The sequence below is a fragment of the Ochotona princeps genome, chromosome 27 (genome assembly GCF_030435755.1).
Source record: "Ochotona princeps isolate mOchPri1 chromosome 27, mOchPri1.hap1, whole genome shotgun sequence".
Taxonomy (NCBI): domain Eukaryota; kingdom Metazoa; phylum Chordata; class Mammalia; order Lagomorpha; family Ochotonidae; genus Ochotona; species Ochotona princeps.
The window spans coordinates 22,286,485-22,355,184 of record NC_080858.1 but is presented as its reverse complement, the minus strand read 5'-3'; the positions used below and the strand labels follow the sequence as shown (position 1 = coordinate 22,355,184).

Below are 68,700 nucleotides of genomic sequence, written 5' to 3'. Positions count from 1 at the left end.
CCCATGACAGTGACGTCACACCGCGTCAGGCTTGGCGGCCACCTGCTGAACCAGGCAAGCGCACACACGAGGCCTTGTGGGCAGCAAGCTGATGTCTGGGAAGTCTACACCGGCCTCTATTTCTACTGCCTTGACTTTTCCCTTCTGGACAGAACAGGTTTGCTAACAGGACAGCCCACTGTAACGACATCAACTCTCCTGAGCCATTCACAGAGCACCTCGCAAGGCTCCTCGGCAACGTGCTCACACACGAAGGAAGGCCAGTGTGTTGGCAGAAGCGCTCACGTTCACACAGCTCTCCTGTGTGCACTGAGACGCGCACAAGCACCCGAACGTCTTCATTCACTCCCCAGTGTCATCCTCAGACACTCCAGTAACCTGTGACCTGACCAGAAGCCAGAGCTGGCTCCCAAAGCATCACCACAGGACACCGTGCCCTCCTAGCTGAGCGCTTCTCGTTTGGGAGAGCCATTAACGATGCCAGGGCAGTTTTGTCAGCTGGCACTATGTGTGCACTATGTGTTTATCAAGGAGGCGGCAAAGGAAGACACAAAGTTACTGGGACGTCCTGTATCTTGGGAGAAGTAAATAAAATATTCCTTTTTTCAGAAATAAATACATCATCATAAAATATACTACAAAATGTAAAATATAGGTAGGGTCTTTCTAAATGTGGCTAAGGGTGAGTTAGAAAAATATACGTATAATATAAAAACAGGAGACTCATCAGGAACACTTAACTCTTACCACAACACTGGGAACCACCATCAGAGGCAGCCTACTTACCACAAAGGAAAACTAAAGCATCGCACGAGGAGTGTAAGAAGTGATACATCATAGGAGACACATCTGAAATAAGCATACAAAGCAAGCCCCTGGCACACGGCCACGCTCTGGAGACATCTCTGTGGCCATAAACACTCGGAAGGGAGAAGATGAGCCTAGTCCACAGCTCAGCAAACTTTTCCCGTAAAAGGACCAGAAAACAAAGCACTTCAGGCTTGGCGGATCTGCCACAGCTACTTAGCTCAAGCACTACCACACGCAAGCCCGACAGTACGTAAACCAAGCAGCAGAGCTGAGGTCCAACCAGACGTTACAGACACTGAAATTTTAACTTTATTTAATTTTCATGATTCATATTCCAACCATTCTCTCTAACCACTCCAAGCAGCTAAAGGACCACACAGGAAAAAGTAGCAAGCAGATTTACTCCATAGGCCATAAGCTGCTAGTACTTTATTAGTCAGCAAAATACTTCCTGGAGTCCACGTTGTGGCACAGCACGTAAAGCCACCACCTGCAGTGGTGGCATCCCGCATGCATGCTGATCAGTGTCCTGGCTGCTCCATTTTCATTCTTTTTTTCTTTCCTTTTCTTTTTTCTCTCCTTTCTTTCTTCCTTTTTTAAGATTTATCTATTTAATTGGAAGGGCAGATTATAGAGAAAAGGAGACAGAGAAAGACCTTCCATCCTCTGGTTCACGCCCCAAGTGGCTGCAACAGCTGGAGCTGAGCTGATCAGGAGCCAGGATCTCTTCCAGGTCTCCCACACGGGTGCAGGGTCCCAAGGCTTTGGGCCGTCCTCGACTGCTTTCCCAGGCCACAAGCAGGGAGCTGGATGGGAAGTGGAGCAGCTGGGACACGAACTGGCACCCATATGGAATCTGGCACATGCAGGGCAAGGATTTAGCCACTGTACCATCATGCCAGGCTCAGCTGCTCCATATTCAATACAGCTCCTTGCTAATATCCTGGAAAAAACCTTGACCCAAGTTGTCTGAGGCCCTGCCACCCATGCGGGAGATGAGGATGAGGCTCCTAGCTCACTGCCGTCGTAGCTATCTAGGGAGTGAGCCGTGGATGAAAGTGGATGGAAAATGGATCGAGCTCTCTCCCCAGAACTTACCCGCTGTGCCACAGCACTGCCCCCCTCCACCCCTACTCCTTAGAACTCTTTATGATGAACTCATCCGCTTGTGAACTACAAATTAAAATCACCAGAAATAACACTTCCTGTTACATCAGACCAAATGGTTTTCAGAAATGCCCAACAAGCAAATTCCTGCACTGCGTGAAGCTAGGTCTTTCGCTGACCAACAGACCCCAACTTTCTGTAAGTCATGCTGAACCTCGCTCCCCTCTAGGTCTACAGAATGTCCTCGTCCTGCCCAGCTTCACCTCCAGCACCTTGGTTTCCATCTTGGAAGAAACCATCACTACTCCATCCTGCCTCCTGCCATTCTTCCTCTTCCCCCACAGGCTTCGCCTCAGGAGCTCAACCCGCAAGATAGCTGTGTGATACTGGGAGACTCCTGAAGAGACACAAGTCTCTAGACCTGCAGTGCCTGCTGCGTGGAACATCCACTCATGCTCCACCGCCCACTTACGCTTCACAGCAGACCCTAAACTGGGGCAAGGAGCAGCACTGTGAGATTAAAACTTAAAATAAGTGTAGGGGTTAAGAAAAAAAAAAAATAATGGTAATACTGGGGCCCACATGGTGGCCTCCACCTGCACGGTAAGCAACCCTCACAGGCGCTAGTTTGGGTCCCAGCTCATCCATATCGGATCCAGCTCCCTGCCCATGACGGGGAAAGCAGTGGGCGTGGCCCTGCACCCACAGGGGGACGAGACGAAGCTCCTGGCTTCAGACTGGCTCAGCTACGGCTGTTGCGGCCGTTTGCGAAGTAAACCAGCATATGGAATATTTCTCTCTCCAGCTCTCCTTCTCTCTAAATCTGCCTTTCATATAAAAATAAACACATCTTAAAAAAAAAAAAGGGAGGGAGAGAGAGAGAGAGAAAGCGAGACAGATCCACTCCACTGAAGGAGCCAGTCACCTCTCCAATGTGTCCAGCCCAACCTCCCAAGCAGCGTTCACTCACCCCAGTCCTTACTGTTCCCAGGCATCATGGCACCGCACTGCCACTATCAGGCGAGGGCAGCCTTCCCAACCTTTCCACCCGAGAATAAAGTCCACCGGCAGTTACCAGGGGAGGGCAGGGGCCAGGGAGACTTCCTTCTTTCCACAGCAAGGGACTCAGGAAAATTACACAGGAGTCAGTGTCCTTCAACTGCCTCACTCACAGCGCACGCTGAAACCTGGAAGAGCTCAGGGCCTCACCTTATCATAGGAGGCAGACGTGAGGTCGTCGTAGTCAGAGAGCCAGGGGTGAGCCTCTGCATCCCGTTTGGCCATCTCCTCCAACTCTGCCTGCAACTTGTCCCAGAAATCGACATCAGACTGCAAGGAAGGGAAGGCAGGTAGACACGGGAGATCCTCCGTGGCCGGCCCGCCCACCCCAACCCTGGAACAGACTATTTGAGAGTCATCTAGAGAGCTCTCTGAAGATTCCCAGATCCTACGGTTTGGGGTGAGACCTGGGAACCTGCACTTCTGAGAAATATAGCTGACCCAGGTGCCCGAGCAAGCAAAACATTGACCACTCGGACGCTAACACACCCAACTCTCCCAGGATGGTGGGACACGCTTGCTCCTTGGTGGGGCATGTCAGCTCCTGCACCATCCGCTCTCACCTCTATGGCTGACTTCGCTCGTTCAAACTCCATGTCAAGGGCAGAATTGTTCACCGGTCTTGCAAACTGGTCAACCCAGGCATCTGAAGTGCTCTGTGACAAAGAAAGATCACCACTATCAACAACTACTAGGAACAACTTTCCACCACTCAACACAAATCAAACACCCATTAAAAACCACCAGCATGAGAACATTCTCAGACTCTCCCCTCCCACACGGGACCTGGATGCTACCACGAGAAGCCAGCAAGAAAACCCCTTCCCTAGCGGGGCCCGCTGGACACTGACCCCAAGGCCTGGGACGCTGGCTGCCTCTGCAGGGGGATGGGAAGTGACCACGGCCTACCTGCTGCTGTATAAACTCTTCTGCCCACTGTTCTGCCTGAGCTCGGCCCGACCCTGCCACCGACTCCAGGGACACCTGGCCCTCGCCAATCTGCCGCACGAATTTCAGGAACTGGGGCACAGAGACACACACACAGGCCACTTGGGAGAGGACCTGCTGGTGTGCACACTCAGCCATGCCCAGTGGGGGTCCTGAACTTGGGTCTCCCCCTGCCCAGCTCCAGCTACACAGGACAGGTGCTGAAGATCCTGAGAAAAGCAGACAGTGTCCAAGAAAGGGGTTTCTGGCTCTAAAGACTGAGAGGGCACCAGAAAAGACAAAGGGTGCTTAGGCCAGAAACGACAGGAAGAAGACAGAAGAGGTACGGGGCCCAAGAGAGCCGGCAGTAGACCCACGATCTCATTTCTTCCTCCGCAAACCAAACGCGGGGAGAAACGCAAGGCAATCGCCATCCAAGACCAGCTTCTGGGCCCAGCAACAGCGGACATGGCTCACCTCCGAGTTAGCCAACTTGGGATCATCCACCTTGGCCACAAAGTCACTGGCTGTGTGCTGCAGATCCTCCTCAGGATGATACTCATCATGCCTGGGGCAGGAAAGGACACACCTTCACCCACTCGTCTGCCCGCACTGCACGGGGCACCTCTGGGCACCAGCTCCCACGGGTGCACTGGGGGCTGGCCTCACACTACCTAAGCCGACCAACACTGATGTCAGATATTTGAACAGAAGTCAGAGGGCTTCCTCTTACTATCCCTTTCCCAAATGGATCTTTCCAAAGGAAGGAAAAAACAATAGCAGGTTCAAAGGAGAAGGAACAAGACACTCAGCACGAACTTTTGGCAGGACTGCTGGCATTCTTCACCTGTTTCTGAAACATTGAGTTAGAGGGGCCTAACATAAATGAACACCTTAAAGAATAACGCAGGAAAAGAGGGGACTGCACGTTGGCTTGGAAATGCAGAGGGCAGAGAGGCTGGGAAAGCTGGACTGCTTCCACGGGGCAGGGGCCGGGGGTGGGCAGGGAGTGGACTCACCACCGGTCGGCCGCAGCTGCTCCCTCGGGCTCCCCCAGCCACAGCTTCTCCTCGGACTGCTCCAGGTACTCCTCAGCCCAGCGGGCAGGAGATACAGACAAGGGGTCTGCAAGGAGCAGGTGACCCAGAACTCAGTGTGACACCAGGCAGGACTACACTCCAACAGCCCTCTTCCCCGCGCTAAAGCAGACACAACTGCAGGGGCTTGCTCCCAGCCCATGAGTCAGAAGGAAACTGTCAATTCTCAACATCTTGTGCAATAGCCAATTCCAGCCCAAGGGCTGTGGGGTGAAAATGTACTGACAGGTGGGTACGGAAGAATAGAGAGGGAAGAATCCGAAGGCCAACTCTTTGATCTTGAAGTACAGCAGGCCTCAATCAGAAACAGCAAGTACTGGGGCATCTTCCCTTCTCGAGGAGACCAGAGAGAAACAGCAAGGAGCTATGGGAGAATAGAAGACGTGCCTCTCTCCTCCAACCAAACCTCCTCCACCTGCAGCTCCCCATTCCAGCAACTGGACATGCCTTCCATGAGAACCTGAGATGCAAAAGCTAGGCTAGAATTGAAGATACATGGGCATGCTATTCCCACACAGTGCTCTGAAATGTCACATACAAACATCAAAGTACATAATGGGCATCTAACCCAGGTATACGAGTGGACCCCTAGCTCCAGCCCCAGGCACGCAATCTGCCCTTGTTTCCCAGGGTTCTTATCTGAACTCAGCCCCCAAAGGCAAGTGCTAGGCTAACATCTGTGGCTTAGATAAGTTTTGAGCAGCTGAGATTTTCAGTCTAATGCAACACATTATCTCAGACACTCTGGTAACAAAGGGCACCCCCGACATCGAGACAAAAGATGAAGCTATCAAGGCAACAAACAGGGTGGGGTGTCAAGCTGCTTCTCCACCGCCAGGACGCCAGGACTTTGCCCTTGACTATCCAGGGGTCAGCGCACACACACACACCAGGACCTGAGGAGTAAGTCTGCAGAAGGCGCACACCTGCAGGGTTCTTTCTTTGTCCATCTCAGTGGGAAGCTGGGTGTAACTGGAACAGGCGGAAGGCAGACTCTTCCCTTAGCACTAACACGTAACAATCTAGTCTACTTTAAGTGAGACTCTGCTTGAATAATTTCAACAAAGTAATTTCTGGAAAAATGTCAAAATTACAAAAAAAAAAGAAGGATCGAGGGCCTCAGAATACACACGCCCGGATGTCAGTCATCTAGGATTAATACAAGGTGTGCTCGACAGCTGTGTTTTGGTCACAGACCCTGAGGACTCTCAATGATGACATCCAGTTCCTGAAGCAACACTGCTTCCGCTGGCCCACGCACGCACACAGACAGAAAAGGAGACACTTAGCCCTTCCACAGGCATCCTAACACCTCCTGGCGCCTGCGTCCAGTTCACTTCAAGGGTAAGAACCAGTCCTGCCTCCTTCCTCTCCAGTGACTCCTTGCGCAAGTCTCAGGGACCACATGCTCCCTCGGTTACGAGACCATGTTCTGGGCACGCAAATCCCATGGGAAGCAGCAACAGAGAAAGCTCAAGGTGCCTGGACTTCACCGCAGACACTGGGAGAGTAAAAACTCCAGAGCTAAGAAGACTCATCATCAAGCTGTTACCGTGTGGCCACTCTAGTCACAAGCTCCAGAATCTTGCCAGCAGTAGGAGCCACCTCTAACAAGGAGCCAAATAAAATAACAAAAACCCAACACTTGGACTTCATAATCTTGTGGAGAAAACCTTAAAGAAAACTGTCCAGGTCACAAGTTTCCTAGAGTTAGAACCATCAACCTGGACTTTCAATTCAGGAGGTTCACCTTGGGGTGGGTGTTGTGGCACCATGCGTTAAAACTACCAGAATCCTGACTGCTGGCCGGAGTCCTGAATGCTCTGCTTCCAATCCAGCTCCTCGCCAATGTGCCGGGGAAGGCAGTGGCTGACGCTGCCCAAGTATCTGGAGCCTAGCCCCCACCTAGCTTTAGCACAGGTGTTGTGGCCATTTGAGAAGTGAATCAGTGGACAGAAGACATCTCTGTCTCTTTTTGCCTTCCAAGTAATTTTAAAGATAAAGAATACTCACCTTGTTGCATGTATACTTATTCTACCTAGACCATCTACCTCAAGCGCAAAAATCAAAAGCTGACAACTTTCCACCCTTCTCCATCCAAGTGCCTGTCTGCTAAATAGCACTGTGGCCAAGAATGCAGGCTCTAACAGTCAGCTTCCCCACACTCAACCCCAACTCCACCACTCTTCCTTTAACCCCCAAGTTTCCATTTCCTTATCCATAGAAACAGACAGCAAGAGCCACCTCATAGGGCTGCCTTCAAGATCAACGCTCAAAGTCGCAAGTGTCAGCTCTTGTCATGAACTGCTTGCGGCAAACCCACAGCACTGGAGAACTCATCCCAGTGAGACACTGGTTTCATCCCAGCCACCACAGGGGAGATCACTCCCAGTCACTCTCCGCTACTGCTATCCCCTGCCTGCCCCGGCAGAGCACTGGCTTGTCCCCGCCTGTGAGCACCGTCTGACCCCAGGGACCACATCAACTGCAGCTGTCTAAATTCAGGGAGCCTGAGCCGAGCAAGCACAAGACAGGGAACCACTCAGCGCAGAAGCCTTGGAGGGGAGGGGGATCACACCAGCAAATGGGAAAGGGGAAAAGGCGACCTTCACGTGATGGGAACTAGCCCTTTCCCTCCATGGTGCTGCCTTCACAAATCTGCACACCTGATAAAACCACACCCAACTATCCACATGCATATGTAAGAACATGCAAACTAGTGTAATGTTGTAAACTGGATTTCATCATGGCAATTCCTTGACTGGGGTATTATGCCTAACTAAATTACAAAGTGTTATCATTATGGCAAACTGAAAGCCACACGAAACAATCCTGTATATTTTTCTTCTCTGCCACTTCCAGTGAACATGGTACTTATTCCTAAAATAAAATTAAAATCAAACAAAGACTGCCGGGGCTGGCATCATGGCACATCAGGTTAGCTGACTCCTGACACACCAGCATCCCTCACCAGCCTGCCCTTCCAGAGTGCGGGCCCGGGGCTCGGAAGACTGCTGCCTCCACTCCCCACCCAGCCACCTAGCAAAGCAGGAGACAGCCCAAGTCTGGGCCACGTGAGAGACCAGGATGCTCCCAGCTTTGGCACTCCAGCCGTTACAGTCAGGAAGTAAACAAATTAATGAAGCTCAATAAATACGTAAAAATGTTTTTGAAAATCAGTTTTTCAGTTTCATTTCAAACTTGCTTCTACGATCTTGGTGGGAATTTCAAGAGCATGAGAACAGGGAGATAACCTTTTCTGGCTTCAAAACAATGCTTACCGAGAAAGCCACAGTTAGCCCGCACCACGACAAAACACCAGCTACAACTGCTACGAGGCTAATGTAAACTGCACAACTAGAAAATCATTTCTTTCAGCCTTTTCTCCCAAATCTCGATTCTTTAATTCAATGACAAAGTCCTATCAAAGCAGCACACTACTGGAGCCTGAAGGCGGGCTCCAAACCCAGCCCCCCCCCCCCCCCCCCCGGCAGCTCCCGTCCCTGCCTCTGGAGCAGAAAGTTCCAGAAGAACACATAGACTGCAAGAAGAGATTTCCAAAGAGCATTCAGCAGGCGAGACAGGCCCAACAGCCTTTTCTAAAAATATTCTACATGTGCAGGCTAAGGAAGGTCTCACCCCGTACAGAATCTCTGCGGTCAGAGTTCTGAAGTTGCAGCTTCATGCAAAAAATGCAAAGCTTCTACTTGGGACACCATCTTTGCCACAGCTCAGAGTTTACTTTGAGGTAACTTCCAGAAGATTCTCAACTGTAGCATGATGGCCATAAATGTGGGGCCTGGCACCAGACAGGCAGGAGTTCAAGCACCGTCTCTGACACAGAATGGGTTTGGGACAAGTCCCATTCCCTCATCCATAAAACGTGACTTCCACACTTGATGATCCTAAGGTCAGCAATACCTCTAAGCGGCACGTGTGGATCAAATAAAGGGGTTTAACATAAAGTGCCAGACGCTATCAAGGAACACTTGATCCCTACTATCCCATCCAACTCCAGCTTACGGCTGGGAAAGGAAGAAAGTGACACACAGCTCTCACTTAGAGGTTGGGGTTGGTTTGTTTTTGTGGCTGGTTTAGACTTTAGACTTTTCCTTTGCCACCATTCAAACAGGCCTAAGGGGAGAATGACTCCAGTGCCTCCTAAGGGATGCAATGAGCAACAGATGCTTTCAAAGAGGGAAATTGAGGTTGAGTCCCTAAAAAAAGAGCAAGAAAAAGATAGCTAAACTGCAGGACTGGCCCACTCAGAGTCTGGGATCAAAGTCAGGGGCGGGGACTCAACTGGCTAATCCTGTACCTGTAAGCGCCGGCACCCCACATGGATGCTGGTTCATGTCCTGGCTCTTCCACTTCCCATTCAGCTCCCTGCTTATAGCCTGGGAAAGCAGCAGGGGATGGCCCAAGTTCTTGAACCCCTACACCCATGTGGGAGGCTATGAAGATGCTCCTGGTTGTTAGCTTTGGATCAGCTCAGCTCTGGAGGGCGGGGGGCAGGGGAATACCAGCGGACAGAAAGACTTGTCTCTCCTTCTTTCTGTAAATCTGCCTTTCTCAATAAAAATAAATAAATAAATAAAAAATCTGGGTCCGGCACAATGGCCTAGCGGCTAAAGTCCTTGCCTTGAACGCACCAGGATCCCATATAGGCGCTGGTTCTAATTCCAGCGGCCCCGCTTCCCATATAGCTCCCTGCTTGTGGCCTGGGAAAGCAGTTGAAGATGGCCCAAAGCCTGCACCCACGTGGGAGACCCAGAAGAAGCTCCTGGCTTCGGATCAGCTCAGCTTCAGCCGTTGTGGCCACTTAGGGAATGAATCAGTGGACAGAAGATCTTCCTCTCTGTCTCTCTTTCACTCTATAAATCTGACTTTCCATTAAAAATAAATAAATCCTTAAAAAAAATCCTAACTCCACCAGGAACAAAGCTGTATTGTCACCTGAGCAAACTGCTTAACATATAAACCACAGTTTTCCTATCTACGAACTAGAACCAAAAACACTAACTCCACTAGGGGCTCATGAGGATTAAACAGACAAGACATTAAAAACATCACACACCGGGCCCGGCGGCGTGGCCTAGTGGCTAAAGTCCTCGCCTTGAACTCCCCGGGATCCCATATGGGCGCCGGTTCTAATCCCGGCAGCTCCACTTTCCATCCAGCTCCCTGCTTGTGGCCTGGGAAAGCAGTCGAGGACGGCCCAATGCATTGGGACCCTGCACCTGCGTGGGAGACCCAGAAGAGGCTCCAGGTTCCCGGCATCAGATCGGCGCGCATCGGCCCGTTGTGGCTCACTTGGGGAGTGAATCATCAGACGGAAGATCTTCCTCTCTGTCTCTCCTCCTCTCTGTATATCTGGCTGTAATAAAAATGAATAAATCTTTAAAAAAAAAAAAAGTCACACAGAGTCCAGAGGAAGGCAAACAAGAGTTCACTGTTATTACCAGCTGCTGTCATGATAGTGTCTGTCCCCTCCAAGGCCACACACAGTAGATGTCACACGAGAGACTAGTTAGTTCTAGTCACCTCCTAGAAATACTGAAATCTGCAGGTGCTCAAGTCCCTTACAGACATTGGCAAAGTGTTTGTGTAAGTACAGTCTCTAGAAGTTCACCAGAAGCATGTATTATGAAAAGACTAAGCACGAATCTCAATTCCTTTTTTTTCCCATGAACCTTTGAGGTACCATTGCAAAGCCTATGCACACACTCCCATACACTGAAGTTTCCTGTAGATGACTTGCAGTACCTAACACAACATTGTTGGGTGCACAGCTGCTGCCCTGTGTTTAGAAAATACCAGGGTCAATGCCTCCACCTGTGGCCCCAGCATCCCAAGTGGGCCCCAGCATCCCACATGGGCACCAGCACGAGTCCCGGCTGCTCCACTTCCCATCCAGCTCCCTGCCAATGCACCTGGGAAAGCAGTGGAGGGATGGCCCACACGGGAGACCCGGAAGAAGTTCCTGGCTCCTGAGTTCAGACCAGCCGGCTCTAAGCGTTGCAACCCTTTGGGGGAGTGGACCTCTCTCTCCTTATCTCGCTCTTAACTCTTTCAAGCAAAAATAAATAAATAAGTCTGTAAAAACAAAAAAGCAAATGACAGGAAGAAAAACAAATGAAAAAACATTCACAGGTTCGGAACACAGATTTTCCCCAAATATTTCCCACCCATAACTGGCTAAGTCCGTGGCCGTGGCACGCAGTCACAGGAAGCCTCTGAAATGTACAAGCCACTGTCCAAGGTCCCATGTCTATTCAAGCTGTGTGAAAGCCAGAGTTCCAGAGAGCGTGCTAAGTGTTTCTTCCTGGACATCCAACGCACACACACACTGAACGCCGGAAACCAAGGTTCAGCTAACCTCGCCCCTTGATCTCCCTCACACAGCTCTGTGCAACGCTAGCTTCAATCTCCCACCTTCACCAAAGGCCCTACAAGAAAACGGGTCAGCAGACCAGGGAAGTCCAGGCAACTGAGACATGCCAAAATGCTCCGACAAATTACGGAAACGGTACAGCACGCGGCCCCAAAGGCGCCATTCCCGACGCTCCCGCGGGTCTCACCTGTAACCTCCGCAATGAATTCCTGGGACCAGTCGGTCTCGTTATAATCCTGAGTCACATCCACAGCATCTCCCGCTGCAAGAAACTCCTGAGCCCAGTTCTCAGATAAGGCCAAGTCGGCCACACCTGGGGCTGCAAAGAGACACACAGGCCCAAGAAAGACGGGGTAAAAAAGCCTTATCATTTCTTCACACCTGAGAGCAAACTAGGCCTCCTGAGGTCTCCCTTCCTGCACCCCTGCTGCCAGCCACCCTCCACACCCAGACCCTGCGCCCACCTCGCTGGGGTGCCTGGCGCAAGTTTGACTGTTCAATTTCCTGCATCTCTGCCAGCAGGTCGTCCATCTTGAAGGTCTGGGGGGCACGGGACACCAGCGGGGCATTCTGGTCCTGCAGGAATTCGGCTACCAACTAGCAGAACAGAAGGGGAAAGGAGCCCCCCTCGTAAGCGTCCAGAGGCCCCGACCGACCGACATGGACCATCGGGACCCGTGGGAGACAGCAGAGCAAAGCCAGGAGAGAGAAAAGCTAGAGGTCCATTCACACAAAAAAATACAGATGTGGAAGCTAAAACAGCAGAAAAAAGTCATCTGGTCAAGAAGAGTTCAAACACTGAAACACGGGTGAAAAACACAAGAAATCAAAACGGGGGTGCAGAAAAAAAGCCAAACTTTCTGTACCTCATCTTCGGAGGCCACTCCCAAAGGCTTGGAAACCTAGGACAGAAGAGAGACACGTTGTGATTCAGAGATGGAGGCCACAACCCAACAAGGCCGTCAGCGTGTTAGCTCTACCATTTATATGACCTTGGGCAAGTCCACAGCCTGCTGGGCCTCTGCTTTCCCCATCTGGGAAATGGGCATCTTTTATCCACCACCTGCACAGCACCCTCGTTAATAACCAGTAACCACTGCTGTTTGCAGCACAACAGACAGGGCAGCTGTCCCACGGGGAGCCAAGGGGCCCTCGGTCCACTCACCTCAGAGGAGGACACCGGGGCTCCAGGGGGCCAGGGCCCAGGCCTCAGCCCCTCCTGCCGCAGGGCCTTGTCCTGCGTGAAGTGTCCCGCCAGCTTCATGAGCGGGTTGGCGCCCCCGCACTCGGCCTCCACCAGCTCCCGCATGGCCATGGTGACCGTCAGCTCCCTGGGGGGACAGTGAGGTCGCCAAGCCGGCCCCTTGCCCGACCCCTTCTCGGCCAGCAGGCGCAAGGGCCGCCCTCCACCCGTGGGGGTGCTCCGAGGTCAGAGCCACAGGTAACCTGCCCTCCAGCCGCGTCCCCCGGGATGTGGGGTCAGGCGGGCGGACTGGACCAACAGCCGCCCCCCCACCATGGGGCCCGGACCCCAGCAGGACACGGAGCAGCCTTCACCAGCCGGGCTTTAAACAGGACACACTGGCCGGCCAAGGGAGCGTGGGACGCCGCCGGACCGCAAAGGCCCAGCCCTGCGCCCCTGCATACCCGGGGAGCACACTTGGGGGGCCGCCCTAAGTCACCTGAGCCCCTCCCCGGCCCTCCCAGCTCGCGCCCGGACCACCCCGTCTCCCTCGCTCCTCCCGGACCCGCGAGGCCACCCCGGGAGTCGGGGCACACCGGGGCTCGTACCCGCTCGGGGCCCAGAGCTGCCCGCCGCTCCACCCGCCCGGGCACCTGGTGCGGGCCGAGGGGGAGGGGAGCGCAGGGGGCGGGGCGCAGGGGCGGGGCCCGGCCTTAAAGGGGCCGCGCTGCGGAAGCGGACTGGGGGGCGTGGCCTGAGCCTGTGACGACGCCACGTGACCGGAGGAGCGGCGCCGCGAGACTTTAAAGGGATAGAGCACCTTAAAGGGGAAACTTCAAGGATCATGGATGCTAGGGTTTTGTTTTTGAGGGAATGCTCAAAGATGAAAACCAAGAGGCTTCCCAGGGCTTAGGGGACAAACCGACAGCGCGGAATTCAGGGCTGAGCTCACTCTAGCTCTTCTCTGGGGGCTCCCTAGGGACCCCTTAGTCCTTTATGGGCATCTGTACCCCTAGCTAAAATGGAGATGGCTGATCTTCCCAAACCCAAGTTAAAAAAAAAATAAATAAAACCCCCAACACTAAGGGTTGTGGGAGTCCAATGTAGGGCCTTCTTCGGACTGCCGATGCCTGGCCTCCTTCCAAATCGCTGCTCAGAGGGGCAGCGCCCCAGTCTCCCGGAGACCTAACCCCTACCCCTCTACGTAATGGGATAAATTGCACCGCAGTATGACAAATCCCGGAGACGAAAATAGGGTCCGACGCATCCGAGACTCAGCTGGTCCCGTGCAGGGAGGGGTGGTGACTCGCGGCTGTCCCTCCTCCTCCCCCATCACTGGTCAAGGTCATCCTGGTGCGGTTCATTCCAACTGTTCCAGAAGGGAATGGGAACCTGAGCCGCAGGCTGCACCATCTGCCGGAGTTCAAAGCTCAAGGTTCCCGAGAAACAGCCCGGGATCCAAGACCCAGGCAGCCCCGAAGTCCTGAAGGACAACCGGAGGGCTTCAGGGTTGCCAGGACGCCCTAAAGGAGGACAGGAGGGGTCCCTGCCTAGCTGCACACCAGGTGGCGCCCCGGGCTGGCCTTGCTCCAGGGCTGTCCTGCAGGTGTCAGGCAGAGTCCCATGGCCACCCCCAAACCCGGCCAGAGCCCCTGGGATGAGAGACAAGTGTGAGGGCCTACCGCTTCTCACCGGCTGGCCCACGTCCTGGAGATGACCCCCGGCCCTCCTGCAACAGGCTGCCTTCCAGGGAAAGGAGCTTGATAACCTCTCAGCCGAGCCACACCAGGGAGAAAGGTGCACACTTGACAAGAGAGCACCGTTCCGCTCAAAGCAAACGCTAAAATCAGAGACTATCAGGCGAACCAGAGGGGATTATGGAATGTTTACCATCGGCCAGATGTGGCAAAACATACCTTCTGAGCACTGGGGCTTTCGGTATTCGCACCTCAAGAAGTAGGTAAACAATCCCACTTTACAAGGAAGTCTTGCCCAAATAGGCATTCAATCAACTTGTAACTTCAGCTACCTACCCCATTGTACAGCGCTTTGCAAATCTTAGGGAAGACTTACATAAAAACTCTAGAGAGAAGTGCTTTTATTTATTTATTTTTATTGCAAAGTCAGATATACAGAGAGGAGGAGAGACAGAGAGGAAGATCTTCCATCCATTGATTCACTCCCCAAGCGGCCACAACAGCTGGAGCTACACCAATCCAAAGCCAGGAACCAGGAGCTTCTTCCAGGTCTCCCATATGGGTGCAGGGTCCCAAAGCCTTGGGCTGTCCTCGACTGTTTTCCCAGGCCACAAGTAGGGAGCTGGATGGGAAGCAGGGCTGTTGCCGGTGCCCATATGGGATCCTGGGTGCATTCAAGGTGAGGATTTTAATCACTAGGCCACGGCGCCGGGCCCAAAATAAATCTTTAGAAACCAAAACAAAGAAATAAAAAACAGAAATAACTCCCATTTGCTAGTTCCCTTGCCCCAACGCCCGGCTGAAGCTAGGAAGTCAGTCTGTCTCCCACTGGGTCCACAGTCCAGGCTTGTGGGGAACAGATTTTAGGGTCATTCGGGGGATTAATGTTTAATTTGCTGATGTTCTAGATTTGAAATCTTAAATGTTGTTCATCTGGCTCGTCTTCACACTCTTATTCATACAAGAAGTAATTTTTAGGAAATAAAAACAATTTTTACTTGATTTTTAGTTAACCTTTGATTGGTAAAAGGGGAGCAGGTTAAATTCTTCCAATTTTTAGACACTTATATGACAATTACTATGCGCCAAGCATTCCAAATGTGAATTTTCTTTGGTCCTCATAAGTTGCAAATGTTGACATAGTTACTCTTCATAACAATAGTGACTAATAATAATTATGTCAGGCTTGAAAGCTTAGATTAGGACTCCAGCCCAGACTAGGGCAAATGGTTTTGGTTTTGCAATCCAGCCACTATCCCCTACTGCTCTACTCTGCATTGTAGCATGAAAGAACCCATGGCGTAGATGTGCTCCAATAACACGTTGTGTATGCTCTGAAACCTTAACTTTACTTATTTTCACATGTCACCAAATATGCCTCTCTAGATTTTTTCTTTTCTGATCATTTAAGTGTCAGACTCTGTTAGCTTGAAGACTATGCCCAAACAACCAGCAGGCCTGGTGTGCTAGCTTCTGGCCTAGTCTGTCTCCTTCCAGAGTCCATACTTTTCAACAGGTCCCTGCATCTTCTCCGTTTTAAAAATAAACATCAAATTTCCTAATGTTTTTTAAACTATGCAGCACTTTAATAAGTGATATCTGAGAGGGCGAACTGCTCTACTAGGTAGAAATCTTTCTTATTAAATCTAGTAAGTTTAATCAATCACGTGTCTAAGTATGGATCAGATCCTGACCTGCCTTTTTGCTGAGGTGCCTGCGAAGGCAGCAGCAGGTCACCTAAGCACGCCTGTGACAGTGGGAGATCAGCCTGCAATTCCTGGCTCCTGGCGTCAGCCTGGCCCAGAACTGGCTGTTGTGGCCATTCAGGAAGTGAACCAGCAGGTGGAAGAGTTCTTTCTGCCTCTCCCTCTCCCTCTCCCTCTCTGTAATGCTGCCTTTCGGGGCTGCTGTAGTACTCACAGAAATAATGGCAAATTCCCCTAAATTCAGAGAAAAAAAAAAATCCACAGATTAAAGAAGCTGAGCAAATCACAAACAGGTTCAACCAGAGAAATTCACAAGACACAGAATAATTAAGCTCCTGAGAACTAAAGACACAAGAAAAGACTGGAAAGCAGTTAGAGAAAAGTGACACGCTACAATTCAAGTGACAGATTTCCCATCAGAAAGCTGGGAGGCCAGAAGAAAGTGTCCTATTTTTTAGTTGTTCAAAAAAAAAAAAAAAAAAAAAAAAGCCATCAACTTAGAAACCTGTAGCATTGGGGGTGTTGGTATTTCTCTTGTTGATATTACGAATTACCACAAATTTGATCACTTAAAACAATATATTGGAAGAGGCATGAGGGTTTGCCCTCGCTGTCTGACAGCTGAATCTTGGACTTCCAGCTTCCGGCACTATGAGAAGTAAACACTTGTCCAGGGCTCCCAAGTACCCAGTTCCAGCAGCCCAAGCTAAGACGGTTCATCAGCAGGACGAGGACAAGGACACCCCGGACTCCTCCCCGCCAAGGCAGCACTCGTGGAGAGTGGCCTGGCAGATTCTCCTATCCTGCCCGCCTGGCCAGGCTCTCAGCTGGACTGCTTCATGGGTCACACAGGCAGGACCTCTGGGTGCATCGGATTCACCCAGGCATGGCAGAGGGACAACTACTGCACCCCACCTAGATCTCAGCAAACTGGACGCACCTAACAGCCTCCGTGTCTCTTTTGCCATGTTCATAACCCCATCTAGGCCTTCTTTTCAAGTCCTCTAATTAGAGGCCGTCAGGCCCATCTACACCTACTTTCCCCTTTCATCCTGATCCAGCCTGCTCACTGAGGCTTCTTACTTACTGTATGTGTTTAGCCTGTCTTTAAAGACCGCAGCCCTTTCACCCAGTGAACTCTCTTCCTCCATCCTGATTTTTCTTCTACTGTCCACTGTTCCTGTTCCAGAGGAAGACCAAATCCTACTGTAGGGTTTTTTTTAACAATTATTTTTATTGGAAAAGCCAATTTGCAGAAAGAAGGAGAGGAGAGACAGAGAAAAATCTTCCATCTGCTGGTTCATTCCCCAAATAGCCACAATGGCCAGAACTGAACTGATCTGAAGCCAGGAACTTCTTCTGAGTCTCCCATGTGGGTGCAGGGTCTGAAGACTCCAAGTCATTCTCCATTTCCTCAGGCCATTAGCAGGGAGCTGGATGGGAAGTGGGGCAGCCGGGACAAGAACGCGGGATGCTGGTGCTTGCAAGGGGAGGATTCCAACTGAGCCTTCCCTGTGGGCTCATGTTTTAATTGTGTATCAACCAAAGGATTGTAAAGGCTACAACTGCAGAGCCACCTTAGCTGGTCGGAGATCATTTCTCGGTGGACATGGCTCCTGAGCTGAGCCACAAGCCCTTCCATTCTCTTCCCCCTTACCCCATCCTACTGCAAGACTCTGCCAGGCACGGTCTGTTTCTAGGCCTCCACACAGTTCCCATGCACACATGCTCAACAGAGTAGAACGAGCTCCCTGTTCAGATTTGAGACAGAAAATCTGGCTGAAAAACACCACAGAACTAAAGTATCCCGTCCGCCTTTTTGCTTCAGGCTCTGAGATTCTGCTCGTGTTTACACTTCTGTTGGTGAACTTAGTGCCTTATCTACCACACCAGCTCACCTTTGCTCTGTAGGTCATGGTCAGCCAGAGCTAGTGCCTACAAACCTGTAAGATCTTGTTTAAAGCCCTCAGCTATTAAAATAGATTTATAATATATATATTTATATACACCCTATGTCTGTGTAAATCACATTGGTAATGAAAAATCATCATTCTGTGGATGTTAGCTACCAAAAGTTTCTGTAAGCCACCATGGTAAGAAAAGCCAAAGTGCCAATGTTGTGGCACAGCTGGTTAAGCTGTTACCTGCAGTGCCAATCCCATATCAGCACCAGTTCCAGTCCCAGCTGCTCTTGCTTCCAGTCCAGTTCCCTGCTAATGCACTTGGGAAAGCAGAGGAAGATGAGCCAACTACTTGGTCCCCTGTATCCATGTGGGAGATCCAAATGGGGCTCCAGACTCTTGGCTTCTGCCTGGACCAGCCCAATTCTTATGGCTATTGTGACCATTTGGAGAGAGAACCAGTGGAGAATTCTTTCTCTTTCTCTGTGTGTGTGTCTGTGGTGTGCCCCTCTTTTTAGAACTCTGCCTTTCAAATAAATAAACCTTTCTGAAAGAAACAAACCAATCTAAATGCAGCTGGCTCCAAAGCATGTGTTCAAAATCACAACTCTACACTGCCAGAGTCTTCAGGAGTCTGGTCATGTACAATTCTTCATGCTCTTAAAGACCCCATTGGGGCCGCCTGTGACCTGTGCAACCCCAGTGGGTGCTGGTTCGTGTCCCAGCTGCTCCACTTCCAACCCAGCTCCCTGCTGATGTGCCTGAGAAAAGCAATAGAAGATGGCCCAAGCGCTGGAGCCCCAAAAACCCACATAGGAGACCTGGAAGAAGCCTCTGACTTTGGCTTCGCTCACTCCAGGCCGTTGTGGTCATCGGGAAAGTGAACCAGGCTTTGGACTGGCCCCATTTCTGGCCATTGTGGCCATCCGGGGAGTGAATGAGCTGATGGAAGATCTTTATATTGATCTCTTCTCTCTCTGACTTTCTGTTTCTTTCTGTAACTCTGCTTTTCAAATAAATAAATCTTAAAAAAAAAAAAAACCTCAAGCAAACCAAAAACTAAAAAGCAAACAAACAAAAAAACCACCCACACAGATCCTGGGTTACCTCTATTTCCAGTGTGTGTGTGTGTGTGTGTGTGTGTGTGTGAGACAGACACGGAGGGGGCATCCACGATCCCAGGTGGCCACTTGGGGTGTGTGTCAGCACAGGGACTTCCCCAGGTACCCGCCACACAGCCACCCCGCCGTGCCCTCTCCCCCTGCTCAAGCCCAGCCCAAGGACCTGTTGCGGCAGACCCTGGAACTGCACAGGGCAGACAGAAAGCACCGCTCTGGAATGAAGCACGCAGCTGGCAGCCATGCTGCAGAGGCTATTGGAGGCTGCCGTAGGCAGTCACATTTGGAAAGAACCTTGGACCCTCACGTGGCTGAGGCTGGGCCTCGCTGCCTGCAGGTGTGTGGGCACCGAGTCCAGGCTCACCTCTCCTCACCACTTTGTAGCCCTGGAGCTTGGCGAAGAGAGTCCAGTGCCCATTCTCAGCCACCAAGCGTGGCCTCCAAGGGCAAATGGAGATGACAGCTTTGCGGGCAGCTGTGCTTGCTGCCACCAGGGCCAAGTGAGAAGGGTCTGGCTCCATTGCCACACAGAACAACATACTAAAAACCCTTCCTCCCCTTTGAAAGCCAAAGCTGGCTCCTAAAACCTTCACCCTGCACCTCAGAGAAACTCGGGGTGACAGGGAGAGCTCTGCCAGACACGAAAACAGTGGCCGTGCATGCAGGCAGACCACCACGGGAGAGGCTGCTACAGACCATCACCCGCCACTCCGACAGCCATCAATAGAACGCGTGCCCCTTCCTCCGCCCCCTTACCAGTCAATGTCCTCGCCTGCATCCCTACTGTATGTCAGACCTTCTGCCAGGGTGTAAGCAAGCTAAGAATCCAGCAGCCAGCCAAGTGCCACAGCCCCGTGGTTAGTGCCACCGCAGAAGCAAGGAGGGCCGAAGCCCAGAAGCCTTCCCAGAAGAGGCAGTGTTTGAGCAGTCAGCAGTGATAAGCAGGAAATCCCTGGGCATACAGAGCAAGAGTGAGCAAGACGAGCTTAGGAAGTTCAACTGGTGTGTGGGGCCAGAGCCTGGATGTGCTGGTACCAGGGAGGCCAGTGTGAGACGAGGTGAGAGCCAGCCCATGTGGGCTGTGGGTTCTGCCCCGCTGCCGGGACCCTCACAGTGACAGGTAGTACAGGTGGAACTGCCCTGGGGGAGGTCACTGAGCCACAGAAGCAGGACAGGCTGCCAAGGGATGAGGCCCTGGGGCCAAGGCAGGTGGCAGGCGCGCAATGGAGCAAGCAAAAAGCGGCAGGCGGGTATGAATGGAGGGAGAGAGAAAAAGCCACATTGGTGAGATTTTCAGTGATAGGGATGACAAGGTTTGGTCGTCATCTGGACATAGTGTGGAGGGACAGGGTGGAATACAAAGTGACCCGCAGTTCCCTGGCTTAGGTGACTCATGGTGAAAGGTGACAGCAACAGGTTACACAGAGCACAATTCAGGAAGGGGCTGAGCCAGGGGCACAGGGCACCCCAGGGGAGATGCCACAGCGAGGTGAAGGACAGGCCCTTGCTTGGAGCCACTGACACACCCTGGAGGTTGAAGATGTGGGCAGGCATGGGGAGTGGGCCGGTGGGGCAAGAGCACCTGGTAGGGCATCACGACCAGCCCGTGTTGGAACCACTGGGAATAAGGATGGCAGGGGGAGAAGGGTAGCATGGATACAGCCTGCATCCCTCTACAGAAAGGATCCGAGGGGCACCGGAGGCCAGGAGAGGTGTGTGTGTGTGTGGGGGGGCTAATGCACCTTCTGCACCTGCCAGTGCTGAGGGTAGTGGGGAACTCAGCACTGAGCGAGCTCAGGACACCCGCATCCCACAGTGGGGTGCCTCTGCCGAGTCCCCACAGACTGGTAGGCAGCAGGTGATGGTTCAAGTCCTGGGTCCCTGCCTCCCATGTCAGAGACCCAGAGTTCCTGACGCCAGCTTTCACCTGACCCAGCCCCAACTACCGCAGCAATTTAGGCAGTGAACCAGCAGATGGATGCTCTTTCTCTCCAGCTCCCTGTCTTGTCTCTCTGCCTTCCAAATAAAATGAAAGAAGGAAATGACAGTTTCTGGGGAGGGATGCCCCCTTGGCAGGCAGCTCAAGTTCTGAAAAACAAGCCCTTCTGCTTACTGTGCTATGACCCCTGCCCCAGGGAAGAAGGGTGCCCAGGACCAGAGGACCAGAGCTGAAAAGCCTGAGGGAGTTGGCCTGTTCTGTGGCCCAGATTCTGTGAAAGCGTGGAGAGGGCACCGTCTGTCGGCAGTCACATCAGGGCAGCTGCACGTCGTGAAGTGAAGGTCCCCAGGCCAGCGTGCCACGGAGCCATCGCCAGCCGTTTCACACAGGACGGCCACCCACCATCTCCCAGGAGACTCTGGAAGCCCGTGTCTCTCAGGTAGAATGTTCCAGGTTAGATGGGTGGGGCTGGCGGCAACTCTCAGGGCTGGTGGTCACAGCTGGACAACTCTCTTTACCTGGTAAGGCACCAGAGATAGCCATCCTTGTCCCCTCCCTCAGCCCTGCTCCAAAGCCAGCATGACCCCTGCCACCTGCACACACACGGGATCAGCAGCAACAGGCACTTTAGGGAGATTTTCGTTTTTTCCTTGTTGTTTTATTTGAAAACCCCAGGGTGTGTCCCTTCCCCCACACACCCATCCCCCTCCGCTCCCCTAGGACATGACAATGCCACGCGCACACACACACACACACACAAAGGTTGTGAGCTGCACTCGGGAACACAGGGGCTGCGCTCACGACAACATTGAAAAAATATACATTATATATAATAGCCCCCAAGGGCCCTCTCCCCCCCACCCCCACAGCCCAGCCACGGCCAGGCCATGCAAGGAAGGGACGGGGCCACACGGGCTCAGGACTGTCAGGGCAGGACAGGAAAAGGGACCAGAAAGGAAGGCAAACGGGAAATGAGGGAAGCAGGGACCACCCTCCCCCATACTGAAATGGAAGGGGAGGCAAGAGGATCCAGACATGGGCCAGGTCCAGCCGAGGGAACCTGGGGGAGGCTCCAGCAGGGACAGGAGGGATGAGCACAGGGGACAGAGAGGGAAACTGCTTCCACCCACCCTGGCCTCAGCCACCATGCCTACTGAAGCCCCCAAGACTGGGCATGGCCAGAAACAGGGGTGGGCTAAGGAGACAGCTGCCATGGGCAAGCAGGTGACAGCCCACCCAGGGGGCCACAGGGGAAACAGAGCTCAGAGGTGAGGCAGGGTGGAAGGTCAGGAGTGGGCGGTGCAGGGCAGGCAGCAGCAGGGGGCTCTCCAGGAGTCTGAGATGTGAGAGTGGCAGGATCCACGTGGTTGCCGCCCTCTCGGCCCCTCTGCTCTGCCAACGCCCCAGTCCCTCCGTCCAGGGAGGTCTGCTGCCCCAGGGCAGAGTCCTCTCTCTGGCTGGGCCTCAGTAGCGGTGCGGGGGGCTCACTATGATGCGTCTCTCGTCACTGCTGGGCGAGTCGGCCACCTCCGAGTCACTGCTGTCCTCGTCCTCCTGCTGCCCGCCGGGAGCCCCCGCCACACAGGCCTGCCGGTTCTGGTAGGACTGCATGGGAGTAGGACCAGAGAAGCTGTGCATCATTGCCCTGCCCCATGGCTTCTCCTTTGGGGCCACCTCCACGCCCACCCCCAGCCCCTGCAAACCTCTCCGTCTACCTCCCACCCCTGCATAAACTCTCTTCTCCCAGCTCCCCAGGGCTCTACTCCGACCCTGGCCTTGCAGACAGCTGGGACGGTGCCTGTCCCAGACACGCTGAACTCTGCAGTTGCCCCGAGGGGTGCTCACCTCCATGGGGTTTACGATGATGGTGAGGGCCGAGTCATCCCAGAAGAGGTCGGGGTCCTTAGGGTCACTGGAGGTCCCCGGGGGCCCAGCAGCCCCCGATACACGGCGATGCAGGGAGTGGATGCGGACCAGGCCCAGGATAACCATGAGCACCAAGAAGCCCACACACACCACAATGATGAGGGTCGCGGCGCTCGGGACCACTGTGGGGAGAGAGAGATTATGGGACTGGAGGCAGGGAACAAGAGGACGAAGGTGCCTAGGTGTTCCCAGGGTCGCAGCCGTGAGCAGCCCTAATCTCAGCCAACAGAGGACAAGGACTGAATGTGTCACATCCAGGGCTATTATGCCTGCACTTTTCCCAGGGACCGCTTGGCAGGGGATAGGGGCACGCAGTGTCCGGTGGGGGAAGGAGAGGGCAGAGCAGGGGAGGAACTGGCTGGGGCAGGCTCGACGGACAAGGAGCAGCCCTTTTACTTACCATCTGTCCTGGGCTGCCGCCTCCTCCTCCTGGGCATCTGGGGCTCCTCCTGAGTTTCCCCCATGTCATCCCACCTTGGGGCCCTCCCAGGCCTCCAGCCCAGCAGCCTCCATCTGAGGCCCAGGTTCAGGGGGACAGAGACCCTGAAGGGCCATGGCAAACGGTCGGATTCGTGCACTCTCACGCGGACCTCCGAGCTGACGGTGGCAAAGCAGATGTGCAGGCACAGACACGCGCCCAGGAAAAGCACACGGGCGCACAGCTGGACACAGGTGGCCACACCCCACACCCGAGCCAGGCCTCTGCCAGCCCACACGGCCGCCCGCACCAGATACCGGGCAGCCTGCTCACATGGTGGGAGGAAGGGAGGGCGCCTGAGGGTCTCCAGTAAGGCACAGAGCAGCCTCACGTGCAGGCTCACCCAGCTCCCCCCAACCTGGGCAGCCCAGGCAAAGCCCTGAAGGACGATATAAACGGTACAGACATGAGCAGTGAGAACCAGGGAGTTGGCAGCCGTGAGCCCAGCCCTGCACCCAACCTGCGCATACACACGCAGCACTCGGAGAGGCCCCAGGAGGCACAGCGAGAGAGCCCACAGCCCCAGCGACAGCAGGTGATCCCACAGAAGCACGCCCAGGCCCAGGGCCCTGGCAGGCAGCCGGGTCACTACACCCCACATGAGAGCCAAGCCCTACTCACCACTGGGCAGTGCTGTTACTGAGGCGCTAATCCATGTGTATGTACCCTTCACATACACTCAGCAGTTACACGCACACACGCACACACCCATCCCAGGCCAGCCTGAGACACGCATGCCACATAGCAGAAAGGAGAGAAGCAGACAGCACAGTGCCCCCCCCAAAACAAAACCCTGCTAAAGGCCCCCTTCTCACCAGCAGCCAGCACACTCACACTGCCACCCGTTCCACAGCCAGTCGACCAGGTGTGCAGAAAGCACCCTGTCCCGCAAGCCTGCCAGCCACACAGACTCCCTGAAGCCACCCTAGGATGGCTCTCTGCCCACTCAGTCTCCGTCCTAACCCGACCGCTGGCCCACTTGAGGACATTGGCCAATCAGACCTGACTGTGTGGGAGCAGTTCAGGGAGGCTCCCCAGGCACCAACCCAGCTAAGCTTGACCTCGCCAGCATTTCTCAACTGTCCAGGGATAGAGGAGGCTGGGAGGACTCCGAGCTGTCTCTTCTGCCCATCTGCAGGAAAAAGTCCCTTTCCGGTCTCTGTGGCCATGGTAAGAGCCAGGGGAGGGTGACCATGCCAGTGCCTGGTCCCTGTGGCCAAGCCTTGGTTCTGGAAGGATCAACTCCACCCCCTAGAATGAAGGTCACCACAGGGTAAACTTGCTCTCTGCACACAGCCACAAGGAGCCACACAGTCTCCAGTTGGTGCCTTCATGAAATGCATTTGTCCCTGTTGAGTCCCCGGCCCAGTGAGGAAAATGACAGATTGAAACAGCCACAGAAGGCACATAGCACCTGCCGACTAAGTACAGACGTGGCGAATGAGGCCAGGGGAGAGCTGGGAAGGTTTCTGAATTGGCTCCGTATAAAAACCACCGAGAGGAGAAGCAGTACAGCCAGCTGTCTGGGTTAGGCTTGGCAGTCAATGCTGCCCCTGAGTGTCTTCCGCAGCCAGTGTGCAGGGGGATCTTAGCATGTGAGGCGTGAGGTGCTAAGGTTACACCTGCTGGCCACAGCCCCATGTGACACTTGGCAGCCACTTCCACTCCCAGTCCCAGGGCTTCTCCTGAAAAACCAGCTGGCTATTCTAGTTTTCCTTCGCCAAAATTCTGGCCCACCCTCTGGACAGCACAGTATCCTACAGTATTCTTTTTCTTTTTTAGAGACCTATTTATTTTTATTCCAAAGTCAGATATACAGAGAGGAGCAGAGACAGAGAAGAAGCTCCTCCGTCTGCTGATCTACTCCCAAAGCGTCCGCAAGCTGAATCAATCCGAAGCCAGGAGCCAAGAGCCTCCTCCAGGTCTCCCACGTGGGTGCAGGGTGCCAAGGCTTTGGACCGTCCTCAACTGCCTTCCCAGGCCACAGCAGGGAGCTGGATGAGAAATGGGGCCATCGGGACTAGAACTGGTGCCCATATGGGATCCTGGCACATTCAATGTCAGGACTTAAGCCGCTAGGCCCTACCTTACAGCATTTTAAGAACTGTCCCCAACCCCACCCTGGCTTCCACTTATATCTTCCTTTTTTTTTTTTTTCATTTTCTCTTCCACTTAACTTCCAAATTTTCTTTTTCCAATGCTATTGCTTTGTGGTCTTTCTGTAAAGCTGCAAATAGTTGTAGGAAACATCATCATAAAACGCTGGTTCACGCAGAGATGCCTGGCTGCCACCCCCAGACAGGCTGATTCCATTGCTGTGGGTGTCACTTAGACACCAAGGGTTTATGACGGCCTATACCAACATTTGGGATGATGAGATAAATAATGTCTTCACCAACTTGTCTCTCCCTTCTCAATCTTAGTCTCCCTCAACATAAACATCGGCAGGCACCCACTCAACTCCAGTCTCCCCGTCTCAGGGTGGGTGTTGTGAAACAGCACAGAAGGCTGTCACCTGCAGTGCCAGCACCCCGCATGCGCACCAGCTCCAGATGCAATCCAGCTCCCTGCCAATGCACTTGGGAGAGCAGCAGCAGCAGATGGCCCAAGTGCTTGGGACCCTGCACCAATGTGGAAGACCCAGAAGAAGCTCCAGACTCCTTGTTTCGGTGCAGTGCAACTCCAACCTGGCTCTGTCTGCGTGTGCCTCTTCCTTTCTCTGTGTTAACTCTGGCTTTCAAATAAATAAAATATCTAAAAAATATTTTTTTTTCTAAAGTCTAACTCACTGTCACACCCATCCCTAGCTCTTCCCATCACAGCAGTCTCTGGTCTCTGCACTTGGAAGCTACAGGGCAGTGAACCAGAGACCCCAGGAGGACACGCTTCTCTGCCTGCTTCTGTGGGCTCAGAGCCGTGTGGCCTTGTGCCTTCTCATCCTGCAACTCAGCTCTGAGTCAGGAGGTCAAGGGCGAGAACACCAAGAACACCGCAGTCAAGAAAGGAGTCAACTTTCACGAAGTGGATCACCTGTTGCGCTCTGGTGAAGTTCATCAACAACGCCCTGACTTGGAGCCTGAGCTGGGGGGCGGGGCTTCCCCGTGGGGAGGCGGAGCCGGCGGCAGCTCTGGACAGGGTGGGTGAGTCCTGGGCAGCACTGCCCGCAAAGGCGCAAAGGCGCTGGACGCTGAGGGGTGGCGGGAGCGCTGAGACAACTGAAACAAGGCAGGGCCTCCTCACCGGGACTTCAAACCAGAGACAAGCAAGGACCACGGAGCCCAGCGGCACCTAGATCTGCTTGGAGGCGCATCTGACGGGACACAGCATCCAACCCAGGAGAGGCTAAGCGGCAATGACTGCCAGGGAGAGGAAGGGAGAAAAGAGCTCAAGACTCAGAGGAAGAGGAGGAGGCGGCAAAGGAAAGGGAGGGGAAGGAGGGGAAGGAGGGGAGGGGGGAGGGGAAGGAGGGGAGGGGGGAGGGGGAGGGGAAGGAGGAGGAAAAAAAAAGTCACCTCCAACCGTAAATTTAAAACAACAGCAACAACAAACAAAACAGGCTTGGGGCTGGCCTTGGGACACCACACCCCTATCCTGGTTTGAGTTCCAGCAACTGCGCTTCTGATGTAGCTCCCTGCTCACGCCCACCCTAGGAGGCAGCAGTGAAGGTTCAACGACGTGGCTCCCTACCACCCAAACGCGAGACCTGGACTCAGTTCCCAGCTCTCTGCACACACTTGGGTAGTGAAACAGCAGGTGGAAGATCTTTGCCCAACTCTTTCTCTCAATCTCTCTTTTTTTCAAATAAAATTAAAATGAATAAATAATAATGTGAAAAGAAAAACAGGTCTAGTTGACTAGCCTGTCTCTTTGGACTAAATATTATGTGATGTTTTTCTTTTTTTAAGATTAATTTTTTGGACCCAGCACAATAGCGTAATGGTTAAGTCCTCGCCTTGAACACGCCGGGATCCCATATGGGCGCCAGTTCTAGTCCTGGAGGTTCCACTTCCCATCCGGCTCCCTGCTTGTGGCCTGGGAAGGCAGTTGAGGACGGTCCAAAGCCTTGGGACCCTGCACCCGCGTGGGAGACCCAGAAGAGCTTCTGGCTCCTGGATTCGGATCAGCACAGCACCAGTCGTTGCAATCACTTGGGAAGTGAATCAACAGACGGAATATATTTCTCTCTGTCTCTCCTCCTCTCTGTATATCTGCCTTTGCAATAAAAATAAATCTTAAAAAAAAAAAAAAAGGCTGTTGCACTTGTGTTTAGAGAGCAAGAGTGAGAGGAGTTGGGCCCAGGGAGGAGGACACACAGATGGGGCAGGCAGTGAGATGAGCCTGGGATTTCTGCCAGAGCAACTCCAGTGTGGTGAGGCTAATTTAAACACAAGAGGTCATCCAACCCAGGGGTTACGGAGGACCAGGGTAAGGGCACGGGATCTGGCATCACACTGCCTGGATCTGCATCCTGGCTCCAGGCCTTCCTAGCTGTGCTCCTGAGCTCATACGCCTCCATGCCATGCCTCGTGGGTAAGCGCCAAGCAAGCTAAGGCCTGCAGAGCCTGAGGTGGCACAGCTCGGTGCCCAGCTTGGGAGAACTGCCATTGCTCTGGATGACCAGCCCGTGGGTGGACACTGGGGCCATGCTCCCACAGTATGGACCCTAAACGTCTTCCAGAAAAGTACTCACAGAACCCCACGGGGATCTAGACATACATGCTTTTGGCCTTTTCCAATGATGACCAATGTCCGGGCTTTGAGAGCAGGCTCAGTGTTTCAAGTTGCAAATGATCTCTAGAGCCAAGTCTAACGAAAGTGGATGAGGAAGTTGGGTAACACTGACCTGAGCCAAGCGCCAGGTGTGGCGAGAAAGTTTCAAAAATAAATACCTCCTCAGTTGGCTTCAAGAACAATTTAAAAAACGATTCCAAGAATCACTCCCAGCAGTATCAGCATCATCTTTTAAGGTTTTTTTTTTTAAATAATGTGGAGGACTTATTTTATAATATCAAGTGTAACTAACAGGCTACAAGACAGTATGAGCTCAACTTTATACAAAGAAAAAATAGGAATAGAAAAATGATAGGAACTTATGGAACTTATGCTAAATTAATGAAGCTCTGTGGTAGGAGTATGGCTGGATTTCTTTCCTAATACTTGCAGATTCTACTTTTGCTACAATTCAGCAGCTCAGATTAGAAAAAACAAAAGTTACAGAGCTGGCAATGCATTGCAACAGGTTAAGCCACCAGCTACGATGCTGGCATTCTGCACTGGAGCAATGGTTCAAGTCCCAGCTGCTCCCCCTTCCAACCCAGCTCCCTGTTCATGCACCTGGGAAAGCAGCAGAAGATGGTCTGAGTATTTGGATGTCTGCCACTCACACAGAACACCCAGATGAAATTCCAGCCTCCTGGCTTCAACCTGACCCCGCTTCAGCCATTGCAGTTATTTGGGGAGTAGACCAGTAGATGAAAATTCTCTTCTGTCTCTCCCTCCCCTGTCACTCTTAGATTTTTTTTAATTTAAAAGACAAAGGAATAAATAAAATTGCAAACCTGAGCAATGACCCTGGCTAGGGAACAAGGCTGCCTCGAAGCACAGCACTGGCCCTAGATGGAATCCTCCACATATTTTGTTACAGGAATATCCACCACACATGGCACATGTTATCCTGACACAGGATAAGGTGAGCTGGAGGTTACAAACCATGTCATTCTGTCCTGTCTGCTTGTCAGAACAACTCCATTCCCAAGATGCTCTGTTTTCATCCAAGACTTGGGGAAGGGAGCCCATGTGCACAGGTGTATGAAGCTCTGTTTGGAGGTGTCATGGCCTCCCAGGTGACTGCCCCAGCTCACAGAAGCAGGTGCTCAGAGACAAGGCCAGGAAGGTACTGAGAGCGCCCCCCTCTCTGCTTCCCTTTCTCCACATCACTCTCCACTCCATCTATGCCCCATGTGTGTTTCCTTAGCATCTGAGAATCAACTTTATCATGTTGTGCACTGTATATATGCCTATGCTTAAAGTGCATTTTAAGCAAAAGGCAAGGACCTGGATTAAAATGAAACCCCGCTGTTCCCACGTCAACAGTACCAAACCTGTCCTTGAAAATGGAGCGTATCTACCCCAGAAGTCTTTACATCCTAAGCAGCATCCTTGGGCAATTCTAAAACACAGCAGGTGCTTAACACATGCTCAGTAACATCAGGACAGAAGAGCCCACATCCAGGGCAGATGTGAAGTTGCTGGGGGGAGGGAAGATCAGGCATAACAGACAGCTAAACCCCACACAGCCTTGGTGATTGCAGACCTGAGTGTCCCTGGAAGGGAGTATCAACCCCCCAGAGGAAAGAAGATATTGATCCACAGCTGTCAACTAAGGCAAGTCTCCACTGCACCCAGACCCTCACTGTCACCACCTACAGGTCCACTCAGCCTTACTTACTGGAGTTCCGGTGGGCGCTGGCCAGGCTGTGTCCAGCCATCTCAGGGGGAGGCTGGTGGCCACGGTGCAGGAACTGCTGGGAGCTGAGCACATGGCTGGGGTGGGCCACCCGATTCATGCTATGCAGGACGTTGACCTGGGCAGAGGGAATGCTCTGTGGACACACGCACCTTCCCCAGTTCCCCCCACCCTCACCTCTCGAGAGCCTAGCAGCTTTCCTCCTCCCAGGGCCAGGTCTTGGGAGTCCCCCTGCAGCAGCATCTGTTCCCACCAGTTATTAGGTTGAGTATCTTGGCCTCTGGCCAAAGATGGGTCACCATGGAAGGAAACAGACTGGTACCTCTACGATGAACTCATTGCTGGAATAGCGGCCATTCATTTCTGAGCAGGAAAGCCGGAACTTCCTGGCGTAGAGGGCAGCTCCATGCCGCAGCCGGTAGCGGACCTGCCTGAGGATCTCTTCATACACAGTGATGCTCTCCACCCCTGCGGGAGGCGAGGCACCTCAGCACAGGACCCTCCCCACCTCCGGGCCCCTCCAACGGACCAGGCCATACGGTGGGGTAGTCAGCCCCTTCCCTGACCAGGGCTGGAAGCGGAGCTCCCCTCCACAGCCCAGCCATGCTTTGAGATGGGCATAGAGGCATATGGTTCTGCTTGCTGCTCCTCCTTCCTCTAATAGCTTTTGTGGCTTGCAGGTAGAAATGGAAGGATAAGACATTGTGCCAGGAAGAAGGGAGGAACAGAGCCTCAGGGATTTCCTGTTACCAGGGGGAAGCAAACAAAAAGCTGGAAGCAGAGCTGGATCAGGCCAAAAAAAAGTATTCAAGAATTGAAAGACACTATTAAGAGGCCAAATCTAAGAGTTATGGGATTGCCAGAAGGTGCAGAAAGAGAAGCTGAGTTTGCAAATGTATTTAATGAAATAATAAAGGAAAATTTCCCTAATCTAGAGGAAGAATTGGGAAACAAGTTCCAGAAGGGGCACAGAACTCCCAACAGGCTTGACTAAAAGCGATCTTCACCACGACATATGATCATCAAGCTCTCTTCAATTGAACATGAGGAAAAGATCCTTAAATGTGCACGTGAAAAAAATCAATTGACATATAAAGGAATGCCAATTAAGCTCACAGGAGGTCTCTCACAGGAAACTCTACAGGCAAGAAGAGAATGGAGTGACATATTCCAGATTTTAAAAGAAAAAAATTGTCGGCCTAGGGATAACATATCCAGCAAAGCTTTCTTTCGTCTTTGAAAATGAAATAAAATTCTTCCACAGTAAAGAAAAGCTAAAAGAATTTGCCTCTTCCAAACCTGCCCTACAAATGATACTTCAAGAAGTTCTCTTGGCAGAGAAGAGGAATAGCACCTACCAAAACCAAAGGCAAACGGGAAGAACATCCCAGTAAAATGACAACAGAAGACTAAACCAATGAACAACCCATTCCTAAAATGACAGGACCAACATCACACCCATGTATATTAAACTCTGAATGTAAATGGCTTAAGCTTAATCAAACATCATAGAGTAGTAGACTGGATTATAAAAACAAAGCCCATCTGCTTATTGTCTGGAGGAGACACACTCCAACAAAGATTAGTGGAAACTGTATCACATGGGTTTTGTTATTCTGTTAGTTTATCTCTTCAAAACACTTCCTTCTGATTAAATCATTCAATGACTCGTATATCATACGGTAGCATCATTTTCTTCAAGAAGGTTCTTGATTTTCACTTCTTCAGCTACACATTAGTCATTTAATAGCATGTTATTTAACTTCTTGGTGTTGTTAATTTCTTTTTTCTTCCTGTTGTTGACTTTATTTTGTGGCTCTTCATTTAAGGGGATGTACAGTAGCTGTGTAATGGAGACTGTCATATCTAGTAACATGTCATTTAACTTCATGGCATTGTAAATTTCTTCTTTTCTTTCCATTGTTGATTTTGAAACATGACTTTTCATTTAAGGGGATGTACAGTAGCTGTGAAATGGAGACTAACATTCAGATGTCAGGATGTAGTGTGGTATGCATTTCTGCTTCCAGACAAAGATGGACCTACAATGAAACTGATTATTATTTCTTGACAATAGGATTCTGGACTCTCTGCCATTGTCCAGGCCCGCAATGATGGACATATGACTGAGTATGAAGAACTATGTTAGTAATGATATAGAGGAGCTGGGGGGGGGAGGGAACTGGGAGGGGATAAGGGAATATGAAACTGTACTATAAAATAATAAGAATAATAATAAAATGAATTTTTAAAAAAGAAATGTAAGTATCAGGACCTCAGAATGACCGCTGCCTGTGATACCAGCATCCCATACGCGTGCTGGTTCAAGTCCCAGCTGCTCCACTGTGGATCCAGCTTCCTGCTAATGGGACAGCAGCAGCGGATCATCCAGATGTTTGGGTTGCTCCTACCCACGTGGAAGAGCCACAGAAGCTCCAAGTGCCTGGTTCCAACCTGGCCCAGCCCTGGCTGTTGGGATCCCCTAGGCAGTGAACCAGTGGATGGGAGCTCTCTCTCTCTCTGCCTTCCAAATAAATAAGTAAAAACATAAAAGGAGAGAGAGATGAGCACACCCTTAACACTGTGTTGTCTGGTTGAGACAAGTGAGCTGGGCAATGGGGAAGACAAGGAACAGTGAGAGGACTAGCTGGGCAGAGAACACCAAGCCGAGGGAGGAGAGAGATGGGAAGGGACAGAGAAAGGAGCCAGAGAGAGGACAGCCAGGCTCTGAGAAACATCCGGACCCGAAACCCCAGCAGGCAAGCTGCAAGCCAAAGGGTCTTTCAGCTGCAGGAGGTACAAAATGCACTTGGCTACATTGAAGGATTGGAAGGAGGCCCCCTGGGCTTCCTGGTGCTTAACCATGTAGACAGGACACACACATACAAGAAGACAGGCCCTCGGGCCCCACCAACCAGCAATGGTGAGGTAGGCAGACGTGTTGGTGAGCTCCAGCCTGCGCTGCTGCAAGGATGCCACGTCCAAGAGCAGGCTTTCCCGCTCGGGGTCCAAGTCATCCCCCACCAGGGACACTTCACAGCCGTCCAGGTTGTGCACAATCTCATCTGACATTCGAGTGTCCGTCACTGGGGTCGGGACAGAGGCAGGGTCTTGGTCAGAGTTGTATCCATCAAAACCCTCCCATCACCTCCCCTCCTAGAGTCACCCCGTAAGGGAAGTTGGCAGCACTTTCAAGCACATCATTGCACAACTGTTTCCTTTGGCCCAGGAACCCCTCCAACTGGCTCCACTGCTCAAGGGTAGCTGGTTCCGGTCCTGCACCTACAGCGGGAGGTCAACCACCCCAGCTTTCTGTCCTCACTCTCCTGCCAAGCCATGGTCCCTTCTCTGGATGGTGTCATTCCCTGGAGTCCCCCTCACTCATCCTCACCTGTGCCCTGCCAGCTCTCATCCTTCTTGGCCTCCACCTGGTGAGAAATGGAACAGGTAATCTGCAAATCGGGGAACAAAGGCACCCCCTCGGGTCCCTCAAAGTCCGCAGTTGGACGGGCAAAGTGAGCAGTGCCACTCAGTAGGATCTGGGGGGCATCAGGCTGGAGGACCACCACATAGCCCTCCACTTCAGGGATGGAGACACAAGATTCCTCACTGAAGCACCTAGAAAGCAAAGGAGACAGAGGCAACCTGTGATTCAGTGCGCCCTCCCATCAGCCCACGTCGTGTTTCATCCGTGGGGTCCTCCACTTCCATAGCCCATCACCCCCTGGAAGGGAGAGGAAGGTGGGCAGGGCCTCTGTACCTCCAGGTAAGAGGCTGTCACTGCAGGGACATGTCAGGGTCAGAAAGTCAACCTGGAGGGGTGGTCCCATCACAATGCCCACTCCTGGACTACGGAACACGTATCAGATTCTATTTTCCTAAGAAATGAATCCAACTGAATAGATAAAAGCAAATATATGCATCCAGCTGTTTAGGCAGGAGGTAAAACAAACATGAATATCCTGGGCCTGACACAACCATACCCTAGCAACTGAAGTCCTCGCCTTGCATGCACCAGGATCCCATATGGACACTGGTTCTAATCCCGGCAGCCCAGCTTCCCATCCAGCTCCTTGCTTGTGGCCTGGGAAGGCAGTCGAAGAAGACACAAAGCCTTGGGACCCTGTTCCCGTGTGGAAGACCCAGAAGAGGTTCCAGGCTCCTGGCTTCAGATCAGCCCACTCTGGCTGCTGTGGCTGCTTGGGGAGTGAATCAATAGACGGAAGATATTTCTCTCTGACTCTCCTCCTCTCTGCACATCTGACTTTCCAATAAAAAAAATTTAAAAATAAATCTTAAAAACAAAAACATGACTATCGTATCTGGCTGATACAATCCCTAAAATGTACACCAAGAAAACCAGGTGAGGTCAGAAAGCTCTCAAAGATCTCCTTCCTCGTCCTTGGTGTGTCTTCTGTCTCCTTTCATACACACACACACACTCAGGTAGTTGAGATCATCCGATCACCTTGGACCAAGACCCACTGTCCCAAGTGAGCTGACTGACCTGGTGCTGGGACAAGCTACACCCAGAGGACACAGCTGGCCAAGCCCATCACCAGCACGGACACTCAGGACCTAAACTTGTAGGATTACTCCTGCTCCCGGCCTTGCCCATAACCTCACCATCACACGGCACTTGCTGGTGGGAAGCATTCTGGCCATTGCAACCTTACACCAAGATCACAGAGTAGGAAGAAGAAATCAGACAAGGAATACACATCACAGTATTCAGACCATTCTCATTACAAGTCCAAAGACCATTCCCCTGAACCACAACCACCACTGGAAGATTGACTCGCATCCAAGAAATCTATTTATATGAAAGACCCCATTATGGTTTGAATGTGTCCCCCAGAAAGCATGTGTTGAAAATTTATTTCTCAATGCAGCAGTGTGCGAGGTGACATCATGGGGGTTCCACCTTCAGCAATATAATACAGCATTGCCAACAACAGGCTTGGGGCCGGGAGGCTGGACTCTCCACTCTCACAGGATGATGCAGCAAGAAGCGCCCTCGTTGAACACTGGCCCCTCAGTCCCAGCCTCTGCAGTCTCCAGAGACATAAGAAATAAACCTTCTGGCTTCAGGACTAGGCCACAGCAGCACAACCCACACAGCGCGCAACAGTGGCACCAGGGCATCAGGGATGCTGTTGGCGGAAGCAGCTCTGCCACTGCTAAGGGGAGGGGCTGCGGAAGGTGGAAGTGAAGGCTGACAACGGCCCCCCCGCACTGCCCTGGGCTGAGCGTTGAGGGGCTGCTGGAGGGGCTTCAGAAGAGAAGCCTCAGGAGGTACAGAACTCAGACCCCACCAAGTGGTCATGATCAGGATCAGAACATTTGTAGAAACACAAATGGTTGGGATAGATGTTGTGGCACAGCAAATTAAGCTGCTACCTGCAAAGCTGGCATGACATAGGAGCATCAGTAAAAGCCCCAGCTGCTTCATCTCCAACCCTGTTCCATGCTTATGTACCTGAGAAAGCAGCAGAGGGTGACCCACGGCTTCGAGCCCCTGCACCCTGTGTGGAAGTCCCAGATGGAGTTACTGACTCCTGGCTTAAGCTGGAACCATTCCCAGTTATTGTAGTCACTGAGGGAATGAACCAGCAGATGGAAGACCTGTCTCCCATCTTGGTCTCCTCCCACACCATGATTCTGCCTTTCAAATAAATAAAATTCTTTTTAAAAGAGAGACAGACACATGGTAAAAGCCAGTCTGATGAGGTTACAGATAAAAATGAGCAGCATCTTATTGGAACTCGGAGGTAAAGTCAGCCTGTTATAAACAGTAAAAGAACTTGGCTGAATCATGTCCACGCCCAAAGGTTTTGTGGCAGAAAGACATTAAGGGAAATGAACTAGATTTTCTGGCAGAAGAAATTCCTAAGCAAAATGTCAAAGAAACTAAATGGGTGTTAGTCTCCTAGGGCAGAATGAAAGAAAAATTGGTTTAAGGATAAAAATTGTAATGAAGAGGAAAATGGAACTTCACATTCTAAAGGATTTGGACAAGAAAAAAGAAGGAAAAAACTTGCAAGAGTGTGGCCAAGCAGGCTCTGATGAAGATGGCAAGGACACCAGCCATGGCTAGAAGGCAGGCAGGTGCTAATGCATTCATAGAGACAGGGGGGAATGCCTGAAGACATTCCAGAGAGCTATGAGGAGCCCCAAGAACAGCCCAAGACACCCAGGGAAATTCATCTTCCCAGCTGGCCTGCCTCAGGTGTCTCTGCCTTCCAGGCAGCACCACCTGGCCATGACTCCAACGAGCCCAGGTGTGGTCTGGGCCACTGTGCCAAAGGGCACAAGCCAAGTCTTGATAGCGTGTATGTGATGCTGATTCTGCAGGTGGACATGTAAGAGCTTAAGAGCTGGGGGAGGTTGGCTTCTTCCTGCACCTGCATGTCAAAGGATTTCCAAGACAGCCTGGGCCCCCACAGGGAAGAAACTTATCACAGAGTCACCCTCAAGAGCCCCCACCAGGACAAGGCTGAGTGGAATTACGGGTTCCCGAGCCACCATGGAGAGCTCCCACAAGGGCAATGCCTAGGAAAGCTGTAGGGTCAAGGGATGACATGCCAACCTGTAAGGGCTTCTACACAGGCAGAACCCAGCAGACCCTGGCCGTGGACTGTCCCAATGTGAGCGCAGAAGGGACACAGTCAAAGGTTATTTCTGGAGTTGCACAATTTGATGTCTGTCCTGTTGGCTTTGGGATTTACTTGGGGACCAATCATCCCTTCTTTATTTCTTTCTTCTTGCTCACTTTTAGAATGGGAATGTCTCCCCTATGCAAGTTCCACCTCTGTGTGGTAGAAGTAATTTGTTTAATTTCATAAATTCATCCCCCAGAGGCAGACTTGAGGACACACTGTTCTCTGAGTCTCATTCACACATGATTTAAATGAAACTCTGGAATTGTGACTTCTCAGGTGGGATTTCTGGAATGAAACGAATGAAGAACATGAGTTTAAGCGGATCAGGAGTGGAATTCGATATAGTTTATGTATTTTTGAAATTCTATAGTTACATGTATCCCCAAAAGAGCTTGTGTTGGAGACATAAACTCCCAACATAGCGGTGTTGGCAGATGCAGCTCCATGGAAGATGTTGTGGCCATGCGCGTTCATCTTCGTGAACCGATCATGCTAACTGTTAAAAGGACTTGAGGTTAGAGGTTCAATGTTTTGTCTTTCACCTTCTCCCCCACACCTGCTCCCTGACCTCCTGCCATGCAGAAAAAAGGGCCACTGCCAGAGGCCAGCCCCTTGATCTTGAACTCCCCAGCTCCAGAACCATAAACACTGCATCTCTATTCTTTACAAAGTATGCAGTCTCTGGAATTTGGTATTTGGTTACGGCAGTACAAAAGAGACATGGTCAGCCCCGAACAAGCTGTCTTCCCAGAAGTCAATCATTCGGGAGTAGAGCCTCTGGCCCATATGATTGTGCTAACTGAAATGATCTTGCTTAGAGAACCATAGTTACTAGTGCGACTGCTGAGACCAAAAAGAGAAGGTGTAAGTTCGGCAAAGCCTGAAAAAGCTCCTCAAGTTCCCAATGCCAGGACCTGTCCTGCTAGGAGTACGGTCTGTAGCTATGCCACGGCCAAGAGCAGACCACATGCGTCTTCTTCATCAGCGAAGCAAAATGGGGAAATCTCATTACTCACCTAGCCTCAGGGAAAGGTGAAGTTAGAAGATTAGCACCAGGTCAACTACTTGGGAGACTAAGTCGTTCTGGACTAGGTAACAGGTATTCAGAGGTTGGGCTGGAGAGGTCAGAGAGAGAAGACAGACATCGGACCTCCCCAGCACAGGGCTGGGATCTGGGTCATGTGGCAACCGATGGGGCCTGGAGGTACGGAGGCAGGAAGTGAACCTGACTCAGAGGTTTCAAGCCCAGGTGACCACAAAGACAGGGATGCAGGACAAAGGGTTTGGGGCTGGGCCGGTACGGGCACTGGCTCCTTGGCCCTGTTTCAGCATACACTCTGGATGAAAGTGCCAGCAGAGGTTACCACAAGCAGAGGTAAATTCAAGAGCCATGGAAAGAACAAAGGATAAAGCTAGAGCAAAATATGTGGTGGCCACGAACTCAGAGGCAAATGCCATGAGATGCTACCCAAAAAATACATAGTGAATCCGAATTTTACACACTGACTGGAGAATGGCATAAATGTGGCTTTCAATGGAATACCATCAACCTCATGGTAGCCCTAGAAATAGACAAAGGAGAACTCTTCCTTCACTTCATAAAGAAAACGTCAAGGCCCCTTCCCTCAACTCAAGGAACAAAGTCAGGTCCCCAGACCTTGGATGAACCTCCAGCCAAGGGCATCAAGGAGAAGGAACTGGAATGAGCCAGTGAGTGACCGACATAGCCCTTCTCCCTCTGGGAGAACTCCCCTTCTAGCACTGTATCCGAGGCACAGAATAAATACGTAACTAACCAGAGCCTGGACACACTGAGAGGGGAGAGGCAAGTCCTTGAAAGTTCTCCTAACGGGATGGCAGAGCTACGGGACGTGGGTACACACATGCTCGCTTGTTCCCCATGTGCCCACAGCCCACGCCTCCCCGGCCACTGGCCCTGCCCACCATGGCGTTAATGCTGAGGTCTTGATAAGCATGTCCAATCTACTGCTACAACTCAGAGCTCTCCTCCTCCATCCCTCCCGAGAGAGAGACGAGTCAGACGTCCATCTTCATCTACTGAGGCGGGGGGAGGGGCAAAGGCACGAATCCTGGCTGCTCTATTGTGTGATCCACCCACCAGCTGGCACTATCTGCTAAGAACTACCCAGAAGCCATAATTAAGGGTGGCAACGCCTTCGATGACGGTCAGTTTCCAGAACAGATTCCCTGCCAGGCATTTGATCTGGATTATTTCATCACTTCTCACATCAATTCCATGAGGTTGATTCTAACACTGCTTCTACCACATGGCATTCCACCCCCCGCAGACCTAATTGTATATTTTCATGGCTGCTCAATCTATGTATGTATTTTTAAGATTTATTTTTTATTTTTATTGGAAAGGTGGATATACAGAGAGAAGGAGAGATAGAGAGGAAGATCTTTCATCCGATGGTTCACTCCCCAAGTGACCACAACAGCTGGAGCTGAGCCAATCCGAAGCCAAGAGCCAGAAGCTCCTCTGGGTCTCCCATGTGCAGGATCCCAAGGCCCTGGGCCATTCTCAACCACTGTCCCAGGCCACAAGCAGAGAGCTAGATGGGAAGCAGGGCCACAAGGATTAGAACTGGCACCCATGTGGAATCTCAGGGTGTGTAAGGCGAGGACCTTTCCCACTATGCTATTGCGCCGGGTCCCAATTTATATTTTTAAATGTCATTCTTGTGCCTAAATTTTGAAATGATCCACAAGTTTTCTTTTAAAAAATTCAAAGTCATTTACTTAGCAACTACCTATTATCAGAGAGTAAATATCCTCATCTCTTGGGGTCATCTAGCCTCCGCTCCACTGCTCAGATCTGGCATCAGAGTCTGAAGGCAGCCATTGGTGACATGCAAATGAATGGGCATTCTGGAACCAGAGATTATCAGCTCCTAGCCTTAGATCCTCATATTTGACTCGATAAGAGCTTTTGCAGCAAGATTAAAGCAAGTGCGGCAAGGCCAGCGTTGTGTATACAGGTGAGGCTGCTGCCTGTACATCCAGCATCCTATATGGATGCGGGTTCACATCCCAGCTGCTCTACTTTCTATCTGGATCCCTGTTAATAGCCTGGGGAAGCAGTGGAAGATGGACCAGGTATGAGTCCCTGCTAGCCACATGACAGGCCCAGAGGAAGCTCCTGGCAATGGCCCAGCCCAACTCTGGCCATCCAGGGACTGACCCAACAGACAGACTAGCTGTCTCTCTTTCCTCTATCTTTCTGCTAACTCTTTCAAAAAGTAAATCTTTGAAAAAAGTGAAGCTGCTAAAGTTCATTATTTGTCTAAGATCATTCAGGATATTGAGTCCCAATGCATGTCATCTCCCACAGCTACCAATCCTCACACTGGCCCTACAGACATGGGTGAATCCAAACCCCCAAATCCTGGATGTGCAGCCTAGTGAGAAGGGATTGGTGAGGCTCTTCTACCAACAACGATGGGACTGTGATCTGCAGGGTCCCAGCAGAGGTCCCTGTCCTCACCCCAGGGCCCCAGGTGGTGACCCAGTATGGCCTTGCTCTGCTATTGGCTCGCCCACCCAGCACTCACTTGACGGCAGTGGTGAGGCGCAGGGGCCTGACGCCTGGCGTGGCAAAGCGCAGAGTGTTCATGTAAGCCACGTGCTGCAGCGCGTGGTTGAAGGTCTCCACATCATCCCCCTCCAGGGTGAGCAGGGACTGCGAGGGGTTCACGTGGACCTGGGCCCCAGACACAGGCACAGCTCAGAGCTCAAGGGCTGGGAGGAATCGGGGGCCGGGGGACATGCCGGGAAGGAGAGGGCCAGAGGAAGGGGCTATACCTTCATGCCTTTGCCCAGGCTCTCGAAATCCCTATAATCCAGCCCCTCCCGACATGCATAGAGGCACTCGATGACCTCGCGGCTCTCCAGGCGGCCTGAGCGCACGCTGAAACCAGCCAGGTAGCCGTGGAAGTAGTGCTGGACCGGCAAGGGGTCTCCTAGGGCAGGAACACAGGGGCTGATGGGGAAGTGTGCGAGGAGAGGGGGCTGGGACTGGGACCAGGGCCCAAGGGAGAGAGACAGAATGGGAGAGGGGCGGGAAGCAGGGTGGAAGGTAGGGGCAGGGAAGGAAAGAGAGCGAGCCCCAGAGGACAGAACGAAAGGAGAGAAGAGGGTGAAAGAAGGAAAAGGGGGAAGAGGGTGCCGGCAGAGAGGGATGGATGTGTGCTGGCTCCACGCACGCGCAAACTTCCTTCCAGCAAGGCAGCCTCCTACCGCCGCCTCTCTGTGCTGTGTTGAGCAGGTGAGAGAGAGAAGCCCTTGGCCTCACCCATGAAGGGGTGCCTGGGAGGGGCCTTCCTGGGCTGCTCCCAGGAGCCCCGCACAGTCTCATGCCACCACTCTGCCCCGGGCAGTGTCTCGACGCAGCCCTAAGCAAGGCACAGAGGGCTAACGGACAAGGCCAGAGGAGAGCTGGGCAGCGGGGGACACACGGGCTACCTTGGGTGCTGTCGGTGCTGTTGTCGCCTCCCTTTTCTTTCTCTTTGTTCTTCTCCTCTGGTGACCAACAATAAAAATGGCAGTGAGGTCAGGGCAGACAGGAATGCATGGGGAGTCCGGCGCTGCCCACGGGCCTCACAGCCGCAGCTCAGGCAACCCGGCTCCTCACGGCCCGGGTTCTGGCAGAGACCCCAAGGGACTCACCAGTCCAGCAGGCCCCGATCATGAGGGCAGGCTCCCTTCGGGGCGGGTGGATGAGGCCATTGTCATGGATGAGGGCTGGGTCGAAGGAAATGCCGTCAGTGTACAGCGTGACCGTGGGGAACTCGAGGTTCAGAGCATAGTGGTGCCACTCGTCATCGCACACCTGCAAGGGGGGGAGGGAAGCCGCTACTTCCTGCTCCGGGAAGGAATGGAAGGTGTGGCCCCAATCTTCCAGGAGTGAGGGGCGACCCTCACACTCAGCTCTACAACAAGGCTTACATGCAGACCCCTGGCCACCCAGCTCAAAGGGTGATCGCCCAGGACCCAAATATGGCAGGCATCACCCAGTACCTATTCCACCATCCAGGTAAATGACTACACCATAAGCATTCCTAAGAGAAGTCAAACTCAGGCAGGTTTGGGCCAGCGTTGTCCCATAGTGGGTTAAGCTGTCACTTGGGCCACTAGCATCCCATATCACAGTGCCAATTTCAGTTCTGGCTGTGCTATTTCTGACCCAGCTTCCTGCTAAAGTGCCTGGGAAAACAGGCGAATGATGGCCCCAGTACTGGGACCCCTGCTACTCATTTGAGATGCCCGGATGGAGTTTCTGGCTCCAGGTTTCAGCCTGGACCAGCCCTGGCTGTTACAGTGACTGGGGACATTGAACCAGCACATCTCTCTCTCTCTCATTAGCTGATGCTGGGTCATTCCTCAAACACTCCCAACAGTCAAGGCTGGGCCTTGTCAAATTAGGAGCTCAGATCTCCTCCATGGGTATAGGGACCCAAGTACTTAAACCCTTACCTGTTGCCTCCCAGAATGTATATTCACAGAAAATTGGAATCGAAATCCAAGCCAGTACTGGGACCCAGGCACACTGCCATGAGGGGCAAGGGTCCCAAGCAACAACTTGCTTGGGATCCCTGCACCAAATGCTCTCCCCTGGAATAAGCTTTTTAAGATAAATGAAAACAAAGGGTAGGCATTGTGGCATTGTGGCAAAGCAGGTTAAGTAACTGCTTAAAACTTCCATGCTTGGGATTTCCCATACAGGAGTGCTGGTGTGGGTTCCAAGTACTCCACTTCTGTCATGCACTTGAGAAGCCAGCAAATCATGGCCCAAGTACTTGTGTCCTTGTCACCCACATGGGCATTTCTGACTTCTGACTTTGACCTGGTTCAGCCTATCTAGCGTGGGCATTTGGGGTGTGAACCGTGGACAGAAGATCTCTCTGTGTGCCTCCCTCTCTGTCACTCTCCCTTTCAAATGCATGATTTTAGAAAAAAAATATTCATTTAGAAGGAAGACAGAGAGACTGAGAGATGTTCCATCAACTCATTCACTCCCTAAGTCGCCACAACAGCCAGAGCTGGACCAGACAAGTCAGGAGCTTCCTGCGGGTCTCCCATATGGGTGGCAGAAGCCCAAACACCTCCACCATCTTCTGCTACTTTTCCCAAGCCATTAGCAGGAAGCTGGGTCAGAAATGGAGCAGACAGGAAACAAACCAGCACCCAACCTTAGAAGCACAAAAAAAAAAAAAAAAAAAGCATAAAATGGTCCTGGACTGAAAGTAGAGCATGAAAGAAGGAGTACAGAATAACCCAGACTGTGCCAACCACAGCCCTAGCAGCTGGTTACATCCCCAGCTGGGCACTGGCCTCACCTGCTCCAACTTCCAGAGGAACTTGACAGGGCGGGCACTCTCCAGCAGCGGCCAGTAGAGGAAGGCGATCCTGCAGCCATGGACGGTCAGAGAGTAGTGAGAGAAGCCATCCTCTGGGAGAAAGAGGGCACGGGTCAGGTGCTAGGGCCTGAGGCGAGAACAAGTTCAAAGCCACAGGAAAGCAACACTGGAGTCTCCATATTCATATTCTCCCCCCCATCTCTCTCTCTCTCTCTCTCTCTCACACACACACACACACACACACACTCTCTCTCTCTCTCTCCAGGCCCTGGGGAAAGCAGGATGCTGCCCAGCCTACTTTACCCAGCTCTTTTTCAGCCCACTGGCTGAAAACACACCTCCTGAGTGACAACTGTTTCCAGCTTGGGAGAAATGGGGGAAGTGGCTAGAAGTGCAACAGCAGCTCAAGGCTGGGCTCTCCCTCGGGGAGACTCACCATTCTGGACAGTGTTGCACACGATGGTTTCCTCCTCCTTCTTGCCCTTGTTAGGGGTCACACCATGCTTCATCCAAAAGGACAGGGTAAAGTGGTCGCTGAGATTGTCCTGGGGTCCCGAGCCCAGTCCCACTGTGCTCCCCAGGGGCACCTGCACAGCTTGGGAGCCATTGAACCAGTAGATGAGGCTGCTGTCCTGGCTGTAGTGAACTGACAGTCCCGCCGTCCAGTTAGCATTGGGGCCGGGCATGGGCAACAGGTCCACCTCCCCGGTGGCAGCGCCTGCAGGAGTTCCAGAAACACAAGTATCAACACCGAGAGGCAGCAGGGGGAGACTCAAAGTAGAGTGGCTGATGAGAAGGCAAAGAGCTGCTCTAGCCTTACAGCCAGGAGAGGGGGGTAGGAGATTTGGGGTACCAGAGTAGGTAAGAAGCCACTTAGGACACCCACAGCCTGCAGCTCATGTTGGAGTGACAGGGTGCAAGTTTTGAATCTGTCCCTGATTCCAGCTTCCTGCTAACCTACACCTTAAGAGGAGGAGGCTGGGGCCCAGCACTGTAGCCTAGTGGCTAAAGTCCTCGCCTTGTACGCACCAGGATCCCATATGGACACCAATTCTAATCCCAGCTGCTCCACTTCCCATCCAGCTCCCTGTGGCCTGGGAAAGCATTGGAGGATGGCCCAAAGCCTTGGGACCCTACACCCATGTGCACACATGTGTGGGAGACCCAAAAGAAGCTCCTGGCTCCGGATCGGCTCAGCTCCAGCCATCACAGCTACCTGGAGAGTGAATCAGCAGATGGAAGATCTTCCTCTCTGACTTTCCAATAAAAGTAAAAACATCTTAAAAGAGAGAGAAAAAGGAGACTGGTGTCTCAAGTTCTTGGTTCCCTTTCACCCACAGGGGAGGTGCAGATGAAGCTCTCGGCTCCTGGTTGTAACCTGGCTCAGTCCTGGCTGGGGTGGGCCTTTGAGTGGTATAGAAGATAGAAAATTAACCTCTGCGGGCCAGTGCTGTGGCACAGTGGATAAAGCTGCCACCTACTGTGCCAGCATCCCATACGGGCACCAATTTGAGTCCAGGCTGCTCCACATCCTATCCAGCTAGCTCCTGCTGATGCACTTGGGAAAGCAGCGGATGGAGGATGGCTCAAGAGCTTGGGCCTGGAAGAAACTCCTGGTCCCTGGCTTTAGATCAGCACAGCTCTGGCCACTGCAGACATCTGGGGAGTGAACTAGCAGATGGAAGATTTCTCTCTTTCTCTCCCTCTTCCTGTCTGCCTCTGTAACTCTGCCTTTCAAATACCTTAGATAAATACATAAAATCTTCACTAAAAAAAAAAAAAAAAGACAATAGAGGCATGAGCCTGTCATCCAGGAATACCTCTCCATTCCCCAACGTTTTCTCTCTCCCTACCATTAGTCCATAAGGTATCTGTAACTGTTGCTACAGGCACGTGGCTCTGCCAGAGAAGTGTTGGCCTATCTGGGCCACAAGAGCACTCCCTGCCCCAGCCTCCATGGGTATATGCACCCGACCACGGCCAGACAAGATACGAGGCACATTCTTGGGACAGGGGCAGAGGAGATCCAAGCAGAGGCTAGATGGGAGGACCAGGTCCAGGGAGCACTGGGGTGCAGAGCACACGTACCGCACAGTTTCCGCAGGGCCCGCTCTGAGTAATTGTCCCTGTCGCAGCCCTTCGCCACATGGCTGGTCTGCAGCTCTATCGTGGCCTGAATGTTCCAGAGCGGTTCATCGCAGGTCTCCAGACGGATTCCAGGGAACAGAGCCAAGCTCCCGGCACCTGGTGCATACTCAATCCTTTTGTTCCAGCCTGTGCGGGTGAGAGAGAGCAAGCAATGGCGTGAGAGAAGGGCAAGACAGCTTATCCCAGTCATATTCCTCCTTGCCACGTCCACCTTGAGTTCCTAAGGAAATGGCTCGATCAGGGCAGAAGCCCCCACAACCAAGATGCTGCCAACCTCCAGCTGCCCACCCCCGACCAGGACCATCCGAGAGACGGAAGGAGAGAGCAGCATGAACAATGGCTCCCAAGACAGACTCCTCACCTTGCCAGCTGGGCTTACAGGTGGGCTTCACCTGGATCTCCACCTCCGCGTCATCAGCCGCCCGCTTCTTCCCGCAGTCATACGCCGTCACGGTAAACTTGTAGAGTTTCTCACCGCTATACTGTAGTTTTTCTGTGTTCTCAATGTTCCCTGGGGGTGGGGCGAGGGAGGTCAAATAGGGCCCTGGGGCACTGGAACACGCTCAGGCAGGCCATGGGCAGCCACGAGCCAATGGGCTACAGCTGGACCAGGAAGCTGGAAGCCCAGGATGAGGGATAGGAGATAGGGGACGTGGAGAGGGCAGCGCTGGGAGGCCCTGAGGGACGTGGGTGACCAAAGGCCAGGCGGCTGGGACGGAGGCCGAGGGACGACTCACCGTCATTATCAATGAGGAAGGGCGTGTTGGGCGTGAGGATCTCGTAGTAGCAGATCTGGCTGTACTGGGGAGAGCAGTCACCGTCTATGGCCTCCACGCGCAGGATGCGGTCATACAGCTTGCCCTCGGTCACCGCGGCACGGTACAACCGCTCCACAAACACGGGAGCGAACTCATTCACGTCGTTGACTCGCACGTGCACTGTCGCCCTGCCCACGCACCAGGGAGGGAGGAGGGACGGCGAGGAAGCATTAGCCAGAGCTCGGCAGGAGTAGGAGGCAGCCAGTCTACCCTAGGTTCCTCCTCCTCCCTCACAAGGTGTCAGGCTGCGCCAAAGTCCTGCCAGAGACAGAGCAGCCCGGAGGAGAGGGCCCAGGGTGGGAGCAGGTGGCTGATGCAAGCTTGTTTTGACAGCTTCTGTTCAGAATGCTACAGGCTAGGGGGCCAAGACAAGGGCTAAGGCACAAGGCAGAGCAGGTCCTTCCCACAGTCAGACCTGATGGGTTCGTGAAGAAGTACACAGAGGGAAAGCTAAATTCAGACCAGCCATAAGAAGGAAAACAGCATTTGTACAAAAGTCCTAAGTTGGGGCCCTCATAGTGACACAGGGAGTCAAGCCACTGCCTGCGATGCCAACATCCCTACAAATGCTCCACTTCTGATCCAGCTCCCCACTAGTGCACCTGGGAATCAGAAGCTGCCCCTCATGGACCAGCGCTGTACACTAAGCATCTGCCGATGGTGCTGGCATCCCCTAGGGGTGCCAACTCAAGTTCCGGCAGCTCTACTACCGATCCAGCTCCCTGCTAACGTGCCTGGAAAAGCAGTGTATCCATGTGGAGGCCCAGAAGAAGCTCCAGGCTCCTAGTTTCAGATTGGCCCAGCTCCAGTCATTGCAGTCACTTGGGGAGTGAAACAGCTGATAAAAGATCTCCATCCCTCTCTCTTTGTAACTGTGCTTTTCAAATAAATTAAGAAGTCTTCTAAAGACACATCATAGGTCACCTGTCACATCTGAGGAGTGAGCCCTGTGGGCCCTTCCTGTGCGGCTATGAAATGTGTCAGTTGTGGCCTCTGCCTGCTCACACACCCTCTGGGCCCTTCTGTCCTCCCCACTGCCATGGCGGGTCCAGGCGCCCAAGGCCCAGATGTAAAAATACCAGCTCCAAGTGGGAAACTGAGTCACAAAGAACATTTTCTCCCTAGTGCCTCTGAGTGGCCTAGAAATCCTAAGCGCTAATCCTTCTCTGGCCCCATGTGAGAAACATTCTCCCCCTCCTTGTTGCCCTCCTCCCATACACTGTGACTTCCACCCCGTGCAAGGCGCTGAGCCCGGGCTTTCTGCACAACCCCACCAAAGTCAGGGTCATCACCATCCCCACAGGACAAACAGATCTAGCAAGGCTGACTCAAGTTGCCCAAAGTCCTAGGAGGCAAAACCAGGACCAGGTGCATTGATTCCTGCTAGATTTTTCTGCCGTCCTGACTGAAAATGCCTAAACCCTGTGACCAGCAGAGCTGGCTCCTCAGTGAGGCACGGACAAGGGGCAGCGCAGGGCTGGGGAGCAGGGAAGACATGGCCAGGCTCACTTGTGGGACTTCTTGGTGTTGGCGCCGTCGGGGCCCTCGCCACAGTCGTAGGCCTGGATGGTGAACGTGTGCTCCTTCTGGGCCTCGCAGTCCACGGGCTCCTTGGCCCGGATCAGCCCCTCTCCTGTGGCCTTGTCCAGGATCACTGCTTCAAATGGAACCCCAGCCCCATGGAGCCGGAAACCGCAGATCTCACCTGGCCAAGGATAGCAGGGAAGGAGTGAGGCTCCGGATCGCCCGCTGCAGCCCCTGCCCTGCCCACAGCCTCCCTCTCTCCTCCCACAGCCCTGGCCCTGGGGTTGCAGGAAGGCAAACACTCATCATCACGTATTCCACTCCCACCCCAGCTCCCCAGAGCAGCAGCCACAGACCTGAGATCTGGCAAACCCAGGCCACGGTTAACTCCTGCCTGCCCATGCCCGCTCGGGCATCCCTACTCAGTCTGCTTTCTTCAATGTCATCCTTCTCCCTCCTTGAGCCCATTTCTGCTTTCTCTGAGCCAGGAACTCCTCTCCCTTTTTCCCCTTGCCCTCTGCCCTCCCACCCTCACTTCTTGCTCCTGCCCTGCCTCGCCACTCCCAACCCCAAGCACCTGCATAGCGCAGGGGGGCATCTTTATCCAGGGCGAAGAGCGGTGGGTTCAGCAGCACCGTGTTGTCATTCTCCATGACGATGCCCTGGTATTCCGCCTCGATCCACGGCTTGTGCTTGTTGGCTGGCCCCACCCCAGAGGCGAACAGAAGGGTCTGTCAGTTGCATGCAAGCAGAGCGGCCTCCACTCCCACCTCAGCCCCTGACTAACCAGGAAACCCCCATCCCAGTATCATTGCCCTTTGTAGCCAAAGACAGGAAATTGGCTACAGGAGTCAGGGGGTCCGTGAGAGGTCACAGCCTCTGCCTGTGGCAGGATAGTTTCCATGGCAACAACCAGCCCTGTGGGGGTGGGGCCCTGTGGGGAAGGGGACCACCGTGTCCCCTAGGAGCCAGGGTCAGCAGCTGGAAAATTTTCTTGAAGGATTTCACGTGCTGGAGAATGGAAACTGAGGGGACAAGAAAGGGCTAGCTGAGGGGCAAGGTTGAGACCAGCAGAAGAGGATCTAGAAGGTTCCCTTCCCTATGTACTTGTCCAGCCAAGCCCCAACCTCAGGCCAATCCCCCACAGCAGAGGAAGAGAAGAAAGCTGAGAGAAGATGATATATAGGACGGGGGGGGGGGGCAGAGGAAGGCAAGGAGAGAGTCGAGGAATCCATGCCAACTGACTGGACGTAGCAGAGCCAACATCCCAAGGGATTACTGAGCTGCCCTAGAAACACGGCAAATCCCATGCCCCGACACACAGACCCTGCTTCCCACCCCTGGCCCCAAGGCACCACACTCAGAACCAGCACACTGCCACCTCCTCCAACAAGGCCACCCAGCCCCACATCCCCTGAACCTCACTTGGTATACAGACCCACGACTTCATTCCTGCGTGCCCGGCCCTGCTCCACTCAGCCACCAGCCAAGGCAGGGAAGACGGATGCGAGATTCTCTCGGAATCCCAGCTCTCCCACAGGTCCAACCAGGATCCAACCAGGATCCCTTCTGGGGACCAAGTTCCCACTGGCCTGGTGAGGGGCCCCAGCGCTCACAGCACATTCCTCCCCCTCCTCCTCCCTACAGCTCTACCCATCTGACCCATCACACCAACACCCAAGCTCCCCAAGCATGTCAGCTGGACATGGGGGAGGATGAGGCTGGCCCCACACAGCATCAGGGGGAACTGAGTCACTAACGGACACCTTGACCCTACTCTCTACTGGTGAGCACCAAAAGTCCATCTCCATTCTCTTCCCCAACCACACCCCAATGTCCATCAGCTGGCCCCCTTGTCGCCCATTGCCCCATGACCCCTGGGGCCTGGTGGCTGAGACAGCCACAAGATGGTGCGCAGGAAGCAGCACAGTCAGCAGTGGGAGGCCGAGGCAGGGGCCGCTAAGGAGAGGAGCCCCGCCAGAGCCAGGGGCGCTAGAGGGGAGTCCCACCTCCCCAGCTCAGAGGGGTGAGCCCGGCTCCTCTCCCCCAGCCGCTGGACCTGCCTCACCCACCGCTCCTCTCCTCTCGCGCTCTTCCCCTCACCACACTCCCTGGCTTTCCAGACACCCACTTCACCAGCCCTCTGTCCTCCCCTTTCACCCCTTCCCATTCCCTTCCCAGCCTTCGCCCACGCCTGCCCTCACTTCCTTCCCAGCTTTCCCTCTCCCCGTTCACCTGCCACCCACCCACTAGCACACACACTCCCACGGTGGTCTTCCCGGAGCCCCTGGGCGCCCCCAGCCCGCCCCTCCCACTGCTGCCCGCCAGCCAGGGCCGCTCTGGGGCGCCGAGCCCGGCGGATGCGGGCTCAAAGGAACCGATGCAGAGAGCGCACTGCCAGACGTGCCCAGAATCGCTGAGCGTGGTCCAACAGTTGCTGCCCAGGACGGGATGGATGGAGACGCAGTAGAGGGATCTGCCCCAAGGGCGTGCACGCCCCGCTGAGAGCAGAAACCCACCCCACACTCCGGAAGGCAGCCCCCCAGAACCCCAGCCTTCTGCCAGCCCCGGGCAATGCGGGAGGAAACCCAGGACACAAACGGGGAGCTAGACGCCAGCGATGGTCAAGGAGAGACGGGATGCGGCATGAGAAGGGCAGGCGGTGGACGGGAGGAAAGCGACGGGCAAGGGTACACCTGGCAGGTGCCAGCGAGCCCCAAGCCCCCTTTCCCCACCCCCACCCAACCGCCCCCACCTCACTCACCTTTAATACCCGAGCTGGGCGGGGGAAGAGATGCCAGCAAGAGGGGCAGGAGCAGCAGGGCCATGGTGCCGAGCGGGGCAGGGCAGGGCCAGGCTCGCGGTCCCCAGGGAGCCGCAAGCCTGCAGATGCCACCTTGGCGGAGGACGCCGGGCTCCCCGAAGAGGGGATGGAACGGCGGGGCCAGCAGCAGGGCAGCCACAGAAAAAGAAACGACTTCCGTCCACGCTATGCCATAGAGCCGGCCCAGGCAGACCCCGATCCCGGAGACTGAGGTGGGCGACTCGAAACGGCCCCCTCTCGTTCCCCCGCGAGCCCCGCGTCCTCGCGCTCTCTCACTCCCACCCTTGCCCGCTACTGCAGGATGACGTCAGCACCGCCCGGCGGGATTGACGGGGCCGCGGCCCAATCGGGAGGCGCGGGGAGCCAGGTGCTGCAGCGCGGGGGCGGGGACCAAGGAGGCCGGGGAGCAGGGGTGGGGATCGGGTTAGCGCTTCTTCCCTTGCCGGCAATTGGGGGTACAGAGCACTGACTGCGGGGGGCTAGGGCGGGAGCTGGGAAGTCATCCAGAGGGACGTGGGGAGACTGAAAAAGCGAGAAGTCCGGGGGAAGAGGGAGGCGATGAGGATGGAGACGTCAGCGGAGCCCTGAGGGCGGCCAGCAGGGGCTGCAGCCGCGTCACCCGCCCCCAACTCTGCCTGCACCTCTTTGCACCGCCTGATCCATCAGCCAGGCCCTGCTGCGTGCCTTCCGGGAGCTGCCAAGTAAAGCCTACCTTCTGAGCCCGCGAAAGCCAATACCTCACCACCCACGCACCCACCCCACGCCCCTCCAGACCGGTGGAGTGGGTGGAGGGGCCCGAGGGTGGTCAGCAGAGTCCTAGAGCTGCAGAAGTGAGGAGTCCACACAGCCCTGCATTACCTGCTGGTCCACCGCCGCCCTCCCCAACCTCCCTATCCCTCTAGGTCACTCCTGCAGCCGAGAGAAACCAACCGGATAGATTCTGAACTTGGAAGGAGGCTCCTGGTTTGGGAGAGAAGTGGGCCAGGGGATGGGTGCACAATCATTTGCGTGTCACCACCCTGACCGATAAGAGTGGGGTACTGTCCATGGGCTGGTGCTGGGGTTCTTCACTGAGGACTTCCAGGGTAGAAAGCCAACAAATGCCAAATCATTAACCAAAACCTTCCCTCTGCCTTTGAGCTGGGAAGCTGGCACCCCTCAGGCTGCCCCAGCCCCCATGCCCTCCTCTGACTGGGAAACACACTTTCTGTCCTGCTGCCCCCTACCCCAGGCATTCCACTCCATTTCGGCCATCTAGCGACCTGGCCTCTTGCACTCCCAGTTTTGGGGGTGCCCTGCCTCAGGTTAGGGACTGAGGCTGTGTGGTCCAAACTCACCCCTGCCTCCCTCCCTCCTTCTCCCCCCTCACCACCCCATTCAGACACAGCCAGGGACGTCTGTACCCTAACCTGCCCAAACAGGGGTAGAGGCCCATGGCTGTGCGAAAGGTGGCGCTGCTGCTGAAACCGGATAAGGAAATCAACCAACAGGACAACCACATGACGGTGAAGACCCTGAGCCCTTTCCACAGCTACATCATGGAATTCGAGGTGGGAGTTGAATTTGAGGAGGACCTGAAGGCGGTGGATGGCCGGAAATGCCAGGTACTGAGCCGGTTGGCGGAGGGGAGGGAGAGAGAAGGGGTTGGGCGGATGCTTCCTAACAAATGACCCTCCCCAAGCCGGAACCAGGGGAAGCCATCACACAGCAGGTCATGGGGTCCCCCAGGACACCTGTCTCTGGTATCCCCTAGCTCTCTCTCACCTGCTCATCACCCACCAAAACGAGAAAAAGACAAAGTCGTCCTGAGACCAATGAACAAACAAGGTCTGTGGTCTGACGTGCTGGTCCAGACCCTGCGGCCCGTGGCACAGCTGGTCCCACCGTCTTCCTCGAGCCTGAAAGACCACGTGCTATTCGTTCGTTTTCTCCTACTTCTCATGCTTACGTGGTCCTTGTGTCCTTTGCTGACTCTATTAACGGCTCAAAGGGCATTTGCCACCCAATCCCTGGGTTTAGTGCAAAGGCAGTTCACAAATTTCATGGAAAAGAGAACTAAAGCTTCAGTTTATTGTGGTACAAAATTGTGAAATCCCATTTAAAATGGAATTACAACCCAAGGTTTTTGTAGTACAAACATTTTGAAATCCATGCCTAGATTTTTTTTTTCATAATATGAACTTTTGAAAGAGTCCAGATAAACTGCCCTTTAATTCGATTTTCTGGTCGATGTTGGAGGTGCCCTTACACACCACTCCTGGGCCATATCCTCTGTGTCCAGACCTCTGCTGCCCTCTACCACTGCCCTGGACATGCACTCTCCAGGCTGAGTCTGTCCTGTGCTCCCCGGGGGATAGTGTCACTTCCTGAGAAACGTTGCCACTGACCTCATCAAAGTCAGACTTGAATTCATTATCTTCCTGCTCAAACATACTTTGCTGCTGGATTTACTGTGTTCATTTACAGTGATAATGTAATGGTCAGGGTCAGCACCTCCGGCTTCCTTGGGTCTCTGCTGCCTGAGGCAGATACATGGGTGTGCACACACAGGCAGGCACTCCCGCACGCACACACAGCTCACATGGACCGGGTCAAGAAGCCGGTTCCGCACAGCCCAATATAGTAACTAATCACCACAAGTAGCTACGGAATAGTTAAAATGCAATTCATCATCGGGCTTGGCGGCGTGGCCTAGTGGCTAAGGTCCTCGCCTTGATCCCATACGGCCGCTGGTTCTGATCCTGGCAGCTCCACTTCCTCTCTATCTCTCCTCCTCTCAGTATATCTGACTTTGTAATAAAAATAAAATAAATTTTAAAAAATGCAATTCATCAAAAGTGAGATGTTCCGTCATCCTAAAATCTACATGTTGCATCCTAATAGCCTCCTTCTCCCCCCAGGAAAAAAGAATCTAAAACATCTCAGAAATTTTGATACTGACCACATGCAGAAAATATAATATTTGGGTGTTTTAGGCTCAATAAAGTATATCGTTAATTCCACCTGTTGTTTTTTCCTTTTCCAGCAGGACCCCTAGAAATGTTGAAATTATGACCCATTTAGTTTCCATTAGATGTCACTCTTCAAAATGGTACTTCCCAGTTGTCTCCCAGCCTTTCCCCATTGCAGCGCCTTAATTCAGGCCCCCCTTTCTCACCTTGCATCTGAAATGTGCCCCAGACCCAACCTTCCTTCACTTCACTCGGTGTAGGGTAAGACCCTAAAATGAAAACATGAGGCCCCTGGATCTGTCTGGAATGCAAAAAATGGCCATGTCAGACCCCACCTGGAACTCTCCAGGGACCATCCACTACATTCCAGAAAAGTCCACGTGCTTACTGGGTGTGTGGAACAGCTCCTTATCCACTTTTCACACCTGTACCCCAGGTTCAAGCCCTTCAGCACCATCCAGCCCTCTCTTATCTCCGTGCCATTTCTTTCCTTTCTAGAAACTTCCAGCTGTGTCCCATCTGGGCTTGTCAACAGCCCTGTTTGCTGAGCCTCTGGTTGTTCAAGACTTGAGCTCCTTGTCTGGTTCAGTAAATGTGGACTGGCCTGTCCACACTCAAAGGGTCAACCCTTGTATTCCTTGGGACCTGTCAGCCATCCTTGACACTAAGAATGCAGGGATGAGGTGGGGGAAGAAATTAAACCGACCTCAAACTCTTGCCTTTCCCCAGAGTCCCCCCCCCCCCCCAGGTCAGCCAGAAGCAGCCAGGGGATAAAGTCTCAATCCTTCCTCTCTTCCCTCTTGCCAATGCAAGCCTTGCTTGTCCTGCCAGTCCCCTGGTCTCCACCACAAAGGCAGGCAGCTGTGGCCCCCTCAGCGGACCTGAGGCACAAGGCAGTCAGAGCCACTTCGTGTCACTCAGAGTGAAGGAGCTGGGCAGCAGTGGGGTATCCTGCCCCGCAAGCTGTCTTCGTCCCTACCTTCCCCCCCACAGACCACAGTCACCTGGGAGGGGGAGCAGCTGGTGTGTGTACAGAAAGGAGAGGTCCCCAGCCGAGGCTGGAGACACTGGCTGGACGGAGGAAGGTTGTACCTGGTAAGCTGGGTGAGGACTGGGAGCGCAGACACGAATGGGCGTGTCTGGAGGAGGGGTCACCCCTTAGCCCTGCTCCTCTCGCTTCCCAAGGGAGAGAAAACAAAGGACCCTGGGAAGAGTGGGAAGAGGCAGAGGGGCCCAGGTAGGCCCTGGCTTCAAGCCACGTGGCTGCCTGTGAATCTTACTCCAAGAGACAGATACTTGGCTGGTTTCTGTCTCACTGAGCTGGCTCTCTTCCCTCCTTGGGAATGGAAGTTTGGAACCGTGATCCAGTTCTCCATCCTTCAGCCACTCCAGCTGCTGTCCCCTGAGGCTCTCAGTGGGTGGAGCTCAGGAACCCACGAGTCCCTGTCCCTCCCCAGGAGCTGACCGCAGGGGATGCTGTGTGCCAGCATGTGTTCAGGAAGGTCAGATAGCCCAGAGGGGAGGTGACCCCTCCACCGCAGCAGCATCCACTTTGCACTGGGATGCACCAAGATGGCAACAGGTCAGCCACTCAGACCAACTTCCCTCCCTCCCCATGTCAGTCTGTAACCTCTCATCCATCCACTGCCCACTGGCTGGCCTCACTTGAAGTTCAAGGTCTGGCCTCCTGGATGAAAGAAACAGGCAAAGGCCAAAGAGCTGTGGAGACCAGCCAACCTCCACTCTGCAGTTCCTCTGGCCTCATGTCTTCCTTCTAAGAACTAAGCACTGTGCATTAGGCGAAACGCCAGCAGAGTGACAATCTGTCCAGGCTGGGGTGGAGGGGAGGGCGAGGGTGCATTCAAGGGAAATTCGACTGGGATACTGGGCACAGGCGTTGAAAGGGGAGCTCCCCACAGAGTCTCCTGCTTACTCTTCAGGAAGCCATGGGGGGGAACCATGCCCCAGGAGTGGCCCCGCCCACTCCAGGCTCCCCAGACTCCATTTGTCCAATAGAAAGGCCGCTTTTTGTTTCCTACCTCCTCCTATACATTAGAGAAGATGGAGAGGGCAAGACCTTATCGCTCTTTTTAAGAACCACATTTTTTTTTTTTTATTCGAAGGACAGACAAAAAGAAAGATCTTCTGTCCACTGGTTCACTCCCCTGGGGGCCTCAACAACCAGAAAGAGCCAATGTGAAGTCAGGAGTCAGGAGTTTCTTCTGAGTCTCCCACACAGGTGCAGGGTCCCAAGGCTTTGGGCTGTTCTTGACTGCTTTCCCAGGCCACAAGCAGGGAGCTGGATGGGAAGTGGAGCAGCTGGGACACGAACTGGTGTCCATATGGGATGCTAGCACTTGGAAGTGGAGGATTAGCTAGCTGAGCTTTCGCACCAGCCCCTCCATCATGCCTTGCCTCCATTTCTGCTATGGGAAGTAGAGACACTAAAGACCAGAAAAAAACTGATGGTAAAAGCAGTTGGGACCCGGCGCAATGGCATAGTGGTTAAAGTCCTTACTTTGCACGCCCTGGATTCCATATGGGCACCAGTTCTAATCCCAGCAGACCTGCTTCCCATCCAGCTCCCTGCTCGTAGCCTTGAAAGCAGTCAAAGACGGCCCAAAGCCTTGGGGCCCTGCACCTGCATGGGAGACCCGGAAGAAGCTCCTGGATTTAGATTGACTCAGGTCCAGCCATTGCGGCTACTTGGGGACTGAATCATCAGACGGAAGATCTTCCTCTCTGTCTCTCCTCCTCTCTGTATATCCGCCTTTCCAATAAAAATAAATAAATCTTTAAAAAAAAAAAGCCGTTGGAAGAGGCAAAGCCACTAGATAAATATGTGAGGGGGTCTGGGGATGTACAGGTGACAATGAGAAGACCTTCCTGCAGGCCTGGAAGTTAGGGACCCTTCACTTACGGATCAGGAAGTCTGGGGCCAGCGGTTAAGAGGGGAAGCTGAAGTCAACATGACCTGCCTTAGGAGCCTGGAGCCCCTCACTTCCCTGGGTGTCCCGACTTGCAGGACATGACGCTCAAACCTTGAGGGTGGACTGGGGATGCCGGGCTGCTAGCCCCCAGGCTGCTGGCCCAAGAAACACACAGACACTCATACTTGGTGTAAGAGAGTGCCAATGCCCTTTATTTTACTCCTCATATATATACCTTCTTTTCTAGGGGAGAAGGGGAAGGGTTTCCTGGAACTAATTATCTTCATTGAGACAGGAAAGGAACTAATTATCTATATTGAAACAGGGCAGAAACTAATCATCTATATTGAAACAGGGGAGGAACTAATTATTCTAACAGGAACAAGGGCAGAGGGTCTGCTCCGCTTGCTTTGCACAGGATGTTCTGGCCGCAGTGTCCTGCTTGCTGTGGCCCTGCTTGCTCAAGGCAGGTTTTGCAATGTAGCAGTTTGTAAGGCATGCCAAGTCCAAGTCTGTAGCTCCTAACACCTGGGAAAGCAGCCTGGAGGAGGCGGCAGGGCGGGGCAGCTCCAGCCAGTGGCCTCCTCCCTGCCCCAAAGACCTTGAATCTTTCAGAATAAAAGTCCTCTAGAGCAAGTACAAGAGGGCAGAGGGCTAACAGTGGGGCGGGCACAAAGCCTGGTGGAAGGGTTAGGAAGTCCCAGTCCCTTGTGTTGCTGCAGCAGCTCAGACCCCCCCCCCCCCCCCGTCCCAGCTGGGGCCAAGAATGAGGTCTGTGATCCTGCTCCCACCTCACATTCTGGAAGGCATTTTTCAGAGTCAAGCTGAATTGCTTATTCCAGCCCAGCCCTCTGCAGAGACCCCCAGCAAAGTGGCAGAGTGGACAGCCCTCTTCCCAGTCAAGCCTCTCCCTTCTCCACCACCAAGAGGTGCTCTGAGGCACAGGAGGGTGCCCCTGTGAACCTGCCCAGTGCCCATGGCCACCAGGACCCCACCAATCCCAGCTGAGTACACAGTGCATGCCAGACCTCCCCACGCATGATCGTCCTCCCTGCCTTTCCTGCCTGTCCAGTGCCCCTCGCTGCAGTCTGGCCGGAGGCCTGAGACCTGAGTGGTTAGGCTCAGTTCAGGCCTTCTCCAACTGCAGGTCCTGTCCTGCACCTGACCACACCCTGCAGGAACTAGGATCCAAAAAGAGCCGGGAGACCCCAGAGGAGCACCTTCAACCCCACAGGACTGAGTGGATGCAGAATGATGGGAGCTGCACCTGCCGAGACTGTGAGAAGCTGGAGGTGCTCTGTCCCCTGAGAGGAGCAGGGGGCGCTATTCATAGCAGTCAAGCGGGGGAAGCTTTACCTCCTGGGTGGGACACGGACACACAAACACACACACACCCTGTCCTGCATTCAGATCAGGCTGCCTTCACTCAGGAAGAAGTGATGGTCACCAGGGCACCAACAGGTTAGTGAAGTAAAGGCAGGGGAGGGCCCAGTGGCCACAGGTGGTCACACACAAAGGTGGAGTTGACTTTGTGGACCAGAGATGGAACAGCAATGTAAAATGTTTATTTCCCTGTGAGACGAAATAACTGCAGTAAGCCAGCTGTGAGCCAGGCTCCTGCCCCACTTCCACTCCATCGGCCCCAGACAGTACCACCCAGTCACAAAGAACCTTCTAGATTTCCAACCCCACCAAGATCAGAGCCCCAGAGGACACTGACTGGCAGGAGAGGAATGGGCACAGATGAGCGTCCGGGGAGGCAGAGCAGCCCTCCAGCCGTGTGTCTCCCCAGTGCCCGCCTCCCACCTGCCTCCCACCTGCCTGCCGTCCGCCCCCACATGCTCACAACTATTTATTGACAAGGAGCTCAGGTGGGGTTGGCCTTGTGGCTCAGCAGGTTCAGTCGCTGCCTGCTTCCCATATCAGAGCGCCTACCTGAGTCCAGCTCTTCCTCTTACCAGTCAGCACCTTGCTGCAGCATCCAGGGAGGCAACAGGTGATGGTGCTTGCATCCCTTTCACCCTAAGACCCAGCTTTGGCCCCGCCCACCCTGCAAACCTGAGAGGTGTGAACTGAAGAATGGAAGATCCTCACCTTCCCTCCCCACTCCCTCTCCCTTCACTCTCCTCCCTCTCCCTCTCCTCCCTCTCCCTCTCCCTCTCCTCCCTCTCCCTCTCCTCCCTCTCCTCCCTCTCCTCTCTCTTCTCCCTCTCCCTCTCCTCCCTCTCCCTCTCCTCCTTCTCCCTCTCCCTCTCCTCCCTCCCTCTCCTCCCTCTCCTCCCTCTCCTCCCTCTCCCTCTCCTCCCTCTCCCTCTCCTCCCTCCCTCTCCTCCCTCCCTCTCCTCCCTCTCCCTTTCCTCCCTCCCTCTCCTCCCTCTCCCTCTCCTCCCTCTCCCTCTCCTCCCTCTCCCTCTCTTCCCTCTCCTCCCTCTCCCTCTCCTCCCTCTCCCTCTCCTCCCTCCCTCTCCTCCCTCCCTCTCCTCCCTCTCCCTTTCCTCCCTCCCTCTCCTCCCTCTCCCTCTCCTCCCTCTCCCTCTCCTCCCTCTCCCTCTCCTCCCTCTCCCTCTCCTCCCTCTCCTCCTTCTCCCTCTCCCTCTCCTCCCTCCCTCTCCTCCCTCTCCCTCTCCTCCCTCTCCCTCTCCTCCCTCTCCCTCTCCTCCCTCTCCCTCTCCTCCCTCTCTCTCTCCTCCCTCTCCCTCTCCTCTCTCTCCCTCTCCTCCCTTTCCTCCCTCTCCCTCTCCTCCCTCTCCCTCTCCTCCCTCTCCCTCTCCTCCCTCTCCCTCTCCTCCCTCTCCTTCTCCTCCCTCTCCCTCTCCTCCCTCCCTCTCCTCCCTCCCTCTCCCTCTCCTCTCTCTCTCTCTCTTCCCTCTCCTCCCTCCCTCTCCTCCTTCTCCCTCTCCTCCCTCCCTCTCCTCCCTCTCCCTCTCCTCCCTCTCCCTCTCCCTCTCCTCCCTCTCCTCCCTCTCCCTCTCCTCCCTCCCTCTCCTCCCTCTCCCTCTCCTCCCTCTCCTCCCTCCCTCTCCTCCCTCTCCCTCTCCCTCTCCTCCCTCTCCTCCCTCTCCCTCTCCTCCCTCCCTCTCCTCCCTCTCCCTCTCCCTCTCCTCCCTCTCCTCCCTCCCTCTCCTCCCTCTCCCTCTCCTCCCTCCCTCTCCTCCCTCTCCCTCTCCTCCCTCTCCCTCTCCTCTCTCCCCCTCTCCCTCTCCTCTCTCCCTCTCCTCCCTCTCCCTCTCCTCCCTCCCTCTCCTCCCTCCCTCTCCTCCCTCCCTCTCCTCCCTCCCTCTCCTCCCTCCCTCTTCTCCCTCCCTCTCCTCCCTCCCTCTCCTCCCTCTCCCTCTTCTCCCTCTCCCTCTCCTCCCTCCCTCTCCTCCCTCTCCCTCTCCTCTCTCCCCCTCTCCCTCTCCTCTCTCCCCCTCTCCCTCTCCTCCCTCTCCCTCTCCTCTCTCTCTTCCTCTTCTCCATTTCTCCCTCTCTGACTCCTGTTTGCTCTACCTTTGAAAATAATGAAATAAATCAACTTAAGAAAGCAAAAAAGGAAAGGAGCTCTGAGAGTAGCAGAAAAGCTCCTCACTCGATGCACAAGGGATGCCCATCCAGGAGCCTGATACTGTCATATGCCTGGACCCTCCTCCTGGCAGCAAAACCCCTCCTAGAGGCCACCACAAATCCCAGGCTCACAAGAGAGAGCCCAACAGGCTGGCCATGTTGGTTCCTGGCCCCTACACAAATGTGTAGTCATTTCATGTCACTTTTGGAACTAGGTGATGAAAGATGTGTTGGCCTCTGCCTTGTTCTGCCTTCGATCCCTCTGGGGAAGGCCAGATGCTGAGACTGTATTGTGGTGCAGTGCAATCACTGGTTCAAGTCCCGCTGCTCCATTTCCTTCCACCTCCACATGCCCTACTGCCAAAGACCCTCCAAGTTAGGCTGAACGGGACTCTCTAGGGATGGGAGCCAAAATCCTTCTCATTCCATTCACGGGCTGCAGCAGTGAGCAGCCAGGTCACCAAGCCATGGCCAGAACTCACACTTACTAGTCATGGGGCGGGGCTGCCTGCAGCCACTGCCAACCTCAGCTGGGGCACATGCCCTCTTCCTCCATTGACCACCCTCCATGGGTAGCCTAACGCCTGGGCCATACGCCCCAGCCCACTGCACAGGTGGGTGCCTGTCTGTGCCAGGCACTGCACTCTGTCCTCAGAGTGCTGTAATCTACAGGACAAAGTCCCTTCCTCAAAAAGCCTCAGATAAATGAGGGGACAGGTGGTTACCATACCTGCATGATGGAAGAATCATCACTCCAGATCAAGGAGGGATTCCTGGAGGAGGGAAGAAGTTCTAATAATAGCCAACCTTCGTAGCATGGTGGCCACCTGCCAAGAACTCTGCTGCCCATCATGGTCCCTATTTTATAACTGAGGAAACTAAGGACAGGCTTTTCCCCTTACAGAACAGCAGGTGGCAGCACTAGAGGATTTTCAGAACTAAAACCAAAACATACAAAGTCCAAACTTCAAGTGTGTATATACCAGCCCTGCGTTTGCACCCCTGCGTGCCCGGCTCCTCTCCAGGGTGCAGCTGACAAGAAGCTGGCGGAGGCAGCAGGGCAGCCTGGCACCTGCCACCCACAGGGGAGATCTGCAGTGATCTCTGGGCTCGGCTTTGCCTGGCCCAGTCCCATCTCTTGCTAGTTTCTGGGGGGGGGAATGAGCTAGCAGACGGAATCTCTCTCTCCTATGTGTGTATCTGCCTTTCAAATAAAATGAACATAAACATTTTTACAGAGAAGAAGATCTATGTTTACCTGCAATTTTGCGGTTTTTCTTTCTTCCATCTGGTCTCACACCCCTTCCACCTGAAGAACTTTCCTTAGCACTCCTGGTAGCACAGTCCTGTTGATGACAAAATTTCTTTTCTTCCATCTGAAAATGCCCATGTTTCATCTTCTTTCTGGAAGAATATTTTTCTTAGAAAAGCAATTCTGAGGTGACGGTTGCTTTTCTCCAGCATTTTTTTAAAACGTTGCACTTGGGCCAGGATTATGGCATAGCCACACCTGTGACACCAACCATTCAGTGTGGGCACAAGTTCAAGTGTATGACACTCCACTTCTGATCCAGACCCCTGCTAACACACCTAAGAAAGCAGTGAGGATGACCCAAATGCTTGGGTCCCCCCTCCCATGTGGGAGACCCTGGCTTCAGCCTGGTCCAGTCCCAGACATTGTGGCTACTAAAGGAGTGAACTGGCAGATGGAAGACATCACTTTGTAGCTCCCTCTCTATAACTCTTTCAAATAAGTTAATACTTGTTTAAATGCTTCACTGTCTTTTGGCCTTTGTTATTTATTTTTTAGATATATATTTTTTGAATTTTTGAATTATGTGTTACAATTTCGTATAGACTGGGATTTCCTTCCCCCCAAACTCCCACCCCTAGACAGATTTTCCCCGTTTTACTACAGTGGTATAACCTTTCATAAGGAATTATAATTCCATCAGTCTCTTATTTAAGTATACCCCAATATTGCTGGTACAAAGTCAGACAGTCCATGTTGTTTATTTTTTTAAGATATGTTTATTACTTGAAAGAGATTATCTGTCTACTGGTTTACTCCCCAAATGCCTGCAGTGGCCTAGGCTGGACTCACGTCAGGAGCCCGGAGCTTGCTTGGGCCATGTTCCTCTACCTTCTCAGGTCCGTTAGCAGGGAGCTGGACAGAAAGTGAAGAGACTGGCTTTTTCATTCTTTCTTCTTCCTCCTTCTTCCTTTCCTTTCCTTCAAAGGATGTGGGAGAATGCCCAGGGACAGAGCCTCAGTGCACAGGCCAGGGGCCAAGATGGTCACCCAGGCTGGCGAGGAGGGGTCCTGGGTCTAGAGCCACAATACATGGGGCAAGGTGCACGTGGGAGATAAGCCTTCTCACTCCAGTGGAATAGTCAAAGATTTCAAATACCTCTTCAAAAGGCACAAGGATGAGCAGCTGCCGTCTTGGCCTTCTCTGTGTTAAGGCTGCAGCACTTTAAGGCTGACATGCTCCAATGATCTGTCTTGACCCTCTCTAGAGGCTGTTATTGGATCATGGTTATTGGTTACATGACACTAATCTTAGAAATCGCACTATTGCTTTAGGCAGTTTGCCCTACACTTCAAGCCAACTTCTACAGTATGTCCCCAAGTAATCAGGGACAACCAACACGTCTTAGAACAAGTATTCACAGGTCGGATTGGCAAGCCAAGGACCTGACATCAGGGTCCTAGACAGGCAGCACCCATGGGGTGCCACCACACTGCTCTGGTCAGGGGCTAGATAACAGGGTCCTAGACAGGCTGCGCCAGTGGAACAGCAACACAGCGATCTGGGAGCAGGCAGGCCCGGGGCTTCATGGGTTCTAAGCAGACCCATGGCAGTCCTGGGGTACTCCACTGTGCTTGACCAAGGATTTGAGGCCAGGATCCTGGAAGACCTCCCCTGATGGCCTTTGGTAGACCAAGCACCTGATGAGTCCCAACCAGGCCGTGTTACCAGTCTGTGAGCATCAGGCCAAGGTCCCAACAGGTTCTAGGTGGTTGCACCCATGGTACCCAACCACACTAGGCAGATGAGGAGGAGGCACTGATGGCCTTTAGTGTCGCCAAGAAACTTGGGGTTTCACTTCCAGTTGATCCCATAGGTGACACCCTCTCGGACCACAAGGACCAGAAATGGGTATGTGTGTGTCCTGGCCTCGGAACACACCGTGCATGTTTGTGGCGGCTTCTACTTCGACTCCTGTGTAGGAGGGGGAGGAGCATGCCCAGGTACACACAAAGGATGAGTCAACCTGCTCCTGTGTACTATGGAGCCCCTGTATGCCACCCTGAAAGACAAAATAACCCAGCAACTTCTCAGAGTGGTGATGATGCTATGGGGAACACAGCCATTGGTACCACCTGCAACTGTTCTGGCCCCTGAGATGGATCCATTCGATAAGAGAGAGAAGAATTTCCAAACCCAGGACCTGCAAGGCCGATACCTCTAATCAGCAGGAAGTAGCTACATAAGATAAGATGAATCTAAATTCTTTAGCAACACTTAAGAATAGAGGTCAGACTTTGTGCCCTAATCAACTATGTAAAGATTATCAAAATAAAATAATTTAAAAAAAAAAGAATAAGGGTCAGAAATCTCAAGAGGGAATGAAATGGGACAGAGAGACAGCAAATTTAGACTCACAAATTGGAAGTCATGCCTCCCTGCCTTGGGTAATGTAGTCAGTCTGCTTGTCAACCAGATGACCCTTTGTCCGGGTGAACTCTCCTTCATCGGGCACTGCAGGGCAGCATCAAATAGCCACTCCCCTTCCCAGACAACAGGGAGAGGATATCTCATCTCTCTCTCCTCTCTCTCTCTCTCTCTCTCTCTCTCTCTCTCTCTCTCTCTCTCTCAATCTCCTCTCTCTCCCTGCAGACACAACATGAAGGTAGAAATATCTTACTCTCACCATTCTCTCTGCCTACTCTATCCATGAGTATGTGTCTGTGATTTCCTTGTCTTTTAAATAAACTTTATCAAAAATAATTACGTCTGAAAAAAGAAAGTGGAGAAGCTGAAAGTTAAACTGGTCATGTGAGCATCCCGAGAAGCAGCTGAAGGACCACACTGTGGGTTGAGTGTCCCCTGGGACCCCCAGGTTTTTCCCTTTATGGGGGTGAACTATTCCTAAACCAGACAGCAGGTGGCGTGCAGCCCAGAAAATTTAAAACACACAGCTGTTACCTAACCAGTTTCCAGTAACTTCCTCCTCCCCCACCCCACCTTCCTGTTCCCCTACCTAGACCAAGTCCACTCGCAGCTCCCAGATGTCCAGTTCTGGAGAACTGGTCCTAGAGTGAGGACCCTCTGGAGAAGGCCCCACTTCACCAGCTGCCCAGACAAGATGTGAGTGTGCCCTGCAGAAAGGCCTGGAGGAGGAGGAAGGGGTTTGGGGAGGGGGGAAGGGTGTAGACACACACACACAGCTGCTAGCCCCTGCCTCTGCCAGGGCTTAGCTTCACGGGCCCGACTCCCCCCAACCCACAGACCTCAAGCCACAACTATGCCTCCTCCTCCTGTCCCCTCTCACCCCCGTCTGACAGGTGGTGCTTATTCCTCTGGGGAGTCCTCCAGGCTTGCGCCACACAGGGCTTCGTCCTCTTGGCCCAGCAGCAGCCCCAGCGGTTTGCCTCTCCTGGGTACCCCGGGCCGTACCTGAAAGGCCAAGAAAGCACCCTTGACATTGAGGCTCCAGAGGGCTTGGCTGTGGGGCTCATCTTCCAGGACTTTGACCTGGAAACGTCCCCAAACTGTGAGGGGGATGCCGTCACGGTGAGCCACAGAGGTCTGGGGGGGGGAGGTTGGGAGCCTGCAAGGTCTCTGGGAGGAGCTGCCGGGGGTGGGGGGACATGTGGGAGGTGTCCCTGCCCTGCAGCATGCGGCTAGAGGAGACAGAACTCACGGCAGAGGCCTCCAGGAGGTCACCATCTCCCAGGCATGGCCTCCCTCCAGCATCTTCCTCCCTAGACACCTCCTGGGCCCCACAGAGCAAGGAGGGGACAGCCCACTAAAGACTGCACACCCGCAGAATGAAAGTCAGGAACCCACACAGCGGTGGCTAAGATACCATGTCTTGCAGTAGCCCTGCCTGCTCTGTCAGGTACCGGAGTTGGGCCTGACAAGAGGAGATGGAGTAACCAGTGTCATAAAATAGATTTACAACAAGGACTTTATTCGGAATCAGGACATTTTTAAACTTTATGTTATCCTTTGATTTGAACTGTAGTGCCTAGCACAGTAGCCTAGTGGCTAAAGTCCTCCCGCCTTGAATGTACTGGGATCCCATCTGGGCACTGGTTCGTGTCCCAGAAACCCCACTTCCCATCCAGCTCCCTGCTTGTGGCCTGGGATAGCAGTCGAGAATGGCCCAAAACCTTAGAACCCTGCACCCACGTGGGAGACCTGGAGGAAGCTCCTGGCTCCTGGCTTCGGATCGGCGCAGCACCGGCCGTTGCGGCTCACTTGGGGAGTGAATCATTGGACGGAAGCTCTTCCCCTCTGTCTCTCCTCCTCTCTGTATATCTGACTTTGTAATATATATAAAAAAAAAAATCTTTAAAAGAAAAAAAGGCATTCGAATATGTCTGAGAGAAACACAGGTGGAGTCGGCATGGACTAGGAATGGGCCTGTGGAAGTGTGGCTTCTGAGCCCCAGAGGGGTACAGGCCTCCAAGGTGGGACCAGAGTCGTGCCTGGGGAGGTGACACCATGACAGGCCAGATCCAGGCACACCTGCCCCTCACTCCTCATCTCTGTTTCAGATCTCAGCCGGTGGGAAGGAGATGTGCCGGCTCTGCGGTCAGCTGAACTCTGCCCCGGGCAGCTTTCCTGCTCAGAGGGAGTTCGTGTCCCCAGGCAGGCGTTTACAGCTGAGCTTCCACACACGCGGTTCCTGCAAAGACCAGGGCGCTCACCCCCACAAGGGCTTCCTGGCCCTCTACCAAGCTGTGGGTGAGTCTGCTCCCGGGGACACAAGGAGGGGGTCTTCACCCTCTGCCATAACCTCTGGAGTGTCTTGAGGTGACAAATTGAAGTTAGAGTGACAGCTGAGGCCGGAGGCAGGGAGCGGCAGCAGCTCCTTTGCAATGGTCACATGGCATCCCTTTGACTGATGTACACGGTGCAATTCATCGGTCCTCCATCGACAGACAGAGCAGCTTTGGGTGTCTTCATGTCCACCCCTGAGTGTATATGTGAGGGCATCTTTACAGTGCATTGTTATACGTGGAAATGCTGGATTAAGAAATGAATTTTGGGGGCTAGCACAGTAGCTCAACACACTAATCCTCAATCCTGTAGCACCAGCAACCCATATGGGCACTGGTTTGAGTCGCAGCTGCTCCACCTCCCATCCAGCTCCCTGCTTGTGAGCTGAGAGAGAAGCAGAGGATAACCAGAGTTCTTCAGCTTCTGCACCCACGAGGGAGACCCAGAAGAGGCTACTGGCTCCTGGCTTCAGATTGGCTCAGCTCCAGCCATCACAACCATTTGGGAAGTGAACAGCAGTGGATGAGGGATCTGTCTCCTTCTCTCTCTGTAATCTATCAAATAAACATAAACAAACCTTGTAAAAATTTGTTTTCAAACTTGGTGTTGCTAAATTTCCCTCCAAAAACTTTTTACTAATTGTACATCCACACCATCCATGACTAAAAGTACCCATTTCCCTGTACCAAAAATCAGTTACTTTTTCCTTTGAGTGTTGACAGTCTGAGCAGCGAAAACCAGCCCAAACGGTTTGCTGTGTGTTTCAAAGTCACTGTGCAGGACAGAGCTGAAGACAGTCGGGAGCCGAGTCAGCCCCGCTCGCCAGGGGTAAGTGCGTGCTGAACCCCAACGTCTGCCGTCTGTCTTCTTCTAGCCATGAATGCTGACCTGCCCTCCTCCCGGGCCAGCAGGGACCCTGAGACGGTGAACGCATCAGTGGACGGCTCCTCCAGGATCCAGAGCCACTGCCGGGAACCCTACTATCAGGCGGTCTTCCCAGGTGTGGAGGGGGCTTCTGCCCACTTCCATTCCAACCAGAGGGCGGAGGCTCTGAGTGCCTGCTTTGTGAGCCCAACGCCCTCTAACTCTGCACCCCTTTCTTTGTCCTCAGGGACAGCCACCTGCGCAGCATCAGGCGCCTGGAAGGACCAACAGGAGAGGGAGGAGGTTCCTCACTGTGTGCCTGGTGAGTGGTGACCTGCCCAGCACCGTCCATGACTTCCCCAGGTAGCCTCGGTAGTGATTGGAGACTGTGGGATGCAGGTGTTAAAGCAGATGGGAAGGAGCCTGCAGAGGGCTCAGAGAAGAAAAGGAGCTTTCCTTCTTCCTCCAGGGTTAAGACAAATCTGCCACAGCATAGTCAGCTAAGCTCCATCTTGCAGCACTGGCATCCCAGTTCATGTCCCAGCTGTTCCACTTCTGATCTAGCTCTCTGCTTATGACTTGGGAAAGCAACAGAGGATGGCCCGAAGTGTTGGGACCCTGCACCTATATGGGAGAACAGGAAGAAGCTCCTGGCTCCTGGCGGCCATTTGGGGAGTGAACCAGCAGATGGAAGATCTTTCTGTCTCACCTTCTCTCTGTAAATCTGCCTTTCAAATCAATAATAATAAATTTTTAAAATATGCTTCCAAAGCTTTTTTTTAAATATGTATTTAATTATTTGAAAGGCAGTTAGAGAGGGAGCGAGATCTTCCCTCTGCCGATTTACTACCCAAATGGCTACAACAGTCAGAGTTGGCCAGTCCAAAACCAGGAGAGAGGAGCTTCTTCTGGGTCTCCCATGCATGTGCAGGGGCTCAAGGACCTGGGCCATCTGCTGCTGTCCCAGGCACGTTACCAGGGAACTGGATCAGAAATGGGGCAGCCAGCACCCATATGGGATGCTGGCCCCACAGGCTGAGGATTAGTGTGCTATGCCAACCACATCAGCGCCTAGAAACGAGTCTTTACTCCATACGTGCTGCTGCAACCACTGATTCTTTTCTTGCCCTCCCATCTCTTGCAGTGTGTGGGCGGCCAGTCACCCCCATTATCCAGGACCAGACGACCCGCGGTTCCTCCAGCGCTAAGTTGGGTAACTTCCCCTGGCAAGCCTTTACTAGCATCTACGGCCGCGGCGGTGGGGCCCTGCTGGGAGACCGATGGATCCTAACGGCCGCCCACACCATCCACCCCAAGGACAGTGTTTCTGCCAGGAGGAAGCCACGCGTGGATGTGTATTTGGGCCACACGGACATCGAAGAGCTGCTGAAGCTGGGCAGCTACCCCGTGCGCCGCGTGGTGGTGCACCCAGATTACCACCAGGCGGAGTCCCACGACTTCAACGGGGACATCGCCCTGCTGGAGCTCCAGCAGCGCGTCGAGCTAGGTCCCCACCTCCTCCCTGTCTGTCTGCCAGATAATGAGGCTCTCTACGAAGCCGGCGTGCAGGGCTACATCAGTGGGTTTGGCATGGAGATGGGCAGGTTGACCACCCAGTTAAAGTACTCGAGGCTGCCCGTGGCCCCCAGAGAGGCCTGTGAGGCCTGGCTCCGGGAGAAGGGGCGGATGGAGGTGTTCTCAGACAATATGATCTGTGTTGGGGGCAATGTGCAGCGAGACAGTGGCTGCCAGGGGGACAGTGGCAGTGTTTACGTGGTTTGGGACGCCCGTGCCCATCGCTGGGTGGCCACAGGCATCGTGTCCTGGGGCGTCGGGTGTGCCACTGGCTATGGCTTCTACACCAAAGTGCTGAACTATGTGGAGTGGATCAAGGCAGTGATGGGCAGCACAGAGTGAGCCTGGGATTCGTGGCAGGGACTGACCGGCACCAAGATGAAGCAAGCTGCCCTGTAAGAGAGCTCCTCTCCTCTGGGCCTACTGCACCCCACAAAGGAAGTGGGGATCCCCCAGCACCCTGTGTCCCTCTGCCTTCCGGTGCTTTGGCACCAGGGCATCCCCCTATGGTTCAGCAATTGCCACCTTCTTACACTTCATCCCTTAATACAGCTTCTTCCGTACCTGCTTGTGAAAGAGCCACCTGCTCACATATTCAAGCGGACAGAGTGCGGATGGAGGGGCCGTCACAGCACTCGTTTCTGATGCCTCTCAAGG

The 68,700-nt window shown here is 53.5% G+C and overlaps 4 protein-coding genes across 7 annotated transcripts in view; 2 read left to right on the top strand and 2 right to left on the bottom strand.

Annotated features, from left to right (window-relative positions):
• PEX5 (peroxisomal biogenesis factor 5) overlaps nt 1-13,287 on the bottom strand; it is a 16,336-nt gene extending 3,049 nt beyond the window's left edge. Inside the window, exons 1-10 of one of the 4 annotated variants that reach the window (XM_004596408.2) lie at nt 13,186-13,287; nt 12,560-12,725; nt 12,261-12,296; nt 11,859-11,991; nt 11,582-11,713; nt 4,923-5,028; nt 4,381-4,471; nt 3,886-3,996; nt 3,540-3,632; nt 3,127-3,246 (exon numbers count right to left, since the gene is read on the bottom strand). In XM_004596408.2, coding sequence (XP_004596465.2) covers nt 3,127-3,246; nt 3,540-3,632; nt 3,886-3,996; nt 4,381-4,471; nt 4,923-5,028; nt 11,582-11,713; nt 11,859-11,991; nt 12,261-12,296; nt 12,560-12,709 — 972 coding nt within the window. In that variant the 5' untranslated portion in view covers nt 12,710-12,725; nt 13,186-13,287. The remainder of the gene's footprint in view (nt 1-3,126; nt 3,247-3,539; nt 3,633-3,885; nt 3,997-4,380; nt 4,472-4,922; nt 5,029-11,581; nt 11,714-11,858; nt 11,992-12,260; nt 12,297-12,559; nt 12,726-13,185) is intronic. The other 3 variants (XM_058655836.1, XM_058655837.1, XM_058655838.1) reach the window with 3 other exon arrangements.
• Nucleotides 13,288-22,115: 8,828 nt separating this feature from the next.
• CLSTN3 (calsyntenin 3) lies at nt 22,116-50,528 on the bottom strand. Its single transcript, XM_004596406.2, has 18 exons — nt 50,105-50,528; nt 47,918-48,040; nt 47,326-47,521; nt 45,736-45,944; nt 45,360-45,509; nt 44,939-45,124; nt 43,287-43,568; nt 42,830-42,942; nt 41,160-41,322; nt 40,956-41,012; nt 40,296-40,453; nt 40,046-40,194; nt 33,200-33,426; nt 32,724-32,894; nt 30,131-30,276; nt 29,791-29,926; nt 22,784-22,986; nt 22,116-22,543 (listed from the first exon to the last, which is right to left on the bottom strand). Exons 1-18 carry the CDS (start codon nt 50,166-50,168, stop codon nt 22,403-22,405), a joined length of 2,874 nt encoding a protein of 957 aa, XP_004596463.2. The 5' UTR covers nt 50,169-50,528; the 3' UTR covers nt 22,116-22,402.
• A 1,069-nt stretch (nt 50,529-51,597) lies between these two features.
• Nucleotides 51,598-54,626, top strand: RBP5 (retinol binding protein 5). Its single transcript, XM_004596405.2, has 3 exons — nt 51,598-51,768; nt 54,109-54,210; nt 54,573-54,626. The coding sequence occupies exons 1-3, from the start codon at nt 51,598-51,600 to the stop codon at nt 54,624-54,626; spliced, it is 327 nt and encodes a 108-aa protein (XP_004596462.1).
• A 9,185-nt stretch (nt 54,627-63,811) lies between these two features.
• The window catches only part of C1RL (complement C1r subcomponent like), a 5,139-nt gene continuing 250 nt past the window's right edge, over nt 63,812-68,700 (top strand). Inside the window, exons 1-6 of the mRNA XM_058655791.1 lie at nt 63,812-63,963; nt 64,161-64,389; nt 65,379-65,568; nt 66,479-66,604; nt 66,716-66,790; nt 67,613-68,700. The exon at nt 67,613-68,700 is cut by the window's right edge and continues 250 nt beyond it. Coding sequence (XP_058511774.1) covers nt 63,962-63,963; nt 64,161-64,389; nt 65,379-65,568; nt 66,479-66,604; nt 66,716-66,790; nt 67,613-68,385 — 1,395 coding nt within the window. The 5' untranslated portion in view covers nt 63,812-63,961 and the 3' untranslated portion in view covers nt 68,386-68,700. The remainder of the gene's footprint in view (nt 63,964-64,160; nt 64,390-65,378; nt 65,569-66,478; nt 66,605-66,715; nt 66,791-67,612) is intronic.

Bases quoted from the DNA above. Each gene is read 5' to 3' on its own strand.
- CLSTN3 (XM_004596406.2), bottom strand. From the start codon at position 50,168: ATGGCCCTGCTGCTCCTGCCCCTCTTGCTGGCATCTCTTCCCCCGCCC. The intron at 40,454-40,955 runs GTAGCCCGTGTG...TTCCTGCCCTAG, and splicing joins CAGCACCGACAGCACCCAAG to GAGACCCCTTGCCGGTCCAG. The intron at 40,195-40,295 runs GTATAGCCCCTT...TCTGGGGCCCAG, and splicing joins GCCTGGGCAAAGGCATGAAG to GTCCACGTGAACCCCTCGCA.
- RBP5 (XM_004596405.2), top strand. From the start codon at position 51,598: ATGGCTGTGCGAAAGGTGGCGCTGCTGCTGAAACCGGATAAGGAAATC. The intron at 51,769-54,108 runs GTACTGAGCCGG...TCCCCCCCACAG, and splicing joins TGGATGGCCGGAAATGCCAG to ACCACAGTCACCTGGGAGGG. The intron at 54,211-54,572 runs GTAAGCTGGGTG...GTCCCTCCCCAG, and splicing joins ACGGAGGAAGGTTGTACCTG to GAGCTGACCGCAGGGGATGC.